The 64690-nt window shown below is 39.5% G+C and overlaps 1 protein-coding gene across 1 annotated transcript; it reads right to left on the reverse strand.

Moving 5' to 3' along the window:
- Nucleotides 1-11957: 11957 nt before the first annotated feature.
- Nucleotides 11958-57690, reverse strand: SIK2 (salt-inducible kinase 2; the record flags this gene model as incomplete). Its single annotated transcript, XM_010292450.1, has 14 exons — nt 11958-12543; nt 14182-14273; nt 14946-15059; nt 16090-16250; nt 16428-16709; nt 17484-17712; nt 20928-21092; nt 23580-23732; nt 25228-25445; nt 27549-27672; nt 30001-30125; nt 43757-43918; nt 54404-54467; nt 57574-57690. Coding segments are annotated over 14 exons (2592 nt in total), but the record flags the coding sequence as incomplete, so codon positions are not given.
- Between the last annotated feature and the right edge of the window lie 7000 nt (nt 57691-64690).

Below are 64690 nucleotides of genomic sequence, written 5' to 3' on the forward strand. Positions count from 1 at the left end.
TTGATGTGAGCTGAGTGGAACTGTAGCAGAGCTGTCTAAAACTCTCTACAGAGAGATTTTTGAAACAAGCCACTGTGAGCCACATATGGAACTGCCCCTCTCATCTCTCTAGCTTTGGGAGGCCAGGTGGGAGGTAACAAAAGTTCCTGTTGCATATTCCTGCAGTCTTTGGCTGGTGGGAGAGGAAAGATCCCACACATAAGCTGCAGATAATAATGTTGTGGCAATATAGCAAACCACAGTGTGAGTTCTTAGAGGAAGGGAAGGTGATTTTTATTTTAAAACAAGCCTGACTTGAGTTGCTTACATCCTTGTACCCACGTGTCCATGAGCATGTTGCCATGATGTGTATATATCCCTGTGGTCTGTTTGGGATTCCCTGCAATGGTGCTGAGGATGGTGCCTTAAGGGCATCCTGCTTGCAGGCTCCATGGTTATTCTTAGGTTGGTGTGTTTTGGATATGCCTTTTGACCCCTTTAGGATCTGACAAGGTTCAGTTTTTCAATCTGTACCTCTCTCCCAGCCCCCACCATTTACTCTGTGAGCCCCAAGGATTAATTTCTCATGCTCTGTAATATTTGTTGGTATTCTAACATAATAAGCAGTTTTGCTGTCAGCTTGTGCATAGTAGATTATTGGCACTGAGTGGTATTCTCTGTTGCTAGAACTAGAGGCTTGATTTTTTTCATTAGGGGCCTTTTCTTTTCAATTAGAGGATACTGTGAGCTAGACGTGTCTTTTCCCTGGTTTCAGTTTCCAATCTGTCTTGAGACTTTATGCTCAGATTAACCTAAAATTTCTTAGTCTGTCTGGATGTCCCTGCTCTGTTGTAATTACTATTTATTCTACTAATTTTCAGCCACTGAGAATTAGAATAACCTGTCCAAATCAAGTTAATGTCATGTTTAGTCCACACAGTGTATTCCTTTAGACTTGGGAACCTTAATCAGTGGCATAGTGTTATTCTCTGTATCTTGAGGTGTAAGCAATAGTACAGGTGCTTTGCAATCACCTCCTTTAAGGAGGTGATTATATTCTTTAAGGATTATACCCTAAAGCAGTGGAGGCAAAAACATCCATTATTTTGCAGTTGCCATTAACAGTGAGAGGCATATCCATCCCCACTGAGAGAAAGTGAGGTTCCTTTGATTGGTGAAGCTTTCAAATTGGATCTTATTTTTTCCCTCCTCCCTCCCTACGTGTTTTTACCTCTCTGCTGATTGTCCTGCTCCAGTTTCTTTCTTGTGTGTTCCTTCACCTGTGGCATTTGTTTATAAGGAGTGTTGTTTGTGTTAAATGCAGGAGGCTCTTCTGTTTATATTTACACAAGGGCCTTTCCATTTAGCCTGTAGAGTGTGGGTTTAATTTCAAACACACAACAGTGTCTCCTACTTCTTGCACATGAATACCGGAAGGCTCTGTAACCCCTCTGAAAAAGGAATCGCTATCAGACAATGTTCATTGCTGTGGGCTGGTTTTGTCCACTTTTGTCCACACTGTATGTACTTGTATGTGTGCATGCAGTCTGACAGCCTGCTGTGGTGGCACAGGGATGTGACTTCTCTTTGTCCTGCCTCTTCTGTACATTTTAATTTTGGATCTAATCTCTTGGCATCTGTTTCTATCTATGCTGTTCCACACTGCTACTTAACTTGTCTTTTTCCAGTTATCATGTAAAAGGTCATGACGTCAGTTTATCAATGCCTCCTTTTCCTATCTGCCTTCGTCCTGTTGTTTCTGCTGTGCCAAAATAACAAGCTGTTTCTAGTGGCTCCATGTGCCCCAGACTGGCTACTGCTTTAGCAGCTAAATCTGCCTTATTTCTCCATTCATTTTCCTCATTCTTTTTCTTTTGAGGTTTTGTGTACCTAATTCACAGTTGATGCCCTGCGAGATTCACACAGTTAGAAGTTTCTTTTCATCATATTTAAAATTAGCTTTCTGCCATCTGACCTCCACTCTAAACATGCAGTATAATATTCCCATCAGAAAATAATCTGGATCAGTGAAAATCACAATGCTTTTGTTGTCTTAACTTACAATTCTCTACACTCAGTTGACCTCCTTGGCAATGTTCCTTGTATTTTGTCTCAATTAGGGTCAGGGCTACAGAATTTATGCATTATTTTCCAGTTTGGCACTTTAATTCCCCCTTCCCCTCCACTACTAGACATTGAATTTCTATCATTGTAAGGGCTATAATTTTATAGTCAGCCTTAAATCTTCTTCAATTTCATGTGTAGGTTGTTCTTATAAATGATTAAATAGTCATGTTTTACTCCCTTGTCAGAAAATACACAAATTAAGAGATTAAATTCTACCCCCTGCTTGTTACATAGCATTGCATTCAGTCACGTCCTCTGTAGCAGCAGCTAAATATACTTGCAAGTCTCATCTTACATTGCATTCCTTGCTCCAGTATTTGTGAAGTCTGGTTATCATCAGTCTGTTGCTGTTGTATCTTCTTGTTTCAACAATCCTTCTGAGAATATTCTCTGTGTCTTGACCTTTTTAGTAGGGCATGCCATTAAAGACACAGAGAATGACCTTTCCGTTTACTTTTTATAACAAGTAACACGTTTGTGTCTGCATAGAACAGTATTTACTGACAACGAGGCATATTCTAGAAGGTTTGCCATGTCTGAAACTGCATTAGCAGTCCAATAAGCAAGTCCTTCTCTTGGATCAGCTCCTTCAGAAATATCTTCTAAGAACCTTTAAAGAAGTTACCCACTCCGTCCATCTTGGGGATAAAAACTTAGTTGAGCAATTTCAGATCTACTAGATAATTTCCAAAACGCAGCCCTTCTCGCCTTTCAGGATGCGCACATCTGACTTGGCTGCCAACTCTTTATTTAAGCAGTTCCAATTTAGGTGGATCCAGCTGCTATCTGATGTGGTGATTAATTACAAAATTCATCCACAATATTTCTTTTTTTATAAGTAATGCAGTTCTCTGCCCATCAGCTCCAATCTTATTTGGAAATAACATCCATTAGGGTAAGACTGGTTGGTTGGTTGGTTTTTCTTAAATCTCCTAAAACAGCCATTGCATAAAGCCTAGCATATGTGTTTCCCTTTTGTATTGTCCAGCAATTAAGTCTATACACATTCTGCCAAGACCTTGTGTTCTTCTACAGTTAATGTGGAAAACAGTATTGTGACAATGTGAGGTCTTACAAGGGGGGGGGAAATATGATTTCAATTTAAAATAACCTTGATGTCACTTGCATTCTCATGCCCAAATAATCACAAGCACCAAAATGTGTGTGTATCCATGTGATCTGGTCAGGATTCCTTGCAATGATGGAGGTGGAAGACAGGGATCATGCCTATGGCATCCTCATAGAATCACAGAATAGTTTGGGTTGGAAGGGACCTTTAGAGGCCATCTAGTCCAAGCCACTGCAGTGAGCAGGGACAACTTCAACTCGAGCAGATTGCTCAGAGCCCTGTCCAGCCTGACCTTGAATGTTTCCAGGGATGGGGCATCTACCACCTCTCTGGGCAACCCGTTCTAGTGTTTTACCACCCTCATTGTGAAAAATTTCTTGCTTATATCTAAAGTAAATCTACCCTCTTTAACACTGTTACCCCTTGTCCTATCACAATAGGCCCTGCTAAGAAGTCTGTCCCCACCGTCCATATGTCTCCTGGGTTGTTCTTAGATTGGTGGTGGGATGCTGGTTTTGTATGTACCTTTTTGACCCCTTTAGGAGCTAATGGGGATCAGTCTCTCAATCCGCTTCACTCTGGACCGCCCCTACTCACTCTGTGAGCTATCAGGATTTACTCTCCATGTGCTGGGATCTGAATGTCCTGTTAATTTGGATGCCACCTACACCTTCTATTCTTAAAGCCCTTCTCACATTTTGTTCTTTTCAGTGCTCTCTCACCTGGATGTTCCCATCCATTCTCCATTCGCATCAACCTTCATGTTTATCTTGTGTTTCTCTTGACTGGCGGGTAGCAGGAGGGTAATAGTCCCCCCATCTCCTGGAGGGTGAGTTGAGAAGGGGCAAAGGAGAACTGAATCTAAAAAGCACGTGGGCCCAATGAAAAAGGGATAGCTCATCAAGAGGTAAAACCTCCAAAGTCTCTCTCGTGGCCTGAGACAGTGCTTTACCTGGCTTGCGTACTGCTCTTCAACTTCAATCTCTGCTCTGTTGATTGCATTTGCCACCTCACAAGGGCTAGATGAAGGTACGCCAGCAGTAGGCATGAGATAAGCTTGTTCTTGTTCGTGCTGCAGGGTGTTGGGCCTGTCTAGAACAGGTGTGGTGAAGCATTTATTATTTTGGTGCTTGCTTTTATGGGCCTGATGTTTTGCTGTGGGAGAAGGCCCGCCTTTTGGGAGGAGCTATAGGAAGGAAACTGGCATGTCGGCTGTCCTGCACTGGCTGTCGCTGTAAAGCGGATGACTCCTGTCAGTGCTGTAACATTTGGCTCCAAGTGTCAAAATTCCCTGACATGTAAGCAAAGCACAAACTGGCGTGGCTGGTGCGGGCAGGCTTTGCGTGTAGGTGGTAGAGGGTTCAATGCGAGCTGGGAAGAAGCATGGCTGTGGTTGGGAATAGCCTTCTGGGCAGCACAGGACTGGGCAATGCTGTTTATCTGAGGACTACGCTGAGCTCTGCAGCTTGTCTATGATGTTTCAGATAATTCCAAATTAATACCTCAGCAAGCAGAGCTGGGGAGGGAGATGGTCTTCATCTTCAGCAGACAAACCTGCACTTACTTTCTGTCAGGAAATTGGCCAACTCTGTTTTGCAGCTGGGTAGGTGTGTCCTTCCACAGTGCTCAAGTCAATATAGCTCCAGGTAAATGCATGCAGCCTTGTTGCTGTTTGGCGCCGTTTACCTATCCAAGTATACGAATCTGCCTGTACCAGGAAGAATAGTGTCTAGATTTGTCTGAAGACTTGCAAGACTAAAGTTTCCAGCTGTTGGCTGTATCGCTGTTGGAGCTTTTCTGGCCATACGTCTACATTCTGATCCGCAGAAGTCCTTCCTGCTGTGTACGTGCAGAGGATCAGGTTTTTGCAGTGCGTGTGTGTGGGGGGGTTGTGTCTTTTTAAGCTGTCATTGAGAGTATTTGCTATCTGGGGCTATCTGTTCCAGTGACCCTCTCCTAGACACTCACCCTTTCTCTCTTTCTAATGCATCAGTTCTTTCATGGGCTTTCTTGCCACTTTTCCTTCAACTAATCTCCCCACTGCCACACTTTGCTATATAGAAAGAAGACTTGGGGCTGAAGCTTTTCAAGGCTTATCCCGAATGTGTTTAGGGCTCTGGTGCAAGGTGAACAGAGGCTGAGGCTCATACCCATAGCGATGTTTTGCACCATGTTCAGACACAGTTTTAAAGCTATGTTCAGACTGTAAAAGCCTAATTGGCAGAAGAGATGTGTATGCATTCTGCTTTCACCCCATGCATAAACTGTGCTGATAGTCTGCTGCTACCTCATGTGTATTGTGTTCCTGTAACAGCCTTGCTGCTGATACATCTGCCAGGGACTTAAATGAGCACTGTCAGCCAGATAACATTGAAAAGAAAAGCTCTGCTGGGCCGAGGCCCAGCAGAGAAATGCTGTACTCTGCAACTCTGCAAGGGATTTAAAGGCTCTGACCTAGTCTGTAAGTCAGAACTTATCCCAGTGAAGGGGAAGGCTTTCTCCTGTCTCCAATGGCAGGCTTAGGCTTCGCATTTCAGGAGCGGGGTGCGTGTGTGTGTGTGTGTGTGTGTGTGTATCTTCCAGACAGCTTGTAAGGTTAGTTGAGGTAACACCTTAAGGTGTGACCTTTTCTGGTTTTGCTTTGACTGCTAGCAGTGAAAGACTATGTCTGTATGGGAAAGTGCATTTGCGTTCTTTTTTCCTGTCCTGTATGTAGCCTCTTTGTGGTGCTGTTGGGGAAGGAGTGACTAACAGTTCCTGTCTCTGTGCAGCTTGAGGCATCCTGTGATCTCTGTCTGACATCTCTGGTTAAGTGGGGCATGAAGGCAGATACGGCACTTCACCCTTCTTGCTTGGATCATTGCCCAAGGCTGTATCAGGAGTTTTAGAAGTCAGCAGAGGAACAGGGTTTGTGGGAAAGCGGCCATGAGAGATGTGTTGAGCTTGTAGAGTTAAGGCACAGCACTACCAGTATGCTGTCTGGGTGCATAGCCTAAAGACTTCTTGGCACTTCTGATTCACGGGAATGTGGAAGATGATCAGTCATTTGGTCAGTACTGTTACAAACGAAGCTACTAATTCTGTTGCAAAGTGTTTTGTGTCCCAGTGCGTCATACTAACTGATCAGCTCTGAAGCTCTTTGTGGTGAGTTGTAGCTGAGGTTGCTACACAAATGCAAAAGAGACAACAGCTTCAGCATGGGAAAATAGGTGAATCTGCTGGGTACTACACTAATTTTTTCTCAACATCTCTGAGCATCATACTTTTTTTCCTATTGGAAGGGTTTCCTGAATAAACCCTGAGAGTCACAAGAGTGTTGCTAGTCATGTTGAGAAAAGAGCTATTGAGATTTTTTTTTTCCACATATATACACACGTCGTGACATTTTACATCATGTAACTGTGGTGCAGTCCCATAGAAGAACTGTAATGTTTTCCCTGTTAGTTGTCTTCTGGTCCCTGATGCTCCCTCTGTGAAGAGCATGGCATTTTGCTTTTCCACAGCCTCTTCTGGAGTTGCCCATTCTCCCTGTGAATGTAAACTTTCTGCCTAAATTATGAGAACAGATATGGCTCACTTCCGGTTTTCACCTCAACAGGACAGTGGTGTAGTGCTTCAAGCAACCACGTAAGATGGATTTTTCACTGCTGTTGCTTATAGTTCTAGAGGAAAAAAACCTTTCTTCTAAGAGGAAAGTCCTAGATTGTCATAGGCTAAGTCAAAGCAAGCCTATTACACCCCAGATCAGGGTGAAAGGTTTTAAGGAAAGTAGCTAACAGGTTGCACTACGTGAATATGTGTGTCTTGTTCTATTCTTGGGAGTGGGGCTTTTCTTCTCGGGAGGTCTCTTGGAGACCAATTCAAACTTGCTGTCCGAGCAGAAAACATGGGTGATCTTATTGTTGCTGATTCCACAGAACAAAAATTTTCCCCAACTTTGCCTACTGTTGTTTGATCTCATCTTAAGTAATTCTGCATAAGTCTTGTATTAATGAAAGTGGAAAGTACTGTAACAATTTTGTGGCATGAAGTTTTCCAGTCTCTACAAAGACTGCAGTGTCTTGATTCTTTGGTCTGCCTTAAACTCTGTGTGTATGTGGACTGCAGAAATACAGACTCTTGGCAGTTAGTAGCGGTAGGACCTAGTTGTAATTTACTGTTGCATGAGTAGCTTTCCAAAACTCTTAATTTAGGAACAGTCAGTAAAATCCCCATGTAATAGGTACTGCTACCTGTTTCCAACCAATACAGTCACACACACCTATGGAAATACAACCATTGTAAGTGACACTGCATGGTATAACCGCATCTATAGCATTACATTGTACTAATCCACTTGTTTTTTTTTAATGGAGAATTAAATTGGAGGGAAGTATGTGTGGTCCAGACCCATGTAAGCAACTTTAAAAAAAAAAAAAAAACCAAACCCCGCGCTCTGTTACCTGACAACTGCTCTTGTGCTATCCAGAAAGGTCCCTGTTACAGCAAATTTTTTTTTTGGCAACCTTTTTCTCTACAGAGAAAGGAGGTTTAATTTAAAGAGTTTAGGACCAGTGTTTTTATTTGGGTTTGTTACTTTTAGTAAGAAATTGAGAAGCTTTGTTTTTCTCAGCAAAGAGTTGATTTAATTTTTTGAGGTTGCTCCATCCTGTCCTGAGCTGCTAAAACAAATATTGTAGAGGATGGAGAAGGAATGTTTTTACAGGTAAAGATAATGTGGAAAGTTAGAAAAGCAGGTAAGCAGATCTTTCTTGTGGACACAAGTTTTTTTTAATTGCACTTGGTATAGCAGCAGACCTTAAGAAATTTCACAGTAACTCTGGAGTCTTGTGATGTCTAAAAGAAAAATGCCATTTATTTCTGTGAGGTAATAATTCTGATCCCAAGCAGCACCCTCTGTAAGTGCTTTGTCTGGTCAAATCCAGACTGGTTCCTCTTAGTGGAACATAGGATGACATGGTGACATGCTGTGACTATGTTACTAGGGAAATTATGATGGATTACCTCCAGCAGTACCCAAAACCCATCCCCTTCACACTGTGTTCCTAGGATTTAGCATTATGTGATACAAAAGCCATTTAATATTGATCATCTGTTTAGTAGTGTATACTGATTAACGTGAGAGTATCAAACCTGCTATTTAGTTTTGAGAATAACTTTCCTTTTTCCAAGTCAAGGTGACACACCACTGACAGATGACCTTGTCTGTGTTAGAGGCATGCTCCAAAGTTATTGGAATGCTTTGTCCACTCATATTTGCCTTCAAAAGTTGGTGGTATCAACGACCCCAAGTACATCAGAATGATAGGAAGTCTAGAAAATCCAGCCTTTGCAGTAGACATTAATTTTCTTTTTTTTGTCATGTGTAGCTTGGTGCCTCAGAGAGAAAATAACCTCAATATAACACATGAAGAGGCTGCTATGGACACATGCCTGGCAGGGGCTGCTTTAGCTCACTAGGTATTTAAAAATGAAATGCACATATTCTTTATTTTGTATTAATACACTGTAATTGCTTTACAGAGTCCAGCATATCAGTTGCATGTAAATACTACAGAAGAACTTGCCAACTGGAGCTCACAAAAACTAGTGCATTTATCCCAAAGCAGAGACTAAACCCTCTAACTTCTTAAAAAAATACATTAAAGAACGTACCACACACACACACGTATTGCACTTTTCTCCATATGAAATTTTTACCCCATATACATCACACCAAAGTCTCTTCAAAGGCATCTGTAATACAAGATAATAAAGCTAATAAGTACTCCAACAGTAGTGTACACAGTTCTCTAATGTTACACATAACAGCTTTGACCAAAAAAGCCACTTCCAAGTAGTACAAAGTGGTGCCCAATGGATACTCTGCTGTATTAGAAGGCATTAGAAGCCTTTTATTCTAATTGGCTTAAAGAAAATTACATGAAATGTTTAATATGCTTTTGGTTGAGGGGAAGAGTCAGTCTACATTAAAAAACACTGTAGCTTCCCCCTTACTTGAGCACTGCAAAGCTCAAATGAGCTTAGAGTAGTTGGCACATCCTGATAAATGAACCACAGAACTCAGGAACAGAATTATCTTTGAGTCCTGAAATGTACAGTATCCTGAAGTTGGATGGGGAAGGAAGTAGTTGCAGGTATGGCAGTAACCCAGCTCCTGGAGCAGAACTGGGCCTGTCTCCGTAGGTGTTTTGTGTCACACTAGCAGTTTTCACTGCATAGTTCCTCGAGAGCTTGGTCATATATTAAAATTCCAGAAAGTGTTTATTATGCTGTGGGGTAGGGAAGAAAGAATGAAAGGACAGGGGTCTTTGTTGCCTGCCTCTTCTCTCTCTCTTTTTTTTTTTTTTTCCCCCAGAAGTTAAATGCCTGGTCTGTTATGCTGCAGTATTTGTCAAGCTGCTTCCCTTCCCTTTGTTAGTCACTTAAGGTGTCATAGGGGTTTCTGTGTTCCATAGCTGTTTACAGTGTCAGACAAGTTCCCTTTTGGAGGGAAACCACACAACAAAAAACTTTTCTATCTATCATCTCGGCTATTTAAAGTAGAGCTTTCTAGCCCTCTCTTTATCTTGCATCACTTAAGTAGTGTATGGATGTAATCCCTGTTCTTTAAACTCTCATTTGCTAAATGCCTTGAGAATCACTGTGATGTCGGAGGTAGAAGCTGAGCAGTTACGGATTGAGTCCAGCTGCACAACTGGACCAGTACTGAAGCAGGCCACATAGCAACAGGATTTGCCTCTCTAATTGTAGTATACAGGAAGCAAGGTGCCTTCTGTCAGTTGTTAAACCCTTCCCTCCTTCACACAGCCTACAATGCAGTGACTGAAGTCCTACTATTCCACATCTAAATGTGGTCTTATTGCTGTAAATGCAGGCTGATTATCCACCTTTTTAGTGAAGGAAAAGGGAACAGCTTTGAGAACTCCTTTTTCTAGCTTGGTAGAATTTGAGATCTGACAAATACAGAACCAGCATACCAGAAGTATGTACTTTGTTCTTTCTGCTACCGGTTCAACCCATACCATTTTTAAGTGACCACATGCCCTGAATACCCAAACTTTGAGTTTGGTGACTACACCCTCATTATTAGTAGTATCAAAGACGTTAGCTCAGCAAACAGTGGTGTTTGTAGAACACACAAATATGTGATCAGGACTGCTTCTTGGCCACTCTTTGTGCTTTAATGAATCTGCAATTGTGCTTAGTGTTTGCTCAGAGAAGGGATGAACTGTCTAGCTGTGAGCCTCGTTTGTCTATCATCCTGTAATGTCCCACAATACTTACAGGCTAGAGACAAAACCCAAACGAGATGTCTGAACTTTCTGCAGATTCCTAAACAATCCTCCTATGACTTGGACTTGGTGCCTGAAGGTCCTGGAGACACAACTGCTTGGCTGAGTTTAGTATTTCTTGAAATGGTTGATACATCAACAGTTCGTGATGCTAAATATTGCTGTAATACTTTCAATGTTACATATACATGAGCAATCAAAACACTAAGAAAGTTAAACATTATGTTCCACATGGTGGAACATGTGCTCTGAAGGGACTTTGGCTATAGCAGGGATATAAATGGGGTATTGTCTACTTTCTTCAGAAAAAAGCATATAGGCTGATAACTGAAAAAGGCACAGCACTATCACTTCACAGGGGTGTTTTTTTTAAGCTCATTGTTTTTATCCTTAAGTTCTAAAACCCTAAATAATTGTCCAAATATACAAAGCTCAATAAACCACCAGCAACAAATACTGTAAATTCAAAACACAGTTTGTTTGCTTGTTTTTAAAAATGCAACAGAAGGACAGCTGGATCCTTTCCAGTGATCGGAACTTCTCCAAGACAGAGACCTCCACAAAAGCCTGCCTGCAAAAAGGATTGATTTCAAAAGCCACCCGGGTGGATTTTGGTATGTGTGTGGGTTTTTTTGTTTTGTCTTTTTTAAAGCCATTGGCTGCAGCTCTTGATTTTTCTCATGGTACTTCTTCCCTTCTATCTCTGTTAGCTAATCCTTTAGTATTCTGACCCCCACCCCAGAGGTCTCTGCAAACCACTGTGGTGCCCTGTGTCAGTTCCAGGTATCTTTTGACAAAGATGTCACTTAGCAGAGATCCAGAAGCTTCCCTTAGTGGACAATTAAGAGTTCCTTGGCAGGCTTGGGCAATGCTGTTTACTTGCTAGCAGGAGGAAGTGGAGGCTGCCTGAGATGCCTGGTGATCTCGGAGACTTACCATGGAGTAGTTCCAGATCAGGAGCTTAACCAGCAACTGGATGCCAAAGTGCAACTTTCCTTTAATTCCACCTTACGCTACTGTTTGAGTATTACAGTTGCCATCAGTGCAGACCCAAATCTACCCTGAATTTCAATGAAAACTATTGCTTTTATTGCCAAGAAGTACAATACTACTATGTGCACTCATTCTCATTTCTCCAAGTGAATGTTAGATGAATGCTGACAAACTCACCATTTTTTTTAGAAGGGGCTACCTCCTTCCTCTAAACTTCACTTTTTTTATTTTTTGCCACCTCCTATGGAAACTAGTTCTTCATGGGATGAAACTGCACTATGTGTTCTCTAGCCCCTGCCACTAGGCAAGAGGAGCTAGTGGCCAAACACTTCTTGCCACCTCCTGCTTTTTTTCCAATCAGGTGGATTTTTAGTTCCCCTGTAATTCAAGGGTTGAAAAATTACCATGAACTTTGGGATAGGAACAAAAACCAAAAATTCACATGTTTGTCCATTTGCTCTGTCTTCCACTCTCATGTTAGTCACCCCAGGGTATTAATTCACCAGGACATAGCCACTGTGCTGTGGATCTACAGTCTCCATCATTTCACAATCAAAGAGTCCAGGCAATTCTGAGAGGGTTAATGCATCATAGTTTGACTGGGACTCATGAGATGCTGAGCTGCTCTGGCTGTCAGGCGATGCTACACTGCTCTGTTGTGCTGGGTCCATGGAATACTGGCACTGGTCTCGGTAGTCTGTCTCAGAAGAGGTGACAACAGGCAATTCACAAGTCTGATAGGAATAGTGTAAGGACTGTGGTGGTTGTTGCACCTGAACTGGTGATGACAACTGTGGTGAGCTGGTGATCTGAGAGGGTGGCAGTGGATCCAGCTGTACCTTCTGGTATTGACTGAGGAAGGGGTCATATTGCATTTGTTCTGAGGAAGGCTCCATTACAGGGCTCAGAGGCTGTTGCAAGCTGAACTGAGTTGATTGCTGCTGCTGCTGTTGTTCTTCCTCCTGGCATGAAAGTGGCAGTTGACTTGATCTGGGGTATGAGCTCTCAGCTATTTGCATCTGGTTAAAATAGGCCTGCAGCTGGGACTGCTTCTGGAGAAAGAGTCGCTTCTGATGCAGCCTGAATCAAGGACATAAGCAGCAATTATTTTCACCTTTTGAAGTGTCAAGGCACTTGTACAAGTCCTGCATGCTAGTGACTCAAACAGTTCTAGTAGAGAGTGAAGTACAGAATTGGAAAATTCCCGGGAAATCTTGTTGTTAAATTTTACAGCAGACCAGAATCTTTACCTTTCATCAAATGTGTAGAGGCTGAGTCGTTTGCAGGCCTCCTTTTGATGACCTTTTTAATTGCCTAGTGAATTTTTCCTGTGCAATTCAGTGAACCCGACACATTGTTCAATTCTGTTTGCTAAGAATAAAATGCATTGCATTTGTATTTTAAGCCTGCTATTCACTGCTCTGTGGAACTTGGGAGCTGAAGACTTAAGTATTGCTGCCTACTAACGGAACTGAACAAAGTCTCCTTTCCCCCTATACTCTTTTTCTCTGAACTGCACTGCTCCCTGTGAACTTTTATGAAGCTCCATGGTTTTAACTCTTTACAAACAGTAAGAATTCACAACACAATGCAAGGTTGTAGCTACCTTTGACAAATACCTGTGATATGACAAAGTGGAGGTCTCCTGCCAGGCAATTCCCAGAGCATGCAGAAATAGGAAGCCTCCTACTGACACAAGCTGACACCATTAAGAAAATGATTCTATTGCTTCCCAGCATATTTCTCTATGCAGACCTCCTATTCTTAAAGTAGTACACCAAACTGCGCTCAATACCGTTAGTTAAGTTCTTGACAGTCCTACAGTTGTCAGGAGTGGCCGTAAGTTAAAAAGCAACTACAGATTGCATGCTTTCTTGAAATCAAGTAGTATTTTTATACCTTATATTTATATGTTCCTTGGTCTTTCTGTCTACACAGCATGCAGCTAGGTGGTTATTTTCCCTTCCCTCTCTGTGATTCTTTTACAAAAGTCAGGGGTGGTAATTGTCTTTAGTATCTATCTTGCTTGCTTGTTTGATGATTACCAAATGATGAGCTAATAAAGAGATTGCAGCCCTTTAACTGGGCAATTAAAATCTTGTCTGCTATATGTCCAGTTATAAGGGGACACTTCAAATCTATTCACTATTTACTGTAACTTTTTTCAGAGGAGTGTCACTTCTAAACTGATCTTACATGACAAGAAAAAGTTGATTTACTTTACCGTAAAATTACTGGGTTGTGGGAACGAGACAGGAAATACCTAAATGACTGCAGGGCTTCCCAGCAGGCAGAAATACACAATCCATGTTCTGACTTAGCATAAATACTGCAATACATAGGTTATAAACAGCGGGTGGTTGGGAGGATGAGGGTGAAATTAAGTACAACAATGTATGTAGTAAGGTAGCTTCCTCTGATGCTGCTATATGTGCCCATTAGCACTAAATGAAGCATGCAGGTATTTGCAGTTTGCCTGCACCCTAGTAGTGTTAGCTGATAAAGAGCTCGTAGCACAGAAATTTGTAAACATGTGGCAGGACTTGTCCCTCTTTTAAAGGGAGGACTGTGTCCTTACAAATTTTAAAGTGAACCTTTCCTTTTTCAAAGAAATTCTAAATGGACAAAGATTGTTCCAGTTCTTTTATTACTCTTGAGAGTAAGAATAAACAACTTTAAATAATTTGAAATTATAAGCATAATTTGAAAGCTTCTTACCTGTGCTCCTGTAACTGCTGTTCCAGACTCCGGGGCAATTCTTTGCAGTATAGCTGGCAAGTGTTCTGAGCTTTTGATAGTAGAGTGGGTTTCTGCAAGAAAAGCAGTGGTGTTTTAAATTGCATTTGATTTAATGCATTAGTCCAGAAAGCAAGTGAAAGAAGATTGTCTACCTTTATGACAGTGTAAATACCCAGCTCCATTTTCAGAGGCTGTCAAATAGAGCTACTGTCAAATAGAGCCACTACTCTTTATTGGCTTCTAACCCTTAGACAAAGAATATCTTTGCATGATAGACTGTACCATAAAAATCCATAGAAAGATTTCTTCCCAAGTGAAAGAGAAGCTGCAAGCTGGAAAAAAAGTTTTTTATACACTACAGCTATATGAAAATTGTTTGTTTGTTTTTTAAAAAAGGAGGGCAGGGAAGGAGTAAGCTCCAGGAAGTCAGAAGTTGTTCCTCAGATACTGATGCATAACCTTTATGGGGCTAATAGATCATAGGTATTCACTAGCAGTTACTTCAAATTGCTTTAACACCACTATACAGTAACAGACTGAGTAGGAAAATAGCAGTAATATAGTATATTTTTTGCACAATTAGGGTCAGTGTCTGACAAAAGAAAAATACAGAATTATTTAAAATTCAGCTGTTCTCCACTAATGTAGCCTTTGACTGATTTTCCTGAGTAATAAGATCTAAAAGGCTAGTCTGCTATGTAGTAGCAGAAGCTGGTCAATTCAGTGGAGGGAAGGTATGGTACCTGGAGCCTGTGTTGTAAATATTGTGTTTCTAAGCTCTGCCGTCTGGATAATAATGGGGGATGTGCACCATTAGGGAAAGCAGATACAGCTTCCTGCTGCTGCTGAGATGATTCCTCCTGCAGAGAGAAGAGGAACAAGTTTCATCCCCAGAAAAGGCTTTCAGAATTTACCCTGACAGAGGTTTTGTAGTTGCCATATGGACTGGTCTCTGGTGTCACTCATGACTTCCTGCATGGTGAGGAGCTTTGAACTATCTGTGCCACAAAATGTCAAGGGCTTACATCTGTAACTAAAATGGTATTATATATAATGTATTTTCTGACTTGGCCTCTGAAGTAGTAAATGTACAGAGTTGGAAAACGGTCCAAACTCTGAATGTGCTTTTGTGCAGCTCTCATTGCACAGCTTCAAAATGTAAGGCAAAAAGCTTTCAACAGCTGTGGAAAGGTTACACACAGAGGAGGCATCTCTAGCAAGCTGGAGTGTGCTGACATGGGAGGGCAGTGAATTGTTGTCATGACAATACCATGAGCATTGCACCATGTTTACATCAAGCCAGAGATCCTTGTGAAAACATCACAACTTTGTGACTGTCAGAACCAAAGTCTTCCAGCAGTCAGAAGGTAACGGCTGGAGCTTTAATAGCAGGCTTCATCTGGAACATGAGGTGCTTACGGTGCCTGTGCACTTCTTGCCTGTTTTATTTCTGGGGTTTAACAGAAACATTATTCCTGTTTGCTGTGACCTGTTCCATTTGCAACAAGTAACTAGGGAGCTGGTAGAAGATATTTAGCATTTCACTAAGCAAATCAGGCTAACTGTTATCATTTGGCTTTTGCACATCTTATACCAGACTATCTCCAACAGGGGAGGGTGTTATTGGGTTTTGTTAAATCTAAAACATTGTTCAGATTAAAAGCAATAACAAAATACTAGGATTCAGAAAGCTAACAAGGCAGTCTCACTGACATCACGAGGATGGTGAAGGCTAACCTGCAAATGCCTCTATTCTGCAGCAGACAGAAAAGAGGGAACTTTATCTGTAAATTAGCTCTTCTCAGATCTCCAGAACACCTTATCCTCTCCTTATCTGTCCCAAATATTAACACCTGAAAGATGGTGCTTGATTTCTGGTTTAAGTACCTGTGGAGAACTATTAATGAGGTCTTGCAACTGGGTGGCAGTTGATGTCAGAGAAGGTTCTTCTGATCCCATGTGTTCATATAGTAACTGGACTTTGTTGAGTTCCAGGATTCCTTTGGTTCGTGCCAGATTCTGGAGGTGCTGTCTAAATGCTACAATTCCTGGAGAAGATTTGAGCAAAACCCTTGTCAGAAAATCAGTTAATTCATATCCAGTTAGCACAGCAGATATGAGACAAGCTTAGTAACAATGAAGTCACAAGGTGGCTTGTGCTTCTGTGTATGGAATATATTTACTATCGTGTCTAGATATAATGTGTCATGACTGGTTATAATTACCTTGTGTGAGGGATGTGTCGGAAGCTCTGCGCCCCTCTCGGAAACTGACAGGAGAGCGGTTGTGGGTCTCTCGCTTTTGGGAGGTGAGTGCTTGCATGGCTGGATTGGCAGGTCTCAGGCCTATGAAAGGTGTCATTCTGGACGCTTGTTGGTTGGTTAGCACCATTTCTTTCAAGGAAGGGGTGTCTTCCAGGAACTTAATATCTCTCTGAATGGATTCCATGTCATACTCTGAATCAATACTTCCCAGAGATGAGTTTTCATCCAATGAGTAGACTTTCCCTGTGACAAAACCCAAAAGCCAGAATAAAAGGAAAGTGCAGCAGGTAATTTAGCAAAGAAAAGGAAGTGCCACAGGCTCAAGCTATTCCTGCCAACAGTGACTGTCTTGGAGGAAATGAAATAAAAAAAATCAAGTTTCATAAAGTAATTGTAATTTATCATTTGCACTACCAGAATGGGGGTTTGCTGCTGGTTTTTACATTATGGCCTGCATATGTAACAATAAGACACTATGTAGATGATGATTGCTGGCTTGTTTGGCGAGTGTTCAGTGTGTGGTTCTTTCCCCCAGCACCTCCCCCCAACACCCTCCTTTCTGTAGATAATCCTCACAAGACTGTAGCCTGAACTGAAAGGCTTTGGTCATCTTGCTGGTTTTGGAATATCTGAGAACCCAGAGGTTTTTGTTTCCCAACTGTCCTCCTCTGCCAGCGCATCTTTAGGGCATGAATGATTTGGAGACACTTCGTTATGTGGAAAAGAACAAGCCAAATTGCCAGACTTGCTGTTGGGGTTGTACATGACTGTAGCCAGCTGTACATTTGCTACTTTGATTTTTATACTGTCTGTACAGCCAGTTTTGGTGTGTTTTGTTGTGTGTGGGTTTCCCCCCCCCCCCCTTTGGCCTTTATAGCAAATACTGACTAACAAAACCAAGTAACTCTTGTCATGTGCGTGTCACTCTTAAAACCTAGTGTTTTTCACTGTGGGCTTATTAGATGGAATGCCAAGAGCAGGAAATGAGCTTTGAGATGTCCACATTAACTTCTGTACCTGTGCCTGGCATCATCACCAGCTGATTGGTAACTTCTGCCAGAGTGTGACGTCGCTTCCCACAGCGAGCTGCTTGGAGGGCTGCAAATGCATGTGCAGGGTCATCTTCTGACTCTCCTTCTGTCTCTATTCCTTCATCTATAGAAGTTTCCATCATGCTGGTAGGCAGCGATTGGCATCCTTTCCTAATCACCACAGGAGGTACAGGATCTAGCAGGCAGCCATTTACCTAAATGGCACAAGAAGAGGGACAGCTTTCAATTATGTGCACAGAGCATCACCCCAAAGTGCAAGAAATCTCTGCCTATCACGTGTAGACTGAAGGCAGCCTGGATATTTAAAATGCGTGAACCTCCCTATAATATACTGAGGTAAGTAAGACTTGTTGAGAATTGTACATGACAAACAAAGCCCTCGAGGTGGGATCACCACTGACATTCTCTTAGTACTCAGCGCCTTAAATCTAAATACTCTTATTTCCACAGCACTATGTTCTCTAGGGCTGCTTTTTTTTATTATTTTTTAAGTTATTAAAAACCTCTTCCAGCTTAGTCACAAATATAAAATATTTATGAAATGTACAATATTATTGTTTCCCCTTACTATACCTACCATGCTCATTTATCATGCTCAGATAAGCACTATGAAAAGTCTTGTATTTAGTTCTGCAGCATTCTTACAGAGCTGCAGAGAGATATGTTCACGAATAATACCATAAATGCACCCTTTCCAGCAAAAGTCCATTCGATCCATGGTGTCACTCTACAAGCAAAAGTTGCCTAGAGAGGCTGTGGAATCAGTCTCCTTGGAATCACCCAGCTTGATAAAGCTCTGAGTAACCTCATCTAGCTTTGAGGTTAGACCTGCTTTTGGCAGGAGGCTGGACTAGAGGGCCTTTGGAGGTACTCTTCCAGTCTAAAATACTCCTAGGACTTCAATTCTGGTTTTATTCCCCAAATCAGTTTGTCCTGAATCCTTCTGTACCTTAACTAATTCTTTGCCATGTGCAACTACTTGTGTTTTGAGGACCATGGCCTGCATGTCACACAGTTTTGGGGTAAGTATTCTGTTCTGTAATACCTTAGAAGCTCTAATTAATGTCCTGTTACACAAGTCACTCCTGATTTGGTAGGATCAGGTTGGGTAAAATATGGATGAAACACCACACTCGTTTAGCATAAAACCTCGCACTGCTACAGGTGATTTTATGTAAAACTTTTGATGAACCATTCCTGAATTTTCTCCAAAGTTCTTTGGTATTTTGAAAACAAGTGTGTTTGGGAAAGAAGCTTCACCACATTAATAGTAGCTGTTAACAAATGCTCTTGCAAGCAGACTGTGTGGTAGTACTCTAGGCAAATACTTAGCGCAGTATCAAGAAACAGGTATAAATATTTTGAGCATCGGTACAATGGTGATGCTTGCATGGGAAAATTCTGGCCTTGCTGCCTCTATTGTAATTTAAGGGATTATATCTTTAATTTCTTGCACAGCTTACTTTCCATTTGTGACTTTCCCATTCGAATGCCTTCTACTGATCTGGCAGCAAAAGCACTGGAAAGACTATTTAGTGAACTGCTGGAAAGGAAAGAGAGAACCAATACCATGTTGGCAGCTGGTTCTCTGCAGTTTACCATGGGCACATGGATCAGAACTTGGAAGTCTTCAGTGGACATGGTCTATAATACTTAAGACACTTGTCAGTTGTGACTTGACACCTCACTGTAGTCACCACTTGTTGACCTACTCTGGCCAAACTGCATCTACTATAAAAGCAAAGGGGGATGCAAAATAAAGTTTGAACTGCTTTTTGCTCTAAGAGACCACAAGAGATGTTACTTAAAACAGTGATGAGAACCAGGGCCACAGTCTTAGTGTTGGTAACTAACCTGTAAGTAAGCAATAGAAGCTTCAAAATGGCAAACATGAAATCAAACCCCTAGCTGGCACCAGGCAAAATACAATATGCTGAAATTAAAGTTATAATGCAATGTTGATATGAGAGAGACAACAAAAGTTTCATGACAATGATATACTTTGTAAATGTAATTCTTTTAAGCTATTTCCTCTTCCTCACAAAAGCTCTAACTGCTAACTCCTGTGTATTTTCTCTTATTCTTTGCTACCCTGCAGAGTATTGTTGCAGACCTCAACATTGCATGGCAAAATGGAGCAAACTATAGCTCCTTTCACGGACTTAAGCTGTAACTATACTTTTTTAAGGCTATGGAGCTGTCACACCCCCTATTAGTTGAGTTCAGTTAACTGTGGAGGTGTGGAAAGCCTGCAGAGAGTCTTCCAGCCTGATTACAGGAAACAAAAGCCATTAGATAGATAGACCTGCAATTTTACATGGGCTCCAGTGAAGATTTTACAAGATTCCTAGTTACAGAAATGGCCTAGCTGAGAACTGCTCCAACCTATTTGAGATGCTGCAGTTCTAAAAGTTTTTGACAGTGCGAATGTCCTGCTTGCTATCTATCATTCAACAAAAAAATAACCAAAATGTAACTCTTTTGGCTAGCTTACTATGAAATTGGCAGAGATGCAGAATTTTAATTGTGTGGCATTTTAACAGCTTTAGCTGGCAACAAAAGCTTATGGCTAAGGTTCTTCCTGTTCTTAGTTGTCTAAATTTTTGGATGAGTAGCTGAGTAGGTTACTCTAGATACTCAGCCATGAATACTTTGTATTAGAAGCTACATGTGAGGAATCTTCAGGGCTCTTGAAAATATATTTGAGAGGAAGAACCCCCCCCATTTTTGTAGGTTAATTTTTCTTTTATAAATCTTTTATAAATGACAGCATGGTAAGATTGGAATGTAAGCAAGGAACATGAGGCAGATTAGTGATCAAAAAAGACACAGCTGTTAAAAGTTATATGCAAGACAGAAGTAGAAAAAGACTCCGGAATACCTTGAATTCTGATGCTCAGCGAATACTTAAATTTAGTGAAACAGGCACAATATGTCTTTTCCAGCTAGTACAAGAAATGTACAAATCAAGTGTTTAGACACTAAAAGTCAGTCTTAGTACATTTGACTTGCTGTCTATCCTGAGAGGTTACCCAGGCATGAGAACTTGCTGGAGACCAGAGTTTTGGGGACAGCATATGCTTAAGAGCAGGTTTAGAACATTGTGTCTTTGAAGAAAAGGCTACTGAAAGCGGAGAAGGGTTCTCCAGCTGAGCTACCTGCAAGTGTCAAGACACAGGAGGCATACTAAGGTCAATGAAGTGACATTAGTTTGGATTAGCAAATACTCTGGCCTTGACACCACAGTGCTTTGCTTTGTGCTAGAATTATTAATTATTCAATTAAATTATTGAAGAGATGCAGCTACTACCACTAGCTGTGCTTTTACTAGGCAGCAATTTAAAAGGCAACAATCTTTTTTAGCCTTAATGATTTTTGACAAAACAGTAGGGTGATTTTTAAGCTGTACCTTTGGTGTCTCAACTCTTTCTTCCTCCATAAATGCTGTCCCTCCCTGGCAGCTGGATGGAGGGAATGAAAAGGCTTCTGCTCCTGAAGCTGAGGGAAAACCTGGAGACTGCAATAACCTTGCATTTTGTGAATGCAAGTTAACTGAGGGTACCACAGCTTGTGCCTAAAAAAGATTTTAAGAACTCCAAAACCAGAACAATTTTAGGTAGAAAACAACATACAAGGTCACAAATTAAAAATAAATGATACCTAGCCCATTTCCAAAGCAGGAGAAGTATAAGATTTATTTCCTCATTCTTGATGAATTACTCTTAGTCTTTAGACTTTAAAAAAAGCACCTCCACCCCCAAAACACATAAATGAACATGAAACCCCAAACAAAGCCCAAACGTCATTAAGCTAGCTACTTATTGAAGCTGAGCACTTACTTACTTACTAGCAGTAAAGACAGTGTTTGGGACCCTTTGGTGCCCACCAACTTCTGACATGCTAGAATTCCTTTTTATATTCAGTACCAAACCCCTTAATATTACCATGGGGCATAGGGCTAGTTTTAATGACTTTTCTAACATGCGCTGATTGCTGCAGGAAAAAGTGCAGGAAAGGATAGAGCAGGCTGGATCTGAAATAAGATATTTTAACAGAGCACTGTGGAAGGGAGAGTTGTGCCTCAGGGAAGGCAAGAATGGCACAATTAAGAAAACAGTGGTTTTCACTGTTTCTTAAGCTTAATTTCCTGAAGCGCAGGATCCACACAACTTGTCTGTCCAAAAGGAAACAAGCAGCCTTATACAGGAGCTTGTGGTGCCACCATGTGTGAAAACAAATTATCTTGTTACTTAGAGTAACTGCAAGATTGCTTGCAGTCCTGAGGAAAAAGTGGTAATTTAGTACAATAAGGAACTACCTTCCAGGAGGTTTTTTCTTCCTCCTTGTTCATCTGCCTCTACCTGCTTTTAGTACATTTTATAATTAGTATTATAATTTAATAATCTGCTTTTGAATACTGTGTCTTTCTATCACTAGAAGTACTATCAAAGAAAATAGCTGGTTTTAATCTTTGTCAGCCATATTGTTCCTGGACATACGTTTTCATAGCTGAAGCTATTTGGCTTGTATTTCAACAGAATCCAAAACCAAATAGTGTCTTGCTGCCTCAAGCGAAAAAGGAGCAGCATGGTTATGATTTGTCCTGGAAGTGGAGTCTGGGCATTGTTTTACACAGCATCAATACATTACCTAGGAGGCTGTGAACTTGAGAGAATAATATACTTGAGACCACAATAAATGAGAGTTATCTTAGGGCCAAGTCTCTTATGTTTCCAGTTATGCATTAATAGAAATCAAAAGCTGTACAATGTCTGTTGATCTTAATGAAACAAAAGAACATGTAAAAAAATCTAAGGATTATTGGAATAAGATAGAATAAACTGTACATGACCTTTCTTTCTGAAGAAAATGACTAGGGAAGAAGCAGACTGAATAGCCTTTGAGCCAGTGCTGAATCAGTCAGTGTAATTACAGAAGAGAAGATACTAAGCGGACAGCCTTCCTGCTGGCACCAGATGTAAGGAGCACCCAGAACTGCTCTTGATAAAATACATGTGACATCCTTAAGACTTAAACCAATTGGTCAGTCATCACCTTGGGTCTATACACATAGACCATTTTGCTGTGCTGCAACGTCTCCCATGAAATTGGACTATTACTGGGTCACAGGACCAAGTGGTGCAAACCTTGAAGGAAATTACATTATTTAGGAACAATTCTCTCAGTCTTGAGCCACTAAGAGTCTCACAGCAATGATATTTTTATCAGGTCCTTAAGATATCACAATGAATTGGCATCTTAACCTGATAGGTTGATTCTAATATTTTCTTTTGGGTACCTCTCTGCTATTCTCTGCCATGCTTCATTTCATGGGAGACTGAAAGCGTATCTAGAGAACAGCAGGGGAGAAAGTAATTTTATTTTCAACAGGTCCCTTTAGAGTGACTGTTTTTAATAACACTAAGTAGAGCCTACATGCTTTTACCCCCCATGCTAGCACAGCTCTCCATAAATTCAACAGCTCATTTGTCAATCACATTAAAGATACTCCAAGTGTTGCACAGTCTGCAGAGATGTTATTTCTCTAACATTTTAACCCATGACTTCCCAGCAAAAGGTTTGAAATTCTAAAAAAATGGAAGTGTTCCAATTAGAAGCACAAGCACAATATTTTCCCTTTAACTGGGAAATAAACTGGGAGTTAAGGTTAAACCACACAGATACCCATTAAAGTCAAAACCATTGTGTTTGCATTTTGGGCTTCAGAATGCAGTCACGTTCCATTTCTCATTTAAAACTTATCCAGTCCCCTCCAAACTCGTGTGTCTTTTATTTGTCTTTTTTTTTTTTTTTTGAGGGGTGGGGAAGAGGCAGCAGGAGCAGTTGTAGGAGGCATACCAGACAACTGATTTGTCATCATACAGTTCTGACAGAAGGCAAATCCAAAAAAATCTTTCCAAAATGATGCCGCAAGTCTACATGCTACAGAAATCAGAAAACCGCAATGGATTCTAAGTGAATTTACAGAGAAACACCATTTTGAAAGAGAAGAATGTCTTGTACAGACTTAAGCCCACCTCTGCTAGGAGTGAAATCTTACCTTGACTACTGTCTGCTCAGCGATGGTGCTTGGCCGACGCTGACGAGCATCAAGTCTCTGTTCCACAGGGAAGCTACTCCGATGCGATTTGAGTCTTTCCACCAACAAGTAATAGATAGCAGCAAAGTGGTTATAACTCTTGTTCTGCAGAGACTGAAAAAGAGAAGCACAAAATTATGGGTGCAGCCAAATATGCATTATCTTTTATGTTCTACAAGACCAGGAAGAATAAAGAATTGACATCTGGAGCAGGGGGTGAGATATTTAAGAGCCAGTGGGGTAGGCAAACGCTGTTCTGAATTCAGAAGGTTTCAAACCAGACTGCCAGGCAAAGAAAAGCATCAACCTTAGTTTAGTGGCAAACTCACAAGAGCTTGCTATGTTCTAGGCTGCAGCAGTACTTGTAGCCAATATTCAGGTGCTACTCTGAACCCTCAAGAAGTTGAACCTGGAGAAGGGACTGAGCTCCAGGACTTCCTGAATATATTATCTGTTCCAAGTGACTAGAAGCAACAGAGAACTGCACCTCTGCAAAGTATAGAAACTTAGCCTCTTGTAGCAGAAAGTACTCAAACTGCTGACCTCCACAATAGTGTAAAGCATCAGCCATCCTAAAGGAAATGATTGTTACCTACATAGGGAATCTTAGCATGTATGTTTGGTAAGAAGCATGATTTGGGATTGGACAGAGACATTCAACTGCTAACTGCTTTATATTCCTTTTTGATTTTCATTTTCCACCCTCTTCAAAGTTCAAAATGGATTTACTTTCAATTCCGATTTCCCCTCCTCTCTTCTCCATTTGAGAAGTAATGATTTATCCATCCCCACCCAGGAAATCTAACAGTGTGGAACCTAATATGGCTCCTTTATTTTAATTCTGTGCTTAAGAATCAACTTAGCTAAAAAGCAACTCTCTAAAAATGACCAGTTGTAAGCAGCAGCAAGTATCACCGTTGCAACAGGCAGCCCTATTGGGCTACCATTTTTTACACAGTGCATGTTATATTTCTGTCTGTCTTCTAGCTTAAAGCAACAGCAGTATCAAATTTTTTGAAATGTGTGTTTGCTTAAATTAAATAATTAATACACTGAAATAATAATACTGAGTCCTGGGATATGTGACCAGAACGCATTATTCTTTTCCACGGGCTCTAATTTGGATTCCTGACACAGAAGAGTATCCTTTCTCTTGGTGCTGCCTTTTCACTGACAGGTTGCCCTCTATGGGCAAAGGATGCCTTGAACTAGAATAGCTGGGTATGGCCAGCCAGCATAAGGCACGCAGGTGAGGTTGCCTATGGGCCTACGTCACTACGTTTTGCCTGCAGTTTGCATAACACAGACACCTTATCTCCACTAGTGATTATCTTTAGGAAACTTTCTGGAGGGATGTCTCTCCTCTCCTCCTCCTGATCAGTCTGCTGGCACAGTCTGAGACATCAGTAGGACAGAGAGGCAGCAGCACAGCATGTTTAAAATGCCCTTGCTAGGGTCTGACCAGGTAGATTATACCACCAGTTTTGTTGCTTCCCCCTGCCCCCTGTTGAAAAAAAGAATGTTGCAAGCAACTCAAGTAATAAGTTTTAGTTATAAAAACAAAACAGGAGACCTTCCCCCCAGGGACAAATATCTGAGTCTGTTTTACCTCAATAGTTTTCTGTTGGTCTATTCCAAGGCTGTGCATTAGCCGTAAAACCTGCTCATTATACTCTCCAATGGAAGGCTCATTCTCTCCTGGTGGATAAAGAATGGGTCTCTGTGCAGGAACTTCTATAAGCATCCACTTGTGCTCCTTAATCTGAGCAAGAGTTAACCGTTTGGATGGGTCTAGAACCAACATTCTTCTAATCAGATGTTCACACTCTGTCGGGGGGGAAAAAAAATACCAACCTGCTATATGTGGTACTTCCATATATTCACCTACCAACAGAGAGCATGACAACAGGAAATTGCCTCACTTCTAACTTCTCTGCTAAAAACACTTCCTGAAGGCTAAAACAATCCTCAAAACAAGATTAAAAGTCACATTAAGAAGGATAAACCCCCAAATTCTTTAAATGCACGGTATGGCTAACAGTGCCATTACTTCTACACAGCTCCCACATGAGGATAATGGTAGTATTTAATACCTCTTAGAAGCTACTTGTACTCTTTTAAGTACAGTGCTAATCAGTTAATGTTTGTTAAGCTTTAATCAACCTCTGTGAAGTGTGGTGGGGAGTTAATCAGCATCCTTCTCCATCACAATTTGAAATAGCTTGCTTAGGCTCATAAAACAAGGGATTGGCAAAACTAGGGTTAGTGTCTGGAGGGTTTTTTTTTAATTTATTTCCACCCTAGTGGTCACAAAAACAAAAGGTAAAAATAATGCCTGTGTGGCTGTGAATGGTAGCCAGTGGGTCTGCAGGTTTATCTATTTTAATTCCAGGACCAAAGCACAACCAGTAGCTTTAGGTGTCAGAATAATTCTGAACACACCAAACCATTGCTGCTTTCTGACTACTACATGCTGGACAGCATTAAAACCATCACATTTTTCTTCAGATCTCAGTTGGGTTTTGGAAGATGAGGTCATGAGAGATGAACATGCCGTTTCTATGTGAGAGGAAATCAATGTAAGTTCCTTTAAGGGAGCTTATCAATCTGCCACGCATTTCTAGCTGACCATGATACGGCTACAGTACAGTTGTTTTGAGTCAGTCCATTCAGGTAGTTCTGAAAAATAGTTTAGAGAGAGATTTCTGGCTATTTATTCCTGTTTATCTTGTTATCACTGTTTTGCAAAGAGGCATACCCCCTCCCCACTCTCCACATCATCATGTGAACTGCAAGGGGAGCAGCAAACTGTGTGCAAAGCAGCCGATCTACACTGCAGTCACAGCAATGACTGCAACTCACACAAAGGTACCTGGATCTAGCTCGCATACCCATGCCAGCAAAATCACAGAAACACAATAGAGTTCAGCGCTGGCTGCAAAATGTGCTCAGGAAGCTGAGGGGTTGCCATGGTGCCATGATGGCATTGCTAAAAGCAACCAAGTGCACTATAGCTACACTGTAGTGGTTATTTTCAGAGACGGGTGCACAGGAGTACATGCCACCAGAAGGAAAAAGAGGATAAGACCAGAATGTTTTACACCACAGAACCCTTAACAACAGGGCTGTAAAAACATATTTTTAACTCCCTTTAAAAAAAAAAAAAAAAAAAAGCACAAAGTGGCATATCGAAAGAGGATTTGATTCAGGAAGGTTGTTTTGAAGTAATCTGGTTTACAGACCCTTTAATACAGGGAAGCTGAAGGACACCAATCAAATCCTGTGTAAAAATGGCCTTACTTGTTCTTGTCTGAACAAGCATGAGGGAGAGTGAAACCCAACAGGTGGGTCAATTAAGTGAGGGAGAGAGATCTCAGTCACATGTGGGAGTGCCATATACATGACAGTGAGAACCTGGCATATGAACTGGTTGTGCACTTCTTTGCTTTTGTTTAGCAGACACGGTCAGAAACCAGGAAGCACCCAATCCACAACTTTGGTTTGACAGCGATATTGCTCTCAGCCTATTTACTTACCACATTAAAATGTATATGGCCTTGCAGGACAAAAGCTAATTGCTACACAAACGTGCCTCTGCCCCTGCATTCCTGTTTCTGTTCACAGCAGGATGAGACATCCTCCAGCTTCCATTTTGACTGCCTGCCTATGGGCACAGCCACACTGCAATCTCCATGCATTGCACAGGGAAAAATGGGTTGGTTTGCCTAGCAGCAGTCTAACTGCAAAGGCATACAGCTCACCTAGGCTTATTTGTGCTTCTTTGCAAAATGAATAGTCTGCCATACCATAATCTAGTCTGCAGATGTTACAGTACAGCAAAGCACCACCCTTTGTTGTGTTGTAACAGAGATTATCCTAGAATTTACTCAAGGTTTACCATACCAAGAGTGTAAAAGGACACATTGTTACCTTCTGACATAAAATAAGGGATCCTGAACCTTCCTTCAAGAACTCGTTGCCTCAGTATGGGGAGTGTTGGTCCATCAAAAGGTAGTGCTCCACAGACCAAAACATAAAGAACTACACCCATGCTCTGTAAGAAAGAAAATATTCATTTAATTTTTCAAGATACAAGCAAAGTCTCTGAGGTTGGCTAGCCAAATCCTGTGACAGAAAAAAATTACATTCTGCAGAAACAGGAAATTTATACAAAAAGGAGTTAGATTTCTGAAGATCCCTAAACATTAAGAACACTCAGCTAACCCAAAATGGCTAGGCTTGCAGTACCTTGTGCTGATAAGCAGGTAAGCTGAAGTGTAATGGGTTAGAGACTCTGGCTGCTAGCAGGAAGCTCCACGCAGATGCCTGAATGATACCTGAAAAGTGAGCCCCAACTTCAGGTGAGAATTAGAGATACGTTTATTAATCTCAATGTTGTTCACACAAAAACAAACCTCTAACAGCAGCCGCTCAAAATAAGAAACTGTAACCTTTTACATTGACCAATTTGCAAAAGCCTGGGTAAGAGGCATGCTGGTAACTTCATGAACAGTCAGCTTCACAGGAATATCAACTAATAATTTTACACTGCTATGTGCAGTGCTGAGCATGGGGGATTATTTAATACGAGCAAAAGGAGACAATCTGGGCAAGAGGTCTCCTCCAACTGCCAGACTCATTTTTGAAAGTATGCCAGTTAACTGGTGCTGCAAAGTGGAAACAGTCTTGCAGTATATGCCATAAAAAATGCAGCGCCACACTAGATGAAATAACCACACCAGGCTCTCACGCCAATCAGCTGGCATAGATAGCCACAGCACTGGATTTATCAAGGGGAAAAAGCAGGCATTCAGCATTCACCTTAAAACTTTTTAAGTACACAGATTTTAAAATTAAATACATATTTTTAAAAGTCACTTCCTTCCTTCCTTAACCTGCCAAAAACTGAACTGTGGATTGTTGCATTCCTTCTGCAAGTGTAGCACTTTCAGCAGAACGTATTCTGTGATTGGATGGTGCAAAAGAATACAGAATCTTTAACTCATTTCAGAAGATAGGTGAAGATGATGATGTTTTTATCTTAAATATAAACACATGGGTGCTTCTCTGTGGGCAGGCAGATTCTGTTGACAACTGAGGATCTTACGTATTTAAAGAATATTTACCAAAGTTAAGAGATTCACTTCTGACATTAAAACAGTGCCTGTGCTACTTGAAACAGTAAGTGTAGCTGAGGTCTGCCATATGTTTATTTGCCAGTTACTAAAGGTTCAGAAAGTCTGTAGCCTTTTTTTAAAAATAAATCTACCTAGCTACATATATATGTGTATGTATATAGACAGATATATGCATACACACAAATATATGTATCTAAATGCACAGTTTTTATTTGTTATGCCATTAGCTTACTTTAGATTAGCAGCTGCAAGGCAACTTTCCATGAACTGCCCTGTTTGTGTAACAGGCTCTGACCAAAATGTCAGTGCCTGTGTTGTTATGCTATGTGCAATATTATCACTGCAAACTTGATGCCAGAGAAAAAGACTGCCAAACTGTACTGTCTCTGGTTGCTTTAGGATATGAATCAGTCATTGTAAGTATCAGAATACTAAAATTAAAAAAACAAAGCAAAAAAACCAACAAAACAACCCACACCCAAAACAAAACAAAAGAAAAACCAAACAAAAAACCAAATTAGGTTTAAAATTAAAATTTTAAATTTTAATTTAAATTAAATTTTTAATTTAAATTTTAAATTAAATTTAAAAAACCAAACAAAACCAAATTAGGATAGAAAAGTAGTCTCTGACAATGCGTGAAGGGTGCACAGAACTTCTCAGTTTATTTTAGTCCCTTTTCCACTGCACAACAATGTGGGTTGCACTCTCTATCCTCTTCCATTAGAGTAGTACACTCCACTACTGGAGAGACAGTTTTGAATTGGTGGAGATAACACCAATTCAAAAACATGCAGTTGCCTGCAGCAGAAATGTTTGTGGCACAAATGTGCTTGTTTCCAGCTCAAACAGCAAAGCAGTCATCATCTCTCCTGTACTTCAGTGGCTCAGAATACCTTTAACCTCATCAAGAACTTACAGCCTTACAAGTTCAATTCTCACTTAACACAGAAGATACTAAATGCGCTAAAAAAAGCAAAGATCATGCACTCAGCCAGGACAGCTTTTTGGAGGAGCTACAGTTTTTCCTCTAGTGGGCTAACATACACCTACAGTGTACATTTAATAGCCACCTGGGTATGTAACTTGAATTCCATTCAACGTTAAAAGACATTTTATGACACTCAAGAAATAAAGCTGAAGAGGAACAGCTTGTCTGCAGCTTAAGAAAAATCAAAGATGATTCCTTTGTTCCAGCTTTCTAAAAGTTGACTTGAATCCAGTTAAAAAAAGAATAATGATACCCAGATATCCAGCTGAGGTCCCTCGTATTGCTGTCCTTCAAAGACTTCTGGGGCTGCATACGGTGGGCTTCCACACCATGTTGTCAGAGGCTCACCACTCTTATAGAAATTTCCAAATCCAAAATCTGTTGAGAAATTAAGGAGAAAGTCACTCCAAAGTCCAGCTGCATGACAAAGAATAATTATATGCATGGACTAGGCCTGAAAGCTCACTTTCATTCATGAAAGGCTCTATCACAAATCCTTTTATTAGTACTCCCACTGAAAATGTTTATTGGGATGGTGAATGTCCTATACTGCTATTTTCATGACAGCTATGTAATTAATAACGCACTCTGCCAAACTGTCACAACCTGTAGGAGTTTTGAGCAAACTTCTGCCAGTTTGCTAAATCCTAGTTTATAAACAGCTATCACTAGAATTCAGCAAACTGACAATCATGCATACATATGAGCTTATTTACTTGCCAAGAGATATCTGAGATTCAGTACTGGATCCGAGATTTCCTGAGTTTTCTTTAGGTGCTCTCTAGCCTTGAATACACTACAAATTTTGACAACAAAAGCATCAACTTTGGAGATGGGAGGAACTCTGCCAAAAGCAACAAGCGCAGGAAAACACAAAGCCTTTTGTTAGGAAGGAAACTCTGCTACTGGGATTGTCTTAGAGCCCTTTCAGTCTACAACTGAAATTTACCCGTCCACAACTAAGCAGGTTCTTTTCAGTGTTTCTTTTTATTGCTTAATATGCGACCAGACATGGGTCCCACAGGACTTCAGTATTAGTCACCATTTGTAATAATCCAATAATGCAAAGCAAAATGACAGCCACTATCAGTCAGATTGAGTATGATGCAATTTTTTTTAGTTTCCCCTGTTGCTGCTCTCCCAGGTTGCATACTTTTTTTTTTACTACACAAGCAGCAAACAACATTAATATTAGAGGAAACTGGCTTCATGACTGAAGTGGATTATTTTCAAAATGCAGCATATTTTGGATGGCTGCTACCACTCCGTGATGCTTTGCCTTCCACTCTTACCAATGTCTTTGGAGCTCTTCACAGCCCAGATCCTCCAGTTCCTCTTCTATACTGCCATCCCTCTCACTCCCTTTGCTTAGTTCATACATTATTCGCTTTGGCATTCTTTATTCTTCCTGCCAGAATCCTAACAGTCCCTCCTACAACCACTGCAGATACCCATTCTGAATACATTTCTTCCATGACATTCCTCAGTATTAATAGGCAAGGCTTTTATTCATCATGCTTTTAATAAAAGCCATTGGAGCAAAGTATTTGGATACACCTGTTCACGTCATGAACCAAAATACTTGCTCCACTGAAGTCTAGTGGAGTTTTCTCATGGAATTCAATGAAGCTAACATTTCCCCATGTTGCTCCCAGCATTACCACGCTGTACTGCTTAGTCCTGTAGTCCTTTTGCATTGCAGGCCATCCTGTATGTTCTCTGTGACAACAATGCTGTTAATACTAAAGCCAAGAAGAAGTTCTCAAGGAGAGAGATTTGGTAATGGGAACAAATATTCTTTGGATTTAAGGGTTTTAAGCAAATTGTCTTCATTTCACTAACTGGTCAGCTGTATCTCTGAAGGAAATACAGAACGGAGCATTGGCAAGTGACATGCAAGGACTGTCAAGCACAGCAATATTTTTTATGTTTGTCACTGGTCTACTCCTGTGTGAACAATGATTTCACTGTTCCCTGCCATTTTTTCCACACTGGAGCAAACTACGCAATAGAAGGTTACAGAAGGTGTTTCTTTTCTTAAGGTGATAATGCTTTTACCCTTGTCGCTAACCAGGCTCCTGCAGAGTAATACTGCATTGCTGGTGTGACTCAAGGAATCCCGTGAAAGTCAACAGTGTTGATAAACAGTAATCAAGCTGTTGATTTAGTACTATCAAATGCTGAACACCTCAGACAAATATGTTAATACAATGCAGCACTGATCAGCAGATAGCAAAACTGATAAACACTGTGGTTAGTAGACACCATACAGTCACTGCTGGTAGCACTTCATTTACTTCTATTTATATAGGTTGTGTTACTCAGAGGAAAGAGCCTGGCTCTCTCGTCACACATCATGAGCTATAAAACCACAAGAGAACCCTCAGAATCAAAGCAATATAGAGATATTAAATGTACCAGGCTTAGATAAAGTTAACCTGGGGTTGTTTTAGAGAAACAGTATGGCAATTGAATCAGACTACTTACAGTGAGCCTAACAGTAAAGGCACTTGGTTGCTTTCCTAATAGAAGGACACAAGAGCTCCAGCAGTTCTTTTAACAGAACTCTTCCTGCAACATATCTAAAAATTGAACATAGGCAGAAGAAGCTATTTCAGGAACACCAGAACTGAAGAGGCTTTTACAGCATTTTTTTCTTCCATCTTCCAAGATTTTCCCTGGCATGTAGTAAGGTACAGAATCATAGAATAGTTTGGGTTGGAAGGGACCTGTAAAGGTCATCTAATCCAACACCTCTGCAATGAGGAGGGACATCCTCAAGTAGAGCAGGTTGCTCAGAGCCCTGTCCAAACTGACCTTGAATGTTTCCAGGAATGGGGCATCTACCACCTCATTGGTCAACCTGTTCCCATGTTTCAACATCCTCGTTGTGAAAAATTTATTCCTTATATCTAGTCTAAATCTACCTTCTTGTTTAGTTTAACACCATTACCCTTTGTCCTGTTGCAACAGGCCCTGCTAAAAAGTTTGTCCCCTTCTTTCTTATAAGCCCCCTTTAAGTTTGAAAGGCCACAATAAGGTCTCCCTGCAGCCTTCTCTTCTCCCAGCTGAACAACCCCAACTCTCTCAGCCTGCCCTCACAGGAGAGGTGTTCCATCCCTCTCATCATTTTTATGGCTCTTTCTGCAATTGTTTCCACAGGTAAAACCTACCACCCACTGCTTTAACACCTACACATGAACCTGGAGGATTGTTTTTGCCTTCTGAACTTCATGCTCTCTGTCAAATTTGGTTACGGGCAAGCAACAGGTTCAAAAGTTATCTGGGAAACATACACAAACAGCATGATCTCGGAGGCCTTTCGGCTGTTTTCATCAACTCTTTTAATCACAAGGTCACTAAAGATTTCAGCAAGAAGTCTACAAGACTTAGAAAGAGACTTCAAGTCTTTGTGTACCACTGGTTAATTCTTATTACAAAGACTACCTCTTTAATACCTTCCTCACCCGTGTTTCCTTACTGCACTGCATTGCTGACTCGCCATTGTGTTAAACAATACCACTAATGTAAGCAGATATTTTTAGTTGTCTTTAATGAAGTGCACTAACAGAGAATCAAGACTATGCAACCATCCAGCTCTCAGTATGGAAATCTCTACAGTGGGTAACATGCACTGTAAGGTAATAGCAACCGTCACTATTCTATTTAGCAGCAATATTACTGGGGGGCATTCATAATATAAACTGGCCATTTTTACACACCTTGTGTTGGTGGTCCATTTGATTCAGGTAAGCAACTGGTAAATGTAGATCAGCCACAGTTATACACACACAATCAATGTCATTCTGCCCTAATTTTATCCTTCCTTTTTCTAAAGGTCACTTGTGGTAATCTTCCACAAGTGTTCTTCCACAAAAAATGCATTAAGCAGCTCTTTGTATTTAGGAATTTCAAAGTATTGATTATGGAATTTGTCTCTCTTATCAGTGGTCTTAGGGTGTGAAACAGCATACCAGTTTTACAGGTGAGGACATGGGAACAGAAAAGTTAATAGACTAGCCCAAATTCAAGTAACAAATCAGTGACTGACCCAGGCCAGGGCCAAGCATAACTGAAGTGCCTGGTCATTCTCTAAACAGCAAATAGAAATCAGTCACTCACTGCTGAAAATTTTTGCCTCAACATTTCCACAGCCTGAAATTAGACCCTGTAATTCTGCTGGAAACTTTCTGCCACCTTTAATGTACATAACATGCTCTGGACATATTTCAGTCTGGTGACCCAAATGCATGAGGGTATAACGGGAAGCGCTAAGTCTCATTTCCTTTTGTAAACATTGCCATTAAGTGTTTTTCCCTCAGTTGTAACAATACAAGCCAATAGTCTGCACATACTTCATCACTGTCTCAACAACTGATCAGAAATTGCCTTTTCTTCTAAATAAACTAGTTGTTCTGTGAAATCTTATTACAGATATTTCTGAATTTGCTATCATAAGAGATTAAGTCTAAAAATAAGCAGGATACTCCTATCAGGGTAGTCCACGATTAGATGATAAAGATACTGGCTTAATTATCATCATCAGCAAGGTCATGTTGAAAACATAGGAAAATAGGCTGTATCTACTTTCAACTACCTGACCATACACTTGAAACTTCTAGGTCTAACCTAAAGCTGCCAAAAGACTGCTCTTTATCTGTCTAGACACCTTAAAGAAACTAGGCCAGGGTGTGCGCCCATTACAGATAATTCCATACTGGGCCATCAAAAACTTTTCCCAGGTTGCCCTAACCCATCAATTATCCACCCAGGAAAACCTCTTAATTTGGATCTGCAGGTACTCTAAAAACTCGGTCTTGCTTCACAAACAAGACGAGCAGTCCAGTAGCTCTGCTGCAACGACAAGAGCTAAATCTCTCTGGTGCCACTAACTCCCAAGCCATTCTCGTAATTCCTCTTGCAGACAAAAAGTATCCGATCTTTATCTGTCCTGGAAGCGATCCCAAAGTACCTCAGTGCAGCTACACAGGATGTACTCCCAGAGACAACTGACAATTGTACGAACACTAACTGCACCATTTTCTGCAGGAACCCTGCCTAACCATGGGCATAATTTTGGGACACCCACTTACTATACGCAGCAGAGAGAGTATGGAATAGAATATTCCTGCTCTTTTCTGGATGGTTAAAAGTGCCTCTGGGATGGGATTTGCAAGGTCATTATAAAGGGCTAACAATAATAGCAAATTTTGAAGTCAGTAGAAACTTGTCATGCCAATTTCTCTACAACAAAAATTCTGTAAAGATTCATGTGCTTAACACTCCATGAATAAGATCTGCTTACAGTAATTCAATCCATGGAGCTCTTCAGTGTCACCTGCAGTTGTAGGATTAATCCTTTTCACTTCTCATCTCAAACTAACCATACCCAGTATTTACATTCACACAAAGCAGGAATAGATACATCTCTCATATCCTTGCAGTTTTAACTTTTTTTATTCCTCCCCCAAACGCTTTTGTTGCGAACAAGTAAATGTCTGTTCTGGGAAAACTGATTTGGTCATTGGATAGCCTTGTTATCATCCCTTAAGACTAGAACTACAGGGCTTATCTGACATCAATCTGCTAAAGTGATCCTAGTGACAAATAAGGAGCTGCAGCCCATGGCTTCAGTTTGGAAGAAACAATTCATGAGAATCTGCTGAAGAAGGATGATGATCAGAGCCTTCGGACTTAAGCATATTGCTTGGTAAAGGGGTTCTGGGGCATAAATAACTTTGAAACTGTTATAGTTCATGATTTAACAGATTTGATTTAGAATCATCTTCTAGGGAAGCACAGTAGTATTTAGTGGATTGTTTAAAATTCTGACTAGAAATTTGAGGACTTTTTAAAAGACAAACTCTAGTTCAAATATTAATGATTGAGTTTGCGGGAAACAGTGATTAAATCAGATCTACAATCACTCTAGCTCCTTAGAGATTTATCTGTGTGCTGACTGCTAATGATAAGCTGCCATTTTTGCGATCTCACATGATACTCCTATCCCTCACCTATTTTTGCATTGTCAACAATCAGACTTGGAACTTAAAAGACAGACAAATATTTAAGCTTCATTTTACCCTTTTAACCCAATGTCCCTAAATTAATATTGTATTCCAGATAATTAACATACTTTGTTACAAGAGAACATCCTACACTACTGTAAATAATCTGGTACAGGTGGAACCCTCAAGAGTTTAAATCTCCAACATCACTCTAAGGTCACTGTACTAGCTCAAAGTCAGAAGATCAGATACCCAATCTCACAGCAATGAACTTCTGAGGCCTGTCCATAACCAAAGAAGAGCCCCACTGCCTAGCAGTAAGAAGGCTACAGTTGCAGAATGAGTATTTGAAGGTCAGACCAAACGGGAGATCCATAACAGTGTCATGCTCTGCAAGCACACAGAATGCCTGACAGTTGCATGACCAGTTATGCAATGGCGTCCTGGCATGTCACCATACTCCAAAGGTACAAACAGCCAAGGTCAGCTCAGATTCCAAATCTACATAGGGAACACTGAATATAACATTCATGCTATCCTTCCTTGTACATCCTCCTCCAGTTCTGAAACAACTGCCACTTCAGCTGTAATAACAGAGGGGGAAACAACAAAATCTTCTGCCAAAAAATCCCCCAGTCCCTGTATGTCGCCTGCCTTTTTCCTATCACAGCTAGACTTTTGTTGTGAATTTCTTCTATTCTGTTTGAGGAGACTTTTCACACATAATTGGCTTGGCAACCTTGACAATACTTCAGGAGACATGAAGCAATTTCTTCTCTCAGAAGCATTTTGCCTTCTGTGTAGGTGTCATTAAATCTGAACTTCTCCCTTCACTTACCTTGAATTTGTTAGATTTTCAATATCCTTTTAGTACTGCAGATAAATATCAATCTTTATCTCTGAACTGCAACTCCCGCTCAGGTGCCACCCTCATAAATCTTCATATCAGATTCACAAGTACATGCACATATGTTTATAAGCACAGCTATAGAAAGCATGACATGCTTAGAAATACACAAGATTTCAATTCCTAAGAAAGTGAAACTCTTTGCCTATCGAGACTGGATTTAAAGTTAGCTATTTAGTGAATGTGAACACATGGAAGCCACTTCAAAAAGAAACATGAACAAATCTGGACAGCAAAAGACAGAACAGAGTCTTTAAGTACGACTGATCAATATAAGAGAAGCTTCAGGTTTACATTACAATTAGGACTTTTGGGGGTTTTTCTACTATTATCTTTACATGCTTAATTTCATAACACATAGTAGTTTTATTTATGGTTACCAAAAGTAGCTCAAGAGCAAGGACATCTTAGAACTGAATGGCATGATCCTTGCAAGGTTGTTACCTTTGCTCCCTGTCTGAGCAATAGAATTACAGAACTTATGCTGTCGAGACAGTGCTTGACTGGGTGGAAAAGCAGCAATTGGCCTGCATCTGATGGTCCTGTGACAGCACAGGCTATTAAGTTTTATTAGGCAAATCCATGAATGAAAGGTCTATAATTTGATACTAGAAGCAGTAGCCAAGGACGCACTCTGTATAAGCACTACTACAATACTGGCTGCTGGGGCTTTGGGGTAGGGACAAGCACAAGGGGAATAGGCTACAGAAAATGGCCAGCCTGGTATACTCTCCTTGTCACTGCTAGGTGGATCTGACCCAGTACAGAATTCCTTATGGGTCTGTGCGCCTTGTCTGGAAGTATGTGTCTTATAAACCTGGAAAATGGTTCCTTCATTCTGTCTTTGATCTGCAGTCCTAAAACTTCAATTTCTTCCCTTTTTCATGGGCAAGGAACACCAGTATCCTTCAGTTATGAATTTCTGCTGAAAAAATGTGTTCACAATACAAAGCACAGTAAAAGCCAGATACCTACTAATTCATACTGGACTTTTTCATAGAATCATAGAATCATTTAGGTTGGAAAAGACCCTTAAGATCATCAAGTCCAACGATAAACCATAAACCTTGCTTGAAGTGCATGCCCAAATACTTATACACCTTATAGTTTCCTCCAGGGAGGGAAAATGCTTTGCTTTCGAAGGTACAGGAGAAATGCTTACGCAAAGCATGATATCCTGACAGTAAAACAAAGAAGGAAATCTAGGTGCCCTGATCTCCTGTATCTGCCTCCCAAGATAACAAAATACTAATACTTTACACTGTAGAGAGACTCATAGCAAGAAGATCCATGACAGAATGAAGGTACTTCTCACAGAGTACACTATAAGTAAATCCATTTAGATGAATGAAACAGAGCTCACCTCCCATACCCACCCATTCAATTTATTAGCCTTTTCATGTCACACAGGAGTCAACAACAGTGTTGCATATTTCAGAAATCTGCTCTTATCTTTAGAAATCCAATTATATTCTATTGATGGACAAAATAATTACCTGTGCAGGGAGATCAGCATTATTTGTTAGGCTACATAAATCATTAAGGGTACCTCTTTTTGTTTCCATCATGCTTTCTACACTTGTGTCTTCAAATGATGTTAAACCATTTCTTAAGAATTAATAGCACCCATGAAAACCATTTCAAAGAAAGTTCAGAATTTAGATGGGGTACTGGATGCTTGGTCCATTGGGCTTCCTCAATTTTTTATTATTGCACTGTCAGTTTAGTTGTCCCACTTCTTAAATGTTAGAATGGCCAGGATTCAGTTAAGCACAAAACAATCACAAGTCTCTCATTCTCTCTCTTCACCCCGCCATCTTGATTCTGCTTTGCAATTGATGATCTACCATAATCATTCTAGATCAAAGGTAATTGTTTTTAACCTAAGCGCTATTAAGATTTCTCATTCCAGAGAAATGGATTTTAAGAACATTACTGATTTTAAGGGGAAAATGTGCCAGCCCTCAGCAAAATATATGCCAGACATAGAATTCTAAAAGGACTGAAACTGGACTCATTACCAGAGCACTGAGATTATATAATGAAAAGATCATCTTAACATTTGCCTGAATTTGCACGTTAAAAAAAATACAATCATTTGCAGCATTGTGTTCAGCTGAATAAACTCTTTCTTTGTGCAATCTGCAAATATTGGCTCTCAACATTTGAGGTATTTTGTTTCTCAATCTCATTACCCCTTTTAGAATAATCTTGAATTTAGAAGGTATAATTTTATGAACATATATCATTTACATCGCATCTGTTTTACTGTTAAAAATGGAAATGGCCTAAGATTTCAGACCCATTTGCAATTTGGGAAATGGAAGATCCCTGCCAGAGCCACTGCAACTTCTGCTGTGCATCTAGCAATATGACGTAGTCTCTAATTTGTACCTCTAAAAATCCTTTAGAGGGGATACTATCTTCAGAGCTATACTTAATCCATTCTTGTAAAATTACCAAGAGATTTCAATCTGACTGGCTTCATAGACCCACGTAGATCTTTTGTTATAATAGTAATATGAGCAAAGGAGATAATTGGGAGAGAGGTACTGATAAGGTACTGATAAAGGTATAAGCGTGTTAGAAACAAACCTGACCCACTTCATGAACTGAATGCTGATCAGCCAATTCTGACGTCAATGCATATTTTACTGTCCACCAGCGAGACAAACCAGCACTACAACCTATTTCAAAATAACAGTCTCTCCTACCTGATCTGGTTCAAACACAATAGCTTTACCATCAAGATGGCATGATTTCTGCAGACATCTATAAGGTGTCTTAATCTGGTGGTTTTGTGGGGCTGGAAGTATACAGAGAGAAGCTCACTATTCCATCCTCAATTCAAACTGGATTTAATTTTCACAAATGCACCGATGTTTCACTGTACAGACAATGAGCAAGTTTTATTTGATGACAGCATAGCGTATCAGTGATCAGTAACTGAAATCCAGTCCCTATGATCCCTTCAAAAAACAGCAAAACGTAAAGGGTACATGAACAATCCAGCTATCAAGAGGCAATAACTTTGAGAAGAACAAAGAAGGTTTACCTTGCTACTGCTAAAAACAAATTCGATGTCAAACCTGATGGAGACTGCCTGGTATGGCATTCTTCAGCTGTAGCTTTCTCAGTGGACATCTTATCTGATTAATACTTTCTTTTACGTTACTTATGCTAAAATTTGAGGCTTTTGCTCCCAACTACTTAAGTAGCTTCTAGAAAATAACAGTCCAGCAAAACTCTCACCTCAAGATGTTTATGAATCCTCTGTTTCTTGTCCAGTTACTAAGACAAAAAGAAAGATCCTTTGAATTCTATCGATCCTCTTCCTTTTAGAGCAACATTAACACAAAACTACCGAATTTCAGTCCAGCCTCCTTGCTTAAGCATAAAAGGTGGCAGTCTCATCAGCTCACAGTTTAGGAACACTTATTTTTGAATCTTAGTTTATTCTCTCAGTAGCTGAAATACAGAGGTATCTTTAGGCATGTTTCTGTATTTGACTAAAAAACATTGTATTCTTACATAGTAAAAGCTTCAATAAAAGTCTTAGAAGCATCAGAATGAATCAAGAGGTCCACTGGAAGTTAGGAAGAGCCTGGAATGGCCACGAGTATCTATGTGGATTTCATAGCTGCTTGGAGCGATCAGGAAGGGACAGCCCCACGCATGGTACTGGGGCCCAATGCAAACACTGACACTGCAGAGTTCTCTATCAAAATAATTCACCAGTTACTGTGTTGTTTTTTAATTAGAGTAGTTATTATTAATTATAGCTAGATTAGCTAGAATAGTTAGATTAATTCGAATTAGAGAGTAACTCTAGCTATCAGAATTGGGATCCTGGCTGCCCTTTGTTCTTCCACAGTTTGATAAATGAACCATGAAGAATATGAGCCACTGGAAGAGACTGTTCTCAGGGATCTGCACAGCACCAGATGGCTCCAAAATCAGAGATAAGCCATTCTGTGGAATTCATCGTCTATCTCCTTTACAGAGAAAAATAAAACAACTGACTCAGCACAAATCACTACAAAATTTCTAGCAGCCATAACTTTCCTCCAGCTACTTTATCACCAAAGCTGGACACAGGATGTTATCAATCTGATAAAGCTTGACAAAGATACATGAAAGAATCAGACTATTTGAATCACCAGTTAACGTGATCACTTACATACAGACCACCTGTAATTAACTTTCTGTAATACAGAGATAGAGCCCAAGAGCAGCTAAGAGGAAAGAGACAGCAGCAGCAGCTGATGGAATCTAGTAACTACCGTTTATCAATGCTTTTATCTCAGTCCCTGGAGAACCTATGCCTTGAAATTCCCTGCGACAGTACAGTTCACGTCTCTAACCTTTCTTCAGTTAAACAGGTCTCTTGAGGTGCCTTTGAAGTAGTGTTTTTGTGAGCCTGTGTCATGCTCACACTGCACTGTTCAGGGAGGCAGGGAGCTTGCATCCCTGCAGTGCTAAGGACATCCATGAAAGGAATACCTCTGAATACGGCCCTGCTTCAGTACAGTTGAGGCCCCTAATGATTTCTGAAAAACTATGCCAGGCTGAATGTGACAAGCTACAGTGCAGAACACTGACATGGAGGAAGAGAAATTTGAAGGGATAGAACGTGGTGGTGAAAATGGGGAGAAGAGCAGAAAATCAGAAAGCGAGGAAAGCAAGCATAAATGAACAATAGCGCAAAAATTCCCTTATATTTAGTTCAGTTACTCATAGTAAGCACGGTCCAGGTGACATGCAGCCCTTCGACATAGTATTTACTGAAGCCATACATTGTCCTGGTAAATACCATTGTATGTCAGTCATAAATCTTGAGGTGCTATCAGTAGCTGCTAGAAATAAATGCAAGTTTGAAATCAGAAGTGAGAAAAGTAAAGATACCTTACAAATGGTAGTGCTGATGAACCTGCTAGAGTAAAGCTGAACAAAGTACCAAAACCCATTCACTGTCAAATTCACAGCCTTATTACCAACAGCTGTGAGCAAACAGCATGGGTGGCCATATTACTCTTCAGAATTTTGAGACATCACCACCAATTCAATCTCAATGTTATTAGTTATTGTACTTGGGCCACTTCATTATAAAGTCCAGACATCATCTCCACCCCAAACTGTTTCTTTAGCTTTCGTCATGTATCAAATGCCCTAAATCAGAACTTATACCAGAACTGCATCTTCCTGCTACAACAGCTGCAAAACCCTTTCACTTCATCTGATGGTGGCTTTTAATATTTTTACAGTTTAACGTTAATATGAAAGCCCACAATAGAGTATAGAGAAAATTAAAATAACCATAAACAGTTTAATATAAAATGAAATTAAAAAGAGACTACTGCAAAGACTCTGCTATTAATTTCTATAGTGTTAAATAACAATTTTTACAGCTTTTATGAACCTGCTGTAAAATCCCCACTCTGAGATGCTAGAGAGATGCAAAATACTAAGAAGATGCCATAGGCTTCCCTCTCTAGCTTCAGAGAATCTGTTTATCACACTGTTCTTTCTGCCAAAAACCCCTGCCTTACATTCAGATTTGATAACAAACAGTAGCCTAACAGTCTATGAAAATCATGGTTCTGGAACTCACATAGCTGTATTTTCTTTTTCCTCAATTTTAATTTATCCGTTGATTAACCTTTCTGCAAACTCGTAAACCATGTGAAAAAGATGCTAGAGGTGGAAAAGTGGTGGTAGAGGAATGAAGAAATTAATGTTTTAAATGTACATGAAAAACCAAAGGTCAATAGAAAAGCAACAAACATATCTAGGATCTGGGAAAGCTACTCTATTAATACATACATTGATAAGAAATCCTTCTTGGTCCATCAATAAAACGTTCTCATAGGCAAAGATAGCCTATGTTGGGTGGATGTGGGGTGTGTGTTTGTGTGTGTGTGGTTTTTTTTTTTCATAGCAATGACTATGGGTTCCTTTTCTCTAAGTTTAAAAAGGATAAAATTCTTGCTCAAGAAATAGTTTTCATCTCAAAGGCAAGTGCACATTTTAAAAGATTGTGTAGATTTTCTGTTCTGATAAAGATGACTTGAAAGGATTTAAAAGATTTTTCCTGAGGCTGAAGTTAATCCCCAGAATTAATTGCTTAGTCTTCCCAATGTTTGCTGTAGTATTGCAAAGAAAGGGGTGAATCTTTGTGAAACAGATGCTAATCAATTAAACAGGTGTTAACTTTTCCTTTAAAATCTTTCAGGACACTGTCTTTGTACCCCACAGTCAAAAAGGAGCTCATCTTTTAGATAGCTGCTGGTGCATGTAACACTTTTCTGCAATTTTGTCCTTACAGGAAGCATTAGAGATCAAGATACATTTTCAGCTCATCCATTTCAGAAATGCTAGAGAGCAAATTCAAGGATAAAATAATCCAGCAGTGATCTCAGAAATGTTTTATCACTTTACCTTTCTCAGCCTGATTGGCTATCTATTCACACTTCCTTCTCAGAACTAGCAAGCTTACTCTTATACAAACCAACTTCTTATAGCAGTTAAGACTTCCTTTCCTGCTCCCGTATTATTGATGACTGAAGTTCAACAGTCCTCCAAATCAAGACATTATCTAGCTTTCCAATTTCAAGTGTTGCTGGGCTAAAGTCAGTATAGAAGAATTCATGGAATTGTAATGAGTTGACAACTGCCAAAATGATTTCCATTGCTAGCAACATCTGATGTGTCTAAATGTATAATTAAAATTAAATCATGCATGCAAAACAAAAAAATCAATAAGCTTCCATTTTGAGTTTTTCTAATGTTCAAAGAAGTTATTTGATTAACTCTGTTTTAACCTGAACATCTGGCAGCACTACAGACATGTTATGACACCCACAAAAAATTATTCTAACTCTAAAAATTAATTCCTTTTTCCTGAAAGTATAATAGAGCTAATCTAGGAATTATTTTAGCTACATGTACTGCGATATCCATAATACAAAAATATTACACGTATTACCACTCTGATTTTCTGTCCCTTAAGCACATCAGGATATATTGGGCAGCAATTACTGGAAAGGCCTTCATAAAGATAAGTTGTTGCTGAATATCATCTACATTCTGAGTACCTGCTATTTTGATGTTCATGTTGCTGTCAAGCAAAAGATTTTCAGCCTTCAGGTCACGGTGAACAATCTTACGACCATGGCAATACTCCACTGCTGAGAGGATCTGCCAGAATTTGCGCCTGGCCTCTGACTCACTTAGACGGCCATGGCTAGCGAGGTAATCTGTTAAAATAAATAGATTTAAATGGATTACACAGCAAGCAACAACCCTGAAACTAAATTATTTCTCTCAAATAATTAGCACTAGGAACCTCAAAAAGTATTTCAGCCAATCACAGTTTCCAACCCATTATACTCACACCCTCCCCTCCAAAAGAATGGAAAAAAAGAGTATGAAAAAGCTGCTGCGTAATGTAACTCTAGTCTCTGTTACTTCTTTTGTAGTTACTTCACTTTACTGATAAATTCGTTCATATAACACAACTCCTGTGAAATGGGGAATACTTGGAATTACTGGCTTCACCATCATGAGGTACTTCAAGCTTTAGCCTCTTAACAGTTTACACAAGCTTCACACCACTTTTCTCTCTGAAGCCTCAACAGAGGCTGTGTGGTGCTAAAAGTATTTTTTTCTCTGGAGATAAAACAAGTATGCATAAGGTACCCATCCTGACCTCTCTCGTCTTCATTGCATCACGAGCAGAAAAAACATTTTGTTTTCATATTTGGTTATGTTGTAAAAACTAACGTTAGCCCTGAAACAAATGATAGCTCTGAAACCAAAGACTTCATTTATCCTCAGGAACAAAAACAAGTGAAGCAGCAGCTGTGTGAGTCTTGACAAAAACAGCTTCTATTGCCAATTCTATTCTTTCTCTTGTGGAGCATAAGATCAAAGAATCAACTGTTAGGATGGTTTCAGAATGGTCTGTGACATCCTACAAAGAATGCAGTTAATGGCCAAGGTGCAGCAAACGCATATAGATATTGTACCCGGTGATCACACGCAAGAGCTGAGCATATACACACGTAGCAATCTCCAACCACTTGCTGCATCACAACTGGTACTGAAGTGAAACAAAAAACAGTGAGCAAGAACTAAACTGCTGGAGCTGCCGCCATCTCCTCCTAATTATCATTGATAGAGAAAGTCCCATCAACAGGAATCATCATTTACAGACCAGCTGACACAAACATTTCTAAGAGATTAAAACAGCTGCTTCTGCAAGTTGAAAAGTGAATATGATGTAATGGAGGTTTTGAACCTACTTCTGTTTATTTATAAGAATCTCTGACAAAATCAATAAATAGAATGATTAATCGTAGCTTCTAAGCTAGTTATGTAATCCCAGTGATCCAAAAAGGATCATCTTGCCCAACACAATGCCAAAGCATAATGAAGCCTGGCTTCATTAGGTTGTGGGGGTTTTTTTGGTTTGGGTTTTTTGTTTGTTTTTAAATAAAATATTGCTTATGGGCTTTATAAGCGCTTGTAACATTTTCATGTAAGCTTTTCTGCTTTCTTTATGATAACCAGAGAAGGCCTGAGCAGCACACTCTAAAACCTGAAAATACATTTCCAGTAAAACCTCACCATGATGTACTTTTGCTTCACTGTCACTACAGATAAGGACAAAGAAATATGTTGTTCAGGAGGAAAGGGCACAGACCCACCCACAAACTATTAAGATTTTCCCAGATATTCAGAAAAACATGAAAAATAAATTATTTGTTGTTGGATCATATAAAACCAACCACTTCACTGACCCTGCATTCTTACACATCACAAGTTCTGTGCTGCCACTTGGGTCACTAGACTACACTGCCATTATATGCTCTAGATGGTGTCATACTGACTATCAAAGTGTCTTCTGAATTATATTTTCACTTACAGGGTGATCACTTAGGAATAAGTTCTATATCCCATTACGGAGGTAACTTAACTTTGTTTTACTTGTGGTGGGATTGAAAGGATTGCATGCACTGCTGCTACTACCTCCCAAGCACATTCTGCAAGCACAGAGGTGGCTGCTCCTGAACCATCTGAAGCAGCAGACTAGAGACTTCAATTGCAATATACTCATTTCTGCATCCCTCAAAAATCATTTTTAAGCAAAGCACATTAGATCTGATCTCTGGAACCTGCAGGTCTGAAAACTCTCCTCAGAGCTTGTAACCTACCTAAGTCTTGATACACTTTCAGCCGGTTTAACTTGGTAAAGCACAAGAAGAAATAAAAGCCTGGCAGTAAGGGGAGATCGTAATATTTGCAAGCTAAATATCATTCAGTCAAAATGACTGACAAATCATATGATATTAAGGGTGAAGTCAGATATCAAAGGCACAAACTAAATTACAATGAATGTAAACCAGCATTTTAAGCTGTTAATCCATCATTTGTAAGCAATGCAGCAAACAAGTTAATGAATCCAAGCTGTCATTTGCTTTTATAGCTCTAGCCTGTCAGGACTTTAATTTAAAGATTCCAAACAACCTTGGCCTTAAGTATTCCACCAAGTCTAGCAGTCTGCACAGAACAGGTAATTTATTCTGAAATACACTGCTTTCTCTCCTGGAGAAGTAGGACATACCACAGTCTATCGAAATAGGTGATGGTAGGTGCAAGGATACTGTTTGTGCATTAACTAGCTTGCAAATAGGAAAGGCTGGGATACAGGCAGCATGCCAGCCCCTGGGTTACAGAAGCAACTTTAAGACAGCTGAAACTTACTAAGAGACATTATGCCGCAATAGCCAGAATCTGGACACTGTTTGAATATGCGTCCAATATACCTCTGGAGATAAGAACCATGAGTCTCTCTAGTTGTACTGCAGACACCTAGAGCAAAACACCCTGTTGTACCTTGCAAAGACTGAAATAGCAAAGCTACATATGCTTTCCTAAATGTATACTTTGACAAATCTTACCCTCGTGTCATACCCTCTGGCTACAAGTTTCTATGGCAGGTTTTTTTTTCATTTTTCTATAATAAAAAAAGAGACCAGAAGATCTCTTAGATTCAGCTGGATTCACAGCAGAAAGCAGCAGGACTTTTGTCACACAGCAGCTTCCTGTCCAGCCTTTTCAGTAGTCGAAAGTATGTTTGTTTACTGGACAACTGAAAGATTAAGATATTTACTTCAAAACATATGACTCAGACATGGTCTGGCAAACCCTGTGGTCAATGCTTTTCATTTAAAATATGGTCCTTTATTTACATAGACAATTGTACACATTTTAAATTTGGTTATGTTAAGGCTCTGTTAAAGAGGCACGTACATACCAAAGTGAGTACAGTGAAGGATAATGAAGATGATTAAGGTACTGGAGTGCTTGTCATACAAGGTAAGGCTGAGAGAGCTGCGGGTGTTCAGCCTGGGGAAGACAAGGTGCAGAAGGGAATCTTATCATGTGCATAAATACTTGACAGGAGGAAGACAACAAAGCCAGACCCTTCTCAGCAAAAGTACCCAGCAAAAGGACAAAAGGCAGCGAGAACCTACTGAAACACAGGAAGTTAAATTTAAACCTAAGAAAACAGGGATTTTTTTTCTGTGCAGGTGGTCAAATGCTGGAACAGATTGGCTGAAGACTGCAGTCTCCATCCACGGTCCTGAGCAACCTGCTCTGGTTGACCCTGCTCTGAGCTGCAGGGCTGGACTAGACATTCTCTACAAATCCCTTCCAACCTCAACTCTTCTGTGATCTAGGTTCAGTGTAAGGCACTCAAGACATCACTCATTCAGTTGAAGCTTAGTAAGGCACAAATAATTCCATATTAGGGGACACATTGTCTTTTTAGTCCTATGAATGACTATTAACAGGAGCAGTAATAATCAGTTAGAATTTCAGCTAGGGAAGTCTACATGAAACATTAGAAAAAAATCTTTATTATAAAAAAAGCCTCAGATCTTGAATAGCTTTGCCTAGGAAGGTTACTGAATATCTCTCTCCAAGGACTTTTCTAAGAATGGTGCAGCTGATCCTACACATAGGCTGGGACATAGCAGATAGCTGCTCACGCCCATTCCAGTCCAGCTTTCTGCATCTCTTTTCAAAACATGTATGAAATTGTCCAGGAAAAAACTGCTAGGTAAAGCTAGGCTCTTACAGATAAAGACATAGTTAAATACTAATACTTTAGGAAATCAAAGAGATATCTGAATGTCTTCTTCATGTGGAAGCATTTCTGAAGATACTTCAAGTTTATTCTTCACTTAAACAGGTGCAAGATGCTGAGAAGTTGACATTGTAAGCACCAAACATGTCTCCTTAAGGCTGAGCATTTATACTGAAATACTTTAGAAAACTTGTAAGACTGTCTTCCATATTGACTGAGCCGGGATACTGCAGTATCACAAAGAACTAGTTATAAGGGAATCTTGTTCCCACCAAAATCTGTTTTGAGGACAAAATAACACTACTTTGGCTTCCCTAATAAGTAGAACAAAATCCCTAAGAGAATTTAGGTCACTTTGGTTAAACTGTGCATCAGTTACTGCCTGTTTCCAAAAGAAATACTCAGAGAAGTGTCAATAAAACTGTAATAGCACTGTTACGTTTTCATTTGCACAGGCATAGCACACTTCACATGACTAGTTACTGTACATACTTAACATAGGAATGTTTTCACAAGTAGCTGCTGCTTTGTGTAAGAAATGTTTTTTTCCAAATATTTACCAGCCTCTCTGCAAGTTCAGTGATTTGCTATTCCAAAAATCAGACTTACTTTGAGATTTACTACTTCTCAGGGATGTTTGATTTTGCATGTAGAAGAGGAGGTCAGCCCAGTTGGGCACACTCTACGAATGCACAAGAGCCTCTTGCAAAAACAGGCTTAAGTCCCAAGGTACCCTTTGGGACAAGAAAGACAGAGCATTAACAGGACCGACTAAAAGAGCTTATTTTTTATTTCTGTGCAGTACTATCATTCCACAAAAGTAATTTTTTAATGGAGTGGTGGATGCCCTGGATGGCATCTGGCAAGTGTAAGAAATACATTTTGTTTCCATCGTGAATGCTTTTAAAAATATCAGAATAATCTTATGCTTCTTCATAGTAAAGCAGACAGATCCCTGTGCAGGAGTATTAGCACAAGAATATAGCCTGACAGTATCCCATTACTTCCTGTAGGTTCTCTAAAAGGCAGCAAGGTCCTCACAACCTAATGTCCAATTGCAAAACAGACTGAAGGTTGTAAGGTACATCTAATCAAGAAAGTCAGCTGTGAGATGCAAGGTAACAAAGTGAGTATGCAAATGCAGTTAAGCTGGTTTTTCCCAGGCACCATGTCTGGCAGTTGAAATGTTTGCCTCAACTATTCCTCAGTCTTTCTATCCTTCACATTTCTTGCTGAAGTAGAAAAAGGAAGTATCAGATAAGTACATAAATAGGTAGTCACCCTGTCATGTGTCAAATGTTGTATTGGAGGTCCATATGAAGAAGTTGTGCTATCATCACTTGGGAGGCCACATGAGGAAATTGAAGGACAAGATCAAAATAACTGCTCCTGAACTTCAGCCAAAAGCAGCACATTCCTTTAAATAGTTACAATTGTTAAGCTAGACGTAAGTCACACAAGCTGGTAGTTTGGTCATGTTTACTGCTTTTAAAATGCACATCTAGTATGTCAGAGAGCAAACAAGAGGGGGTAGAAACAACCATAAACCAAAAGCTTGGATATTCCCTTTCCCCTTGCTGAATGATTACGTTGTTTTTAGGCTTAACAGTCAGCTTCCCCCTCCACAGTCTGGATTGTTTTAATATAAACAAACAGTCACTGATGAGAAGCTAGAAAATTAGCCCTTCAGAACAGGTTCACTGTAGTTAGTTTAGCTAACAGATAATCTGCATCTCAGCTGTTTTAGAGACTTCAGGTGAGAGGTTACAAGATGGTGGCTGTAAAGATGCTTTCTAAAAAACACAACGGAAACAGCTACTTAAAAACTTTGTAGATCTGTGAAGTATTAAGCACAACTGAAGCATTTTAATTTAAATGTTTTATTAAGTCTAATGACCTTTTTAAAAAACAAATTTAAAATGCAACAGCATTTGAAGGATCTAGGCTAAAACACATTTACTGCAATGACATTAACTGGCAAAAGGCAAATTCAAAACTGCTCTTGAGCATAAAAAATTTCACTGAAGCTACAAAGACAGCAAAGAATGTTAGCACAGGGGTTAAAAATAATCCTGTCCATGTCAGCACTATGAAATGATGGTTTAGCAGAGCTGAAAAGACTCAATGAGGTTTAATACCACACTAATCAGTGAACTTGAAAGCCTGTCATGGTATTAAGAGAAGATTTACCAGTTACCAACTACTGACAACCATCTTGAAGAGCACACTATGTTCTTTAAAGTATCTTATTCAAAAGGAACTTCTGTAAACTTTCACAGATTTTGTATATCACCGAGTAGCAAAGTTACTCAGAACAGCTATCACAAAAGCTAACTTCAACATAAGGAGTCTAATCTTGCTCTCAGCTCCTCCCGTACTTGGAGAAGAAAAAGAGGTTCCTCTGGAGGGTGAGTCAAAGCTCTGAACCAGCCCTCCGAGAGGCCTCTCACTCCTCACTTATTACAGTGGGAACATACAGGGAGATGAGCCCCAACAGACTGAAGTTTGCCTTTCTCATTATACTTCTTCCACCTCACTAGCTTTTGAGTAAAAATTTAAGTAGGCTGCTCTTTTCACAAACCTAGAGGGTTTTTTGTTTGGGAGTTTGTAATTTTTTTATATTTTTTTTTTTAAGCCCCCTTTCAAGTGCAATCAAAGGTTAGTCAAAGAATAAAACTGAGCATAATGCTTAGATGAAATAGCAGGTTCCACTAGAAAATAGATGGTTCCTAACCATCCTGCTTTACAAGAGAAAACAAAGTAAAATGCCCCAAAAAGCACGAGGATGCATGGTAGAGTGTTAGAAATTTTGAAAGACACTTGGCTACAGGACTCCAGAAGGGCATCCCACTACTTGTGCTGTTTCAAAGCTAATGTTATAAAAGGGATACTTTATTTCACACATTGTTAGACTTGACATGGCAAATTCAGTACACCTAAAGAAGGATCAGGACAGGAAGGAGAAAAAGCTCATATAGTTTGAGTAATCTTCCTACTTTTTTTTTTTAAATACTACTCTGCTTTTTTCTACTTTCCAGGTACATCACAGTTGTCCTGGACATAATATCCTGCTTATGACACAAGCAGTCCAATGATAAGGCCTTTGGGGAGGAAGAGATAACCCAGACAGCGAGAAAGAACTTTGAACATTTGAGTTCTGTTTCCCCCTCACTGGTCCCCCAGTGTAAAAAATAAAGATCAGCCAGGCTCCACCTCTTCTGCACTCAAATCACCAGGGCCACATGCTGAACTCTATTCCATTGCCCTCCAAGTTCATTCTCCCTGGTGATGCTGACTGACCATTTGAAAGAAACTTTCTCAGCAACTCCAATTTCGTTATTGCAACTAAAATGCATGTGAAAACTCTAAGTGCCTGGCCACCAAGCCTCGAACTCATGAAATCAGCTTTTATTTAGCAAGAAAGATTGTCACTTTAACACCTCAGTCCAACTCCTAAATAAAGGAACAGCACGTGCAATGTATGAAATACTCCAGCTAAAAACATTTTTTTAACCTTTGAGAACATTTCTGCTACTCTGCTATTTTTCTACTCCTTTCTTCTGTTACTCTACTAGGACATGCTAGACTAATTCATGGAAAATAATCCCATTGTCCTGGGTACCATTCAAACTTAAAAGTTCTTATTACATATTGCTACAGAGTGATCATTTGCTCTTCACCTAGCACTTACTGTTGTAGTGCATGTTCTGTCTGATAGTCTGCAGGAAAAAAAACACAGTAGAGACTTCCCCCCCTCTGAATTTCTAACATGTTTCTGTCGTTACCTCATTTCTGCTTCCTGTTTCAAAAATATATATAACAGTGACAAATACATACAACAGCATAACATCCCATCCTTAATTACAAAAGTCACTCTGAGAAATCATTCCAATAAATCAGAAAAAACCTATTTAGAAAAAACCTGTACAGAAATGAAGTCTCTAATAATGGACCCAGAAAGATTCCTTAATTATTTTAATGAGAAATCAAGGTCTAAGAGAATTAGCTAAACTGTGTCTGAAACACACATTAGAGGATCTGCAAACAGGGAAAGTCTCAGAGCCCAAAAGGCTTTGCTTCTTCAGAACGAACTAAGAGTTTAAGTCAAAGTTTTACAGGAAATTATTACATTACGCTATAATTATAATATATTGTAATTATAGAAAAACATACATTTTACTACAATTATACATTAAAGCCAAGACAAATAAGATGCCAAAAAGAGTCACCATCAAAGTTACTTCTAAAATCTTTAGCCACGCTGATTAGTTTTATATTTTTTGCCTTCTGTTAATTTGTTTTTCCCTATGACCACGTCACTTTCTCACATAAAGCAGCAGCAAAAAAACTTCTGGTCACGTAAGTGCAACATAGTAGTTACAGAATTTTGACTGAGTACTGAGAATGTTTCGTATATGAAACCTCAAAACTACGCAAAATACACAAACTTAACCTGATGTAGGTACAAAGGTAATTTTTAGACAGATTTTTGGCTTATGCTAATCACACAATTCTGCATACAAATCTTGCACAATAAACAACCTCCAATGTTGTAGTCTCCAAGGCAAGTAATAAGATGAATGGAAAGATTTCAGAAAGGAAAAAAAAGTTGTGGGCCAGGCTGCACCTCCTGGCCAGCCTGCACCTCCTGGCTTTAAGATGAGCACTGATTTGAGAACAGCAGCTTAGAAGGCGAGAAAAAACAGAATCTCCTTTCTTCTTATTCAGTGTTTCCAGATGGTAATCAGTGTAAAGCAACTCATTCTGTTCCTTCAGAAAAAAAACCACAACACAACAAACCAAAACAACCAAACCCACATTCCTGAGAAATGCACAAGATATTCAAAGGTTACGAGACCCCAAAACAGACCTATGCTAACATGCTGTATACAGAAATGAGAGTAACATTCTCAGTATTTTATCATCCCAGCCTTATTAGAACATTGTCTTGTTATTCTGCAGGTTGTGAACCATTTCAACCAAGTTTATGAATAGCAAGCTCATCTTTGGTCAGAAGAACACAGGCTGACACAAAATTTTTGTCGCATGTGTGGGAGCTGAAAAAAAAAATTATTATTTTGATCACTAACACACATTTTAAAGTTAAAGGCACTAACACAGGTCAAAATTAAATGCTTTAACTACTTAGTGTCATGTTTCATGTTTCTTCAGTGTGGCCTAAAAAGGAGCACTGCTATACATAGCTAGTTCTAGGAAAAAATTCAGCCTGTCCCTCCTCGAGAGAACTTCACTAGCCTCAATAGCTTAGAAAAGTCTCAAACAATAACTTGGGACATGTATGCACAGTACAATCACGGAAGACAAAATGCCCTAGAGACAACAGATAATGGCATAGCAGATGCTGTAAGCCTGATTTTTGAGAGTTATGACAGGTATTCAAGCTACACTCAAGGAAAGCTCCAAGGCTACAACCTGGCTGCCCTTACCATGTCTGTGTTACATATAAGTAGAAGATATTTTCTTTTTTTTTTAACACAACCCATTACCACAATCAAGAAGGGTGAGAATGTGCAGGAACCACCTTTAGTACCAGAACACAAGCTTCAGGAATGTGGAATCACTTCTACTATTCACTCCATAGCCCTCAGGATGACTAAAGGCTGATGCACAGCCTCTTCACAAATTCCCTTGCACATAATCATCAGCAGAAAATTTTAAAATTTAGTATGCTTCCTCAATTCTTCTGGCCCTTCAAAATACTGAGGGATTCTGTACTGTTCTGCACTTTGAATAATCATGTACACTAAAAGAGGGCTGAGCAAGTGTGAAGTGTTATCTGCTCAGAATATTTATATACTACAATTGTCCTGCACTGATTTAAGTAACAACTTTTTCCAAAGAAATAGAATGAAATCTCTACTGTAGTCCAAGCTGAGCATTACAAAACAAAAAGGATGCATTGTGAAGTATTACAACTAAAAAAAAAAATAAATACTGTATTTCAGATAAATTTAACACTGAAGTCCTGCTTGAGTGATGAGTTTTAGCCAAAGAACAAGAATTAATGTGAATTTGACCACGCAGGTCAAAACAGACAACCTAAAATTTTTATTATGAGTGTTACTCCACACCACCCTGACACCCTCTTCTGTCCACCATGTTCTTCCTGAAAATGTATTAAAAAAGTCATGTCTGATAAATCAGTACCACAAGAAATCAGCTGCACAAGAAACAGCTTCCTCAGTTTTACCTGAAATACTGTCTGGGCCACTGTTCATTATCAGGATGAACACTTAAATATAGTTTTTCATCTCAACTCAATGCTGAAAACCTGCTAATTCTGTCAGCTGAGATGAGTTTATCCTGCACTGTTCTGTTTAACAAGCTATGTCTTCTGCTAAAGGAACATCAGTAATTTTTAACTTTTTTCTTATGCTAGTGTATACTGTAACAGTTTCCCCTAAACTTCTTATTTCTAAAATGAGAAAAAATGACAGTTACCACACATTTCTTGACAAATAAAGGAAAGGGACATACTACAGTAAAAGGGATTCTCTGGCAAGATAAATACAAACTTCAGAAGTTAACATTAAAATGTTGAACATGAAAATATTCTCTTGCTTACCAAAAATTTCTCCATTTTTGGCAAATTCTGTCACAAGGTACAACATGTTTTTGGTCTCCATCACCTGTTGATAGAGAAATCGCACATGAGATTGTTTGCAGGAAGAGCAAAAAGCAAACAAACACCCAAATGGATACTTATTTTCATTGTTCTCTTCTGGTAAAGATATGAAAATCTTTGCCTTGCACATACAGTTACCACAATCTATCACTTTGTTGTTCAACTTTCAAGTTACCTCAACAATCTCACAGGGAGCATTTGCATGCTAAGCACAAGGATAAGCTTTAAATACTTCATAAAGCCAGTGTACAGAGGAGGAAGTGGATAGGATTCTTAGCCACATGTGACAAACACAAAACGATAGTATCCTCAGCAGCTAGTTTAAAGACTTTCCTTTATGCAGATTCCTTGAAGTACTTCAATTGCCGAAGTTTTCTAACATGCTCCCGGCTGGTGCTTGGGAAAGAATACTAGGAATAATACAGACATCTGTTACCAACAGTTCTCTAGTTATAGAAAGAAAAACAAACAGGTAAGCATCAGTCTTAACCTGGAAAAATTCAGGTAAAAGCACCACGTCACAGTATCCCATTGTACAATTGGACAGTACAGCTACAGAACTATCACATCCTCAATATGTGATACCCTCTGGTGGGGGAGGGCAAAAACCCCCACCAAACTTTAAGCATCTTCTACTTTATCTTCTGATAAGTTCCAGCCTTCCTATTTTAAGAACAGACCACTCACAATTCAAAAACATGGGAGGCTGGAAGGAATAGAGAGAGATAAACAGGAAAAAAGAAAGAGGGTAAGGGGAAGACTTCAAAAGTTTTCCATCAAGGCTGTGTTCACAGGCTCAACAGAAAGATTTCACCCAACAATTCAAAATTCCATACTTCCATGATATAAGTTGGTAAAACGCAGCCCAGTGAGTTATCTTGCAGTTTTATTCCTAATGATCTACTCCTCAATTGCTTAAACAGCTACTCAGGAATGCACTGTACAAATAGCATAATCAAAGATACACTGAAAGTGAAAAATCCTCTACTTCAAAATAAAAAAAGTCATTTAGGATGTCCCTTCAGTACAATACAACAATTTCAACACCCAATACATTTTGGGCCTATTTCAGTAACCACAGTAAAATAGTGCAGCCTGAGCTGTCCATGGACAAGACCTTCTTGAATTTTATTTTTGCATTTTATTTATGCACAAGCTTAAAAAGTACTAGAAGACTGCTCACAAATAAACTTTTTAGAGGAATGCTTTAAAACAAAAGGCAAACCCTGAAAGACAGAAGATTATCAAAAAACTGACAAGCCAGCAGACAGAACAAGATGGCAATCCTTCAGTCTCTCCTGCACTTTACAACAGCTGAGCATATTATAACTGAAATGTCTGTATCTGGAAGGCAAAACAGTTTGGAAAGACTGTTTTAAACCAACATTTGGAGACAAGAACCTGCAACAGCCTGTGGACTACACATATATGGAACCATTCTTAATCAAGCCAAGATTGCTAGCTTCATTACCTAACTTTGACAATCCTCAGTAGTTCCTTGACAAGAGACAATTCAGAAATTTGTAGTATGGACACAGTACAGTGATGGGCACATTATACAAGCAAACTAGCTAGACAATTTGAAGGCTATTTTTAAAATAAACTCACCTATCAGATGCATTTCTAACAAGTCAATCCCTTAATAGTAAAGGGGTAAGTACTACATAATAATTACCTTTCTCTTCAAGTGATCTTGCTGATCTTCAGGCTTAACTATTCTGACTCTCCTTTACCATTTTTGTGTTTTGTCACTCATTCATAAGGAACTGTAGTAGATATTACTCTAGCTAGTTAGAAATTTAGTCCCAAAGGTCCACCTCTACTTGGTGAATCGATATTTTAAAGAGGAAGCACCAGTCTCTGTCCCATAAGGTGAAATTAAAGCTAAACAAGTCTAAATCAGGATCTTCGTCTTTATTCAGTTGAAAAATCCAACACCATAGGTCCAAGTCCTTGTGCTTACATTGCCTTCACAGATGCCATCAAATGAACTTAAATTCAATGTTTAGTTTTAGCATGCACAAGTCTTCATTTGTTTGTTGACCTAGGTTTATTTGAAAGAAGCAAGAGAGTAACTCAGAAGCACCATGTGATTTGTTAAACGGAACACTAACGAACAGACCCCAAAGGGACTATTATCTGGAAAGCCTTAAAAGCAAGAGTTAACTGAAGCAGAAATGCCAGCAGCCTCAAACATTTTACCCTATACTGGCAGGAACAGAAAATGACATAGAAGAGAAACATATAAAACAAACCTATATTTTACTATACAAACTATGCACACTAAAAAAGTCACAAGTAAAAAAATGTTCAAAAGTTTTCATTGTCTGCAATTGTATGCTTTCTCACAAGTGCAGGTTTATCTCTTATGTAGATACACATTATTGTACCATAATTATTCATCCTTTATGTTATAAAGGAATGCATTCAATTCCACAAGGTACATAATTCACTTTAGGATATATATCAATTTGTCCATATCCACAACAGAAGTGAAATGCAAGATTCCAACAAAAATAAACACAAAAAACTAGTTATCCATCTCCTAGTAAATACTCTTCAAGATAAAGTGTTTGGGAAGCTCTTGCTTGGTGCGTGCATTTACATCACAAGCATATCTGCAGAATCTGGATTTACATATCCTCATGTCTTACCATCTTTGGTTAAGAAAAAAAGGCTGCAAGTACTGCTCAGTCTGTACACTGAGCAAAGACTCAAGTAAAGGAAACCACTATATCCATGCAGATCCTCACAGCTAGTACTCACTGTAAATACATTACGATGAGTATTTATACCCTACTATAGCTTAAATAGTACCCTGTCTACTAACAGACAGCAAAGTCCCATCACTGGGCATTTCCAACTGCACTCTTTCACTAATGTAAAACTTAGAACCTTCTGTGTATTTTAAGCAGATTTCAGGTACACTTGAGTATCTAACATGGCCAGCCTAATTGGTACCACAGAATGAAAAAGACCACAGCTGATAAACTTTCAAAGCTGAGTTTGTCACAGATTGGTGATGTGCCAGAAGTCACTGGTGTAGAGTGAACTCTTCATACAGAGGCAAGAGAGGGGGAAAAGGGAAAAAAAGACACTGCTAACCATACCTGGTAGAGCTTTATAATATGTGGGTGATCAAGCATTTTCATTATCTGCACTTCTCGGTAGATCTTCTCCAGATTCACAGCATCCAGCTGAGATTTGTCAATGATTTTTATTGCCACCTGCACACAAACAGCAAAAGTGAGACTAAAACTCCCCAACATTTTCCTCATTAGTTTATCCTCATTATAAAGGGGCTAATACAACCCCAGATAACTGAGGCCTTTCTTCTAGCTCAGAAATACACATCCCACACTTAAAAATACATCAGCACAATGCAGTCCCACTAGGTGGCTGCAGGACTATCACCTACATCAGCATGTCAGAAAAAGAAAGTTTTACAAGAAATGGAAAACAGAACATATGGTGGAAGACAGTGCTCCAAGGAACCCAGGTGCAAAATGCTCTCATATCAGTAGCAGGTGGGAACAACTGAGCACCATTCACAGAGCAGTGTTGTAAAGACAAAAGTCTTCTTAAGAAGCATAATGATGCCTATTTCTGGAGTCAAGGTAGCCTGTTGGAATCCCACAAATGCAAAAAGGTATTTTAAAAGAAAAACTGTTGGCTCAACACAGGTAATCAAAACATGGTAGATCCATGTAGTTTCAACTGTTACATGCTTATTATAACTGTAATTAATATGCTACTCCGTAAGGACATCTGCAGTTCATCTGTTCAGGGAAAAAACTCTGTACAGATACGTTTGTCAAACTTTGCAAACAGATCTCAATTAGTCTAAAAAATAAATCTTGCTCCAATTGACCTTGTTTTTAGCCAACATCTACAAAGTTAATTACAGATAACTACACATGCTTAGGAGACTACAAATTTCAAACAGAAGACATTTAAAAAACCCCCAAAATTAAACCAAGAAAAAAAATATATAGCTGCAATAAAAACCATGCAAAGGCTCACAACACTAAAGAGTATTGTATATATAAATGGTGTTTATTCACCCTAAATAGCATATTTTTAATGCTGAAGCCAGAGCAAACAATATACATCACACAAATGCTTCCAATTATAACTGCATTTCACAAACCATTGAACTATAGGAGACAGCTGCTATGCAGGAGACAAAAATCCACAGGAGGTGAACCTCATTATCTCCAGTAAGGCTGATTATATACGCACCTGAATTCAGAATTAACTATTTACTGACTTCATTTCAGTACACTTTTGCTTCATAACCTTTTCAAAAGCCACTTTCCAACCACCAGAAAAAATCAGATTCTGCTATGACTGAATAACTTATCTACCCTTGTAATCAGTGAAAATTAACTTTTGTTTAAGATGCACTCTTACATAGCTGAAGCATAACAAGACTATTTTCCAAAGCAAACAAACGATTTTTAAAAACTTTATGAAAAGAGATAGTTGTGGTGGTGGTTATCTTTTTTAAACAATGTCCTGTTAACATGGAACTCACTGAAACTAGATTTATCAAAAACCAATACACATTTAAAAGAATAATGATATATACAGCCATTAGAAAGAAAAGAAAAAAGGTTCACATCCCACAACATTTCCCACAAGTGACTCCATAGCCTTTATTCTTCAAAATATAACAGAGGACACTTTGGAAGAAATGGTACCTAAAATGGTACGCAACCACTCCACACTGCCCCCCTCCTCCCCAGCTCTCTGCAACTTTCCTGTATTCTGGTATCACATACAGCAATTTAGGGGATTCCGACACCTGGTGTTTTCAAAACATGCGTCCCACCCCCCGCTGTCTTCTGCTAGCTATTTGTATTTACAGGTCTCTCCATAATGCATCTACTCTGCCCTGTTTCACATTATACTACATTGCACACCGAGAAGCATACAGGAACAGTGATGCTCAAGATGGCAAGTCATCAAAGATGACAGATCTCCCTTTGAAAGCTTCTGTCTTTTGACTATGAAGACACCATGCAAATAAAACATGGATCACCTGCTTCTGGTCCCATTTGTTACCCCTCATCCTATTCCCATTCCTTCACAGCTACAATATTAATTTGCTGTCTTACACTTGATATAAGTATAAAACTTGATAATAAAGGCCTGGCTTCACACATGCAAGGAATAAGGGACAGACAAAAGAACAGTAATACACTTGGAACTGGACTGTCCAAATGCATACTTCCCACTTAGTCTTGCCAGATTTGCACTCCCTTTGACTACTCCCTACAGCAACTGCTCCTCCGCTCAGCAGGTCCCCTTTCGCTCACTTGCGAAGGCAGAGCAGCAAGCTGCTTCCTTATTTTGTCTGATTACATGCCATGCGGCAGCAGAGGATGCAAACAATCACACATGCAGCTTAAGAGAAAACACCACACAAAAACCATACCTTTAAGTCTCCCTGGCCTAATTTAAGATCACACCTAATAAAATGACTTATGGTTATTGTTTATTTGCTACAGGCACCATTTATCACCCTAGGAAGAAATCACTTCAACTAGAAAGCTACAAAATGTCAAAGTAATCAAACCAAACCACTAAAGCCAGACCAAATTCTTAAACATACATCAGGAACTATTTATTAAAAACAACCCATGTGTCACATTTCTCCACTTCCTTTAATTTATTTTCTACTGTCTCTCTGGAATCGGAAACACAAGCTGGTTTCTCCTTCATTCTCCACATCTATCCCAGTTTATACCCACTATTTGGTTGACCTCCAGGCTGAAGAGGAATGGAGCCCACTATTTCTTATTTACAGACCAATGAAAAGTTTTATCTGTAGCAATCTTGCATTACCATCACAAAATGGTAATACATCTTTCAGTCAAGCAACAAGGTATCTCCCCAGTCTTGTATAGGTCAGGTGTTCAGGAAAGTCTAAGTCTAAGATCTATCTAGAATAATGCAAAAAAATCCTGCTGCATTTTTTTGGTATTTCAAGTTTAATAGCAATCTAATTAGAATAGCAATTTATACAGACAACATCAGTCTCTCAGTAACCTGAGGTATTTACAGTAGCTTCTTTCTTCACCTCCTTCTTTCTTCACATAGACAACACAGTGTAGAAGCTTTACCTAGAACTTTCAACACTTGCAAATTTTAAGACTGCCTTCTTCGCTGGCTCTGGTTCGTTTAATTTCACCTCACAGTCACTTCGTATTTTCTCCCCATTAGGTGTCTCCCCTTAGGTGTTTTATAAAGCTCTCTTCAAATGCAAGCAAAATAATACAGTAACTTTCTCCTACTTACGCTTGCACAAAAGACATGTGCAGTACAGAAGAGCTAATAAAAGCAAAGCTATACTGAATCTCAAAGAAAAGAGGTTAGGTCTATCATAGAAGAGAGGAAAAAACCACAAGTGAAAGCAATAAATAAGGAGGGTTCAAACAATTAGAAAAAAACAAAAAACCAACCAAAAAACCCAACAGCAGTCTGCTCTCTGGGGCTCATGCCAAACTTTTATCTATCCATCACATTTATCACTTTGATTAGCACAAATATTTCACAGAATCACTAAGGTTGGAAAGAACCTTCAAGATCATCAAGTCCAACCACTAATCCAGCGCCACCATGTCCCCTAGACCATGTCCTGAAGCGCCACGTCCACACGTTTTTTGAACACTTCCAGAGATGGTGACTCCACCACCTCCCTGGGCAGCCTGTGCCAATGCTTGACCACCCCCTCGGTGAAGAAATTTTTCCTAACATCCAATCTAAACCTCCCCTGGCGCAACTTGAGGCCATTTCCTCTTGTCCTATCACTAGTTACTTGGGAGAAGAGACCAACTTATATTTATTTATACATCCTTCTTCTATACTTCTCACCCCCTCCTACTAGGGAGAGGGAAGAGTTCTGAAACTGTATGGCTTGATAGTGCTACTTTTTCCAATGAGGTGTAACTCCTGTCATCGTATCCTAGTGAAAAAAAATCTAGCTTTACAAGTACACTGACTCCTGGCATTTCTTTCCAGTAGTTTGGCACTTCCACAGTATGCTCTTAAATTCTGAGTGTTCCTTTTACTGAAAGTACAAATATTTCAAATACAGCCTGTTACCACTTCCAATCCTATCTTTAAGTGTCTATGTTACCAACTTTCTCCAGAGATATAAGGCATTATTCTGAACACTGCAGTTCCTAGCTTCTAACATTGACAAAGAGTTCCAACACAAAAAACGGTTAACTTTGTTTTCCCAGACAACAAAAGTGTCCATTTCCCTAGAAAAACCTAGATAACTCATTTGTCCTTCTTCTATTTTAAAGATTAAATACTTCAATTTCCACTTCAGTTTCTTAATAATCAGTGCCTACTGTAGTTTTATGTTTTCCAAGGTTAGTAAGAGCTTCCCCAACTTCACTGGGAAGCATGGCTACAAATCCTGCTATAACCTTCACTACACTTATTGGTCAAGAACAGTGCTTCATGTACCGATGTTTCCTACTTTCTCCCTTTTCCATAAATTTCCTATCCTATCTCTTTGCTGCACACATTTAGAACTACAACAGTGCTCAAAGACCATTGAAAGACTGAAACCAAATCCTTCTTTTGAAAGTGTGGGAGCAAGAAAACTAGTCTGAGCAGAATTTTCTTAGTAGAAAACTAGTCTGAGCAGAATGGCTCCAGGAATCCTCTTTCAGTAGTTTTGAAACATCTCCTTACCTCCCCCATACCAGAAGTAAAAAGTGACTGTAGATTTAGAACAAGTCACAGAAGGTTAACAGTCCACAGAAGCACACAGTAACATCCTATATTGTCTATACAATCACCCACCTACTCCCAAAATTATAACACTAATGTGTATCACTGATTAGGATTTATAGCTTTCGAGTCTGAAAAGATCTGTTTTGTTTACACACTGGGCATTCAGGTACAACAATGCAGCAAGGACTTGGGTGAATACTTTCACAAAAATGTTTTCATGAAGATATCACCAAATAATAATGACAACATTAATAAAATGCTCTTTATTAAGTCAGTTAATACTGAACTCCTGCAGGCAACTATGGAGTTAGAAAAATGACGTTATATGTGACTTTGTGAATGTTGAAAAACAAATTGTTTTGGAGCGCTACAGAATAAGCCACTGTCTCAGCAGGTTACTTGTTACCTCTGTCATCATGTTAAGAGACACATTTTGTGCTGCTACATTGATAATCTGTTCAAAAAAAGACAAACAAGACTTCTTTAGCTAGATCGTTCAGTTGACAGCTATCACATATTCATAAAAGTATGTGTTGTGTAACCACATTAGCTTGGTCTCTCAGATAGCTGAAATAATTCTAAGCACAGCTCTCCACTAATTAAGAATATCTTTTGATATGCAAGAGGAAGAGATGCAAACTAAACAAGCTCTATTTCCAGCTTAAATACATTTTTAGCTTAAAAAACCCAGCACAGTACATAAAACTGTACTGTCTTACAATGTGGAGTTATTTGGTCTTCTTAAGAGGTTATTTCTGAACACAGAGAGTAAAAGTGTGTGCCTAATTGAAGGAAAAAATTTTGCTATTTGGAATCCATGTACAACTCGATGTGTATATTATATATGTGCACACAGTGGCGGGCTTCTACAGAAGCAGCATAGTAGCAGCTCGCACCACTGCTTCTACAGTCAAACGCAGATTAGATATCTCAGTCTATTCTGAATCTTCAGTTTTCATGCATCTTGTCGAGGCCATGGAAGACTTAAGAGAAAAACCACTTGGGAATGCTTAAAATCCAGCAACTTCTTCATAACAGTGTGAGAATGAACAGTGCATTCAACAGCAACAGCTCTCTTTTGTCCATAATCTCAGGTGTGTCATGATGACAGGAAAAAGGAAAGTGATTCTTAGAGGTGGAGAAACTGCTTCAAGATGGGGAACAGTTTCCTATCTGAAAAGTGCGTTTTGTTCCTGAATATACAGCTTGCTAACAACTACTAGCATCTTGCAGAGATGTTGGAACACCATTTTAATCTTTTGAAGACAGTGCAGAGACTGACTGCACACAGAAATGAATTCTCCTCTCTCTAGTATGGTCAGTCATTGCCACAGCAGAAGCAAACTGACTAATTTGGCCCATGCCAAATTAAGAACAATTACACAAGTTCTGTGACTCTAGTTTTGGCTTTTTTTTTTTTTTTAATAGCTATCACCCCCAAAGAAATATCAGTATATAATATTAGTATATACTTCAAATGACAAAAAAAAAAAAGAGGGAATCCTGTTCCTTCATCTTCCCCATCACCAGTTTTTGCTGCCTAAAGACTTATATTCCAAAATATCTTTGCAACTTACGTGATTTCTAAAAATATTAGGAATAGCACACATTTCCTTCCCTCTTTTACTAAAGGCTTAGAGAACTGGAGTTTGCTCAATCCTCATCTGACATCTGAGAACTGAAACTGTCAAGCAGTGAAGGTGAAACATTTGTCGAAAAAGATGAAAGTTCCTCTGTTACTCCAGCTTTCAATTTTCATTGTTTTAATATTATTCATATAATTCTGCCTAGTCTTTAGAAAAAAACAAACACAACACCCCCCTCCCAACATGGCCTAACATACTAAAAGAGGTTTGTCCATGTCAGTGCAAGCTTTAAGGTTTCATACAGGCTACAAAAATTCAGATTTGAGTTGTTAACTGAACACATCCTAAAAGTAAACTGAACTGCATTAAAATTAACAGACACAACTTCCTGCATTCTGGAGCAACTCCAACTTGTAATAGCAAAGTGTTTGGATATCACAGATTTATAAAAGGATTAACCTCCCATATGGTGCAGCACATTATGCTCAACCTGATCTACCTGTGAGCTCCCATTCTCTGCCCCCAGATGTGTTCCTCCTCTCCTCCTTGCAACAGATCTAGAGAGCCCACAGCTGCAAACAGTTAAATCAGCACCCTGAGCCTTTGGGTTTTTTTTGGCAATAGTGTCATTTTCCCACTGAATTACTCCACTAACCCAAACTGTGTGCTGCATAGCACAGGGAGCTGCTCTCTCTGCCTGTATCATTCACTTGTACGCATACCTAAGCACACTTGATCAGACACCCACACCTAAACTAGTATCACATTTTGTGCCAGGAGCTGGTAATTTTCAGAGAACAGTACAAACCACCTGTAACACACTGGACAGCTAAAAGCTTAACTGTGAACCATAAGGACAGAGGGATCTGGACAGGCTGGATCGATG

This window comes from Phaethon lepturus, unplaced genomic scaffold, assembly GCF_000687285.1.
Source record: "Phaethon lepturus isolate BGI_N335 unplaced genomic scaffold, ASM68728v1 scaffold18390, whole genome shotgun sequence".
NCBI lineage: Eukaryota > Metazoa > Chordata > Aves > Phaethontiformes > Phaethontidae > Phaethon > Phaethon lepturus.